We start from the raw sequence: 72,089 nt of genomic DNA on the forward strand, positions 1-72,089 counted from the left end.
CGGTTTCCTCTTACCTCACCGTTATTATTTGTTGGGGGCTTGTATCCAACTTTTGGGGTCTTTATCTCTGGAGGCAAGAAAGGTCTTTCTTTTCCCTTCTAGGGTTAGTTAGTTCTCCGGCTGGCGCGAGACGTCTAGAATCAACGTAGGCACGTTCCCCGTGTCTGTACCTGAGCATGCCGCAATGCGTTCGTATATCAAGGAGTCTCTGGAGAAGGGGCATATCCGTCCATCCTCTTCCCCTCTTGGTGCGGGATTCTTTTTTGTGGCCAAGAAGGACAGATCTTTGAGACCTTGTATTGACTATCGTCTTCTGAATAAAATCACTGTTAAATTTCAGTATCCTTTGCCTCTGTTGTCGGACTTGTTTGCCCGAATTAAAGGTGCCAAGTGGTTCACCAAGATAGATCTACGTGGTGCGTACAATCTTGTGCGCATTAAGCAAGGAGATGAATGGAAGACTGCATTTAATACGCCCGAAGGTCATTTTGAGTACTTGGTGATGCCTTTTGGGCTCTCTAATGCCCCCTCAGTGTTTCAGTCCTTTATGCATGATATTTTCCGGAAGTATCTGGATAAATTTATGATTGTTTATCTGGATGATATTCTGGTTTTCTCTGAAGATTGGGACTCACATGTGGAGCAGGTCAGGATGGTGTTTCAGGTTTTGCGTGAGAATGCGTTGTTTGTTAAGGGCTCAAAGTGTCTCTTTGGAGTACAGAAGGTTCCCTTTTTGGGGTTTATTTTTTCCCCTTCTGCTGTGGAGATGGACCCAGTCAAGGTCCGAGCTATTCATGATTGGACTGAACCCACGTCAGTTAAGAGTCTTCAGAAGTTCTTGGGTTTTGCTAACTTCTACCGTCGTTTTATCGCTAATTTTTCTAGCGTTGTTAAACCTTTGACGGATATGACCAAGAAAGGTTCTGATGTTGCTAACTGGGCTCCTGCAGCCGTGGAGGCGTTCCAAGAGTTGAAGCGCCGGTTTACTTCAGCGCCTCTTTTGTGCCAGCCTGATGTCTCACTTCCCTTTCAGGTCGAAGTGGATGCTTCGGAGATTGGGGCAGGGGCCGTGTTGTCACAGAGAGGCCCTGGTTGCTCGGTAATGAGACCATGTGCTTTCTTCTCTAGGAAGTTTTCGCCTGCTGAGCGGAATTATGATGTTGGCAATCGGGAGTTGCTGGCCATGAAGTGGGCATTTGAGGAGTGGCGTCATTGGCTCGAAGGTGCTAAGCATCGTGTGGTGGTCTTGACTGATCACAAAAATTTGATGTATCTCGAGTCTGCTAAACGCCTGAATCCTAGACAGGCCCGCTGGTCATTGTTTTTCTCCCGTTTTGACTTTGTGGTCTCGTATTTACCAGGTTCAAAGAATGTGAAGGCTGATGCTCTTTCAAGGAGCTTTGTGCCTGACTCTCCTGGAGTCGTAGAACCTGTTGGTATTCTTAAAGAAGGAGTTATTTTGTCAGCCATTTCTCCTGATTTGCGATGCGTGTTGCAGAGATTTCAGGCTGGTAGACCTGACTCTTGTCCACCTGACAGACTGTTTGTTCCTGATAAGTGGACCAGCAGAGTCATTTCCGAGGTTCATTCCTCGGTGTTGGCAGGTCATCCGGGAATTTTTGGCACCAGAGATCTGGTGGCTAGGTCCTTTTGGTGGCCTTCCTTGTCACGGGATGTGCGGTCATTTGTGCAGTCCTGTGGGACTTGTGCTCAAGCTAAGCCTTGCTGTTCTCGTGCCAGCGGGTTGCTCTTGCCCTTGCCTGTCCCGAAGAGGCCTTGGACACACATTTCCATGGATTTCATTTCTGATCTCCCGGTGTCTCAGGGCATGTCTGTCATCTGGGTGGTATGTGATCGCTTTTCTAAAATGGTCCATTTGGTGCCTTTGCCTAAGCTGCCTTCCTCTTCCGATCTGGTTCCTGTGTTCTTTCAGAATGTGGTTCGTTTACACGGCATTCCTGAGAATATTGTGTCTGACAGAGGATCCCAGTTTGTTTCCAGGTTCTGGCGATCCTTTTGTGCTAGGATGGGCATTGATTTGTCGTTCTCGTCTGCCTTTCATCCTCAGACTAATGGACAAACGGAGCGAACTAATCAGACTCTGGAGGCTTATTTGAGGTGTTTTGTTTCGGCAGATCAGGATGATTGGGTGACCTTCTTGCCGTTGGCTGAGTTTGCCCTTAATAATCGGGCTAGTTCCGCTTCTTTGGTTTCGCCATTTTTCTGCAACTCTGGTTTCCATCCTCGTTTTTCCTCGGGACATGTGGAACCTTCTGACTGTCCTGGGGTGGATTCTGTGGTGGATAGGTTGCAGCAGATCTGGAATCATGTGGTGGACAACTTGAAGTTGTCACAGGAGAAGGCTCAGCGTTTTGCCAACCGCCGCCGCGGTGTGGGTCCCCGACTTCGTGTTGGGGATTTGGTATGGCTGTCTTCTCGATTTGTTCCTATGAAGGTCTCCTCTCCTAAATTTAAGCCTCGCTTCATCGGTCCTTACAAGATATTGGAAATCCTTAATCCAGTTTCCTTTCGCTTGGATCTTCCGGTGTCGCTTGCCATTCACAACGTGTTCCATAGGTCTTTGTTGCGGTGCTACGTTGTGCCTGTGGTTCCTTCTGTTGAGCCTCCTGCTCTGGTGTTGGTTGAGGGCGAGTTGGAGTACGTGGTGGAGAAGATCTTGGATTCTCGTCTCTCCAGACGGAGGCTTCAGTATCTGGTCAAGTGGAAGGGCTATGGTCAGGAGGATAATTCCTGGGTGGTTGCCTCTGATGTGCATGCGGCCGATTTAGTTAGTGCCTTTCACGTTGCTCATCCTGATCGCCCTGGTGGTCGTAGTGAGGGTTCGGTGACCCCTCTTTAAGGGGGGGGGGTACTGTTGTGAATTAGACTTTTTGGCTCCCTCTGGTGGTTACTAGTGATATGACTCTGGGATTTTCTTCCCTCAGTTTGCACCCACCTGGGTCGTTAGTCCAGGGGTGTTGCTATATAAACCTCATGGATCCTTAGTCCAGTGCCTGGCATCGTTGTAATCAGATCCTTTCTGTTTGCTCCTGTCTGCTGGTCCTGGTTCGTGCAAAATTAAGCTAAGTCTTGCTTCTTTGTTTTTTGGTTATTTGCTTGCTCTCATTTTTGTCCAGCTTGTATTAAATGTGATTCCTGACCTTGCTGGAAGCTCTAGGGGGCTGGTGTTCTCCCCCCGGGCCGTTAGACGGTTCGGGGGTTCTTGAATTTCCAGCGTTGATATTTTTGATAGGGTTTTTGCTGACCATATAAGTTATCTTACTATATTCTGCTATTAGCTAGTGGGCCTCTCTTTGCTAAATACCTAGCTCATTCTTACGTTTGTCTTTTCCTCTTACCTCACCGTTATTATTTGTTGGGGGCTTGTATCCAACTTTTGGGGTCTTTATCTCTGGCGGCAAGAAAGGTCTTTCTTTTCCCTTCTAGGGTTAGTTAGTTCTCCGGCTGGCGCGAGACGTCTAGAATCAACGTAGGCACGTTCCCCGGCTGCTGTTAGTTGTGGTGCTAGGATTAGATATATGGTCAGCCCAGTTACCACTGCCCTATGAGCTGGTTTTTGTGTTTGCAGACTTGGTAACTATTTCTGAGACCCTCTGCCATTGGGGTCATAACAATCAACTTCCTGTTTGTGGCACATTAGTATATGGGAGGGGGAAAACTTTTCAAGATGGGTGGTGACCATGGTGGCCATTTTGAAGTCGGCCATTTTGGATCCAACTTTATTTTTTTCAATAGGAAGAGGGTCATGTGACACATCAAAGTTATTGAGAATTTCACAAGGAAAACAATGGTGTGCTTGGTTTTAACATAACTTTATTCTTTCATGACTTATTTACAAGTTTATGACCACTCATAAAATGTGTTCAAACTGCTGCCCAGTGTGTTGGATTGACAATGCAACCCTCTTCTCCCACTCTTGACACACTGATAGCAACACCATAGAAGAAATGCTATCACAGGTTTCCAGTATGTGTTGCTTCAGATGCTGCACATCTCGTATCTTCACAGCATAGACAATTGTCTTCACATGACCCCAAAGATAAAAGTCTAAGGGGGCAGATCGGGAGACCTTGGTGGCCATTGAACTAGCCCACGATGACCAATCCACTTTCCAGGAAACTGTTCATGTAGGAATGCTCGGACCTGACACCCAAGATGGTGTCCCACCACATTATACAAGGATGCACCAAATTCATTAAGGGTACCGTCACACAGTGCCATTTTCATCGCTACGACGGCACGATTCGTGACGTTGCAGCGTCGTATAAGTATCGCTCCAGCGTCGTATACTGCGGTCACACGTTGCAATACACGGCGCTGGAGCGATAATTTCATGACGTATTTGCGATGTAGAAGCCGTTGGTTACTGTGCGCACATCGTATACAACCTGTGTCACACAATGCAATCATGCCGCCACAGCGGGACACTAGACGACGAAAGAAAGTTTCAAACGATCTGCTACGACGTACGATTCTCAGCGGGGATCCGGATCGCAGTAGCGTGTCAGACACTACGATATCGTAAATGCATCGCTGGAACATCACGAATCGTGCCGTCGTAGCGATCAAAATTGCACTGTGTGACGGTACCCTAAGAGTAATCTGCCTCTTAAAGATTTAGCACATCTTTCAACTGACGTGTGACACCTTTAGAAGTTAGGTGGTTTCCTAGCAAAACTTATGCCATTTTAGTGGCGTAAATTATCTTTAATTGTTTTGGCACTTTTGATCACACCCCATCCCACCCCTGCTCTGCTTACTTTTTTAAAAGTTGGGTGAGCTTGTCAGGACTGGAGTAAAAACATCAAAAGTTTAGCTCAACGTTGAGTTTTAAAAACTTTTTGTGACATTTTGAGGCTTCGCACATTTTTTTAGTGCACTCATTAAGCCATGTAGCCATTTGTCTTCCAATTTACTGTACAATTTGGTTTCGGCGCATGCATAGTAATCAATTAACTTCTTGTATATATTTTGCGCTCCCTCTAATCTGGAGCCTTACGCTTGCGCAGTCAATCTGTTTGTAGCCATATTGGCACTTTGAAGCTACAACTTCGTGCCCCTATTTATATGGAGCCTGGTGCATGCGCAGTATGCTCGCTCGCGGCTATGTTGTTGTACTTAAGCCACAATTTTCTTGCACATATTATCGTCGTTTGTCCATCTTAAGGCATAATTTGGTATTCGTGTCCGCGGAGTTTTATTATTTTTTTCGCAGCCCTCCATTCATTCCTGTCTGTATCTTGTGTCCCTCCATGTCGGAGCCTCGCGCATGCGCTGTGTATTTGTTCGCGGCCATATTGGCACTCCTAGGCTGCAAGTATGTGCTCCTAACAACATGGTGCTTGGCGCATGCGCAATGTGTTCGCCCGCGGCCATATTGGTACTCCCATGCCACAATTCTCTTGTATTCTGTCATTTCCGGCTTCCGGCACGCCAAGAGCTCACTGCCTGCTTCCATGCTGCCTCTCCCTCAGCTGTTAGGGATCAGTTTGATAAGGTTGGTAACCTTTTTTGTATATATACCTGCTAATCGTGGTCACAGACACCTGCTCCTGACGAAGCCACTTTGGTGGCGACACGCGTTGAGCTACATGCCCCCTGGAAACTTTGGGTGATGGTGACTATGGTCATGTTCATTTAGCACGGCTATCTCTTTATAATCCGTAGTGTGGTTCTTTTTTGTACCACATTTCTCCACATGGCATTTGCTTGGACTGCATGTTAATCATGGGCCGTTCCAAATAAGCATGTATAGGTTCACCCATTTGATGTATTTTACATCTAACAATCTAACCTGACCATGATGTACCACTGTTTTAGGTGCATTCTTTTATGCTAAAGGAGCCTGATATAGTGTGATTCAATGCTAGCTTTGGCCTCTTGCAGTGGGTGGTTTATGTCTGTAATCACCTTTGGAGTATAATCTATTTCCCCCTTGTGGGTGGTTTATCCGTTTATTGTTACACCTTTAAAGCAGATTATTTTCTCCCTTTTAGGTGTTTTTGTATATAGAGTGCATCAGATATAGACATTGTCTTCTGCTGTACATTGTTTAATATGCTTATTTTTAGCTATTTTCTAGATATGCATCATTTGTAAACACTCAGTGTTTGCCACCCATGTGGTGATTTGTGCCATGTTTGTACATTTACGTGTGACTATTTAATGGTGATGTTTCTTTAGCGGTGTTATTTATCTATCCATTTAGGACAAACATATTATTGTTATTACTACATGTACCATTATAGACTGTCTGCATTCGCCCACTTATTTTGTTCCATCACACATGTCCAGGGGGCGAGGTTCCTCATGTGGAACCCATGGTTTATTTGGGTTTTTGTTTATTTGGGTTTTGGGTTTAATTGCTTTTAATAGAGTGGTGTTTGTGTTTCTCTAGTTGATCAATAAAATTTATATCATTGTATCTAGTGGTCCCCTTCATATAGCTTGACGCTTTTTTCTTTGCACATACTGACAGTCATTAAGCCACATTCTTTCCACATTAAGGCTACTTTCACACTAGCGTCGTACTTGGCCCGTCGCAGTGCGTTGGGCCGACATACCGACGCTAGCATTGTCTGCGCCGCACAACGGGTGCAGCGGATGCTGTTTTCCAACGCATTCGCTGCCCCATTGTGAGGTGCGGGGAGGAGGGGGCGGAGTTCATTCAGACATGCTCGGTCGGAAATGGCGGACACGTCGCACAAAAAAAGTTACATGTAGCTTTTTTTGTGCCGACGGTCCACCAAAGCATGACGCATCCGTCGCACGACGGATGCGACGTGTGGCAATCCGTCGCAATGCGTCACTAATGCAAGTTAATGGAGAAAAAACGCATCCTGCAAGCACTTTTTCAGGATGCGTTTTTTCTCCAAAACGACGCATTGCGATGGAGGCCAAAAAACGCTAGTGTGAAAGTAGCCTAAGCCACACCATTTTTCAGTGAGACCACACACCCTTGCTGAACAAATCGTACAAAATGTACATTTTTATGGCACAAATTTTGCATGAATTCTGATGCATTTAGCTCGATAAATCTTTCCCATAGTGTGGCTGCACAGAGGAACCTTTTCACAGTTTTGTATCCCAGCCAAATAGAAGATGAAGAGTGGGAATTTCCCTCCTTTTTCCCGGAGATAATCCCTTTAGTAAAGAAGACCAATCCAGAAAGCCATTCACATTAGAGTGGACATTTGCCAAACGTTTTTGTCTACAGAGATTAGTAGGATGAAAACTAGGAGGAGGTTTCAAATGTTGAGAAACACATCAGGTAAACATTGCAGAGACCAAATCTGTCCAGTCAGCTCCTCTGTGCTTGTATAAAAGGGCAAAGATAATCCAGACATCTCTCCACAAACTGAGCTCTGGCAGTTTGTGAAGGACACACTGTGGTGACAATGGCGTCCACTTTCCTACTCACTCTCTGCCTTGGCATCCTGGGTAAGTGACAGATAATTGTAGCATTTTAGCATATCTATCTATTTATCTGTCTATCTATCTATCTATCTATCAATCTATCTATCTAACCAATATATTTCTATCTATCTATCTATCTATCTATCTATCTATCTATCTATCTATCTATCTATTTATCTGTCTATCTATCTATCTATCTATCTATCTATCTATCTATCTATCTAACCAATATATTTCTATCTATCTATCTATCCAATATCTACCTATCTACCTACCTATCTATCTGTCTATCTATCCCATATCTATCTATCTATCTATCTATCTATCTATCTATCTATCTATCTATCTATCCAATATCTACCTATCTACCTACCTATCTATCTATCTATCTATCTATCTATCTGTCTATCTATCCCATATCTATCTATCTATCTATCTATCTATCTATCTATCTATCTATCTATCTATCCCATATCTATCTATCTATCTATCTATCTATCTATCTATCCAATATCTATCTATCTATCTATCTATCTATCTATCTATCTATCCCATATCTATCTATCTATCTATCTATCTATCTATCTATCTATCTATCTATCATCTATCCAAGAAATAGAAAAATAGAGCAGCCCATTCAGCATGGAAAGAATCTGGGTGCAAAAGAGCTTCCACAGGCATATACCAAACCTTGCATGTAGTAGTCCGAAAAAGGAAGCAGCACACCACTGTCTGTGAATAAGCAGCTATTTTATTTAGCCCATGATGGCGACACTTCGGTTCAAGTCCTTTTTCAAGCAGTGCTGCTTCCTTTTTTGGACATCTATCTATCTATCTATCTATCTATCTATCTATCTATCTATCTATCTCTCTATCCACCTATACCTTTTTACATGTTATGGACTTGGGCAAGTATTGGATGAATTGCTGAGAAGGCTTGTTGCACCTATTTTGTATTTTGTTGTGCTGTTTCACTTTTGGCTTTTTTTTTTATCTATCTATCTATCTGTCTATCTATCTATCTATCTATCTATCTATCTATCTATCTATCCAATATCTACCTATCTATCCCACATCTACATTTTTTATCTATCTATCTATCTATCTATCTATCTATCTATCTATCTTGATCTGTCTTTGTTCGACTACAATCTCCTACCTTGACAACTCACTTCTTCCTCTCTCTGACCACAATATCCTCTCATTCACACTCACAAATCCTCGTCCACCCCAGCACACCCCTTCCTACCACACCTGCAGAAATTTACAAGCCATTAACACTCATTCACTCACAGACTCCCTACGCTCATCACTGTCCCCAATCTCCTCTTTTTCCTGTCCTGATCTGGCTGTACATCACTACAATGACACTCTTAGGAGCACCCTTGACCAAGTAGCTCCCCTCATCCTCAGAACCACCAAACACAGAGTAAAACAGCCCTGGCTCACATCGCAAACCCGATTTCTCCAGCGATGCTCCAGGTGTGCTGAACGCTTATGGAGGAAAACTCGCACACCAGAAGACTTCATACTCTTCAAATTTATGTTAAGGACCTATAACTCTGCCCTTCACCTCGCCAAACAGACCTACTACAGCACCCTGATCTCCTCACTATCCAACAACCTCAAGAAACTTTTTGACAACTTTCACTCCCTCCTCAGTCCGAAAGCACAGGCCCCTATCACAGACATTTGTGCTGATGACCTGGCCTCCCACGTTATAGGGAAAATAGAGAATATCTGTCAGGAAATCTGCTCCCAGCCACCAAGTGCAGTGACTCCCATCCCTCCCTGCATTTTCCCTGGCTCACTCTCCACATTTGATCCCATCACAGAAGAAGAAGTCTCCAGGCTCCTCTCTTCCTTTCGTCCTACTACATGCACTACCGACCCCATTCCCTCACATTTCCTCCAGTCTCTCTCACTACTCACCTAGCTACAATCTTCAATCTCTCCTTCTCCTCTGGCATTTTCCCCTCCTCCTTCAAATGCTCTATCATTACTCCATTATTAGAAAAAAAACTTCCTTCAATCCATCCTGCACAAATAACCGCAGGCCAGTCTCCAATCTTCCCTTCATCTTTAAACTCTTGGAGCGCCTGGTCTATTCACGCCTTACCTGTTTCCTCTCCACTCACTCTCTCCTAGATCCATCACAATCTGGCTTCCGCCCCCTACATTCGACTCAAACTGCGCTCATCAAAGTGACCAACGACCTTCTGACAGAAAAAAGTAATGGTGACCACTCTCTTCTCATCATTCTTCTTGACCTTTCTGCAGCTTTCAAAACTGTTGACCAGACCACCATCTCCTACTCTGTATGCCCCAGTCAATGGGCATAAATGATACTGTGCTCTCCTGATTCTCTTCCTATCTTTCTGACTGCTCCTTCAGTGTTTTGTTCGCTGGCTTCACTTCATCTCCCCTTCCTCTCACTGTTGGGGTGTTGGGGTACCTCAGGGCTCAGTCCTTGGCCCCCTTCTCTTCTCTTTCTACACAGCCCCAATTGGACAGACCATCAGCAGATTTGGCTTTCAGTATCATCTTTATGCTGATGACACACAACTATACACATCATCCCTGACCTTACCCCCGCAGTACTACAGAACGCCACTGACTGACTGCAGTCTCCAACATCATGTCCGCTCTCTATCTGAAACAACCTCCCCGAAACTGAACTTCTTCTGCTGCTGCCATCTACTAACCTCCCTAAATCTGACAATCTCCCTCTCCGTGGGTGGCACCATAATAACACCCTGGCAGCAGGAGCACTGCCTTGGTGTTATCTTTGACACCAATCTCTCCTTCACCTTCCATATACAATCTCTTGCCCCCTTTTGCCATTTACACCTAAAGAACATCTCTAGAATCCACCCCCTTTCTCACCATGGAAACAACAAAAACCCTTACTGTCGCCTTGATCCACTCTTGCCTGGACAACTGTAATACTGTAATACTCTATTAATTGGCCTTCTCCTCACTCGACTTTCCCCTCTCCAGCCTATCCTTAATGCTGCAGCCCGGGTCATCTATCTGGCTAATCGGTACTCGGATGCGCCCACACTGTGCGACTCATTGCACTGGCTGCCCATTCATTACAGAATCCAATTCAAACCGCTTGTCCTCACCCACAAAGCTCTCCACAGTGCAGCACCCCCTACATCTCCTCCCTCATTTCAGTTTATTGGCCTAACCGCTTGTTATGCTCTGCAAACGGCTTCCGACTAACCTCTGCACTAATCCGTACCTCCCACTCCCGACTCCAAGACTTCTCCCGTGTTGCGTCAATCCTCTGGCATGCTCTACCTCAAGAAATTAGGACCAACCACAATTTACACAGCTTTAGGCGCTCTCTCAAAACACATCTGTTCAGAGCGGCCTTTTATGTTCCCTAATCAAAGTCCTTTTATGTGTGTGTGTGTGTGTGTGTGTGTGTGGGGGGGTGTAGCCCATTCATCATCTATTTGACAATAATCCAGCATCAAACTCCACCGCACCCAACAGCACCCTAAAAACTGGCTGGTGACTACCTCATGCAGCCTTTATCTATCTCTATTCCCTCAAGATGGCTGGACCATCATTGTAAATAAGCCCCTGTATTTTTTGTCTCCTCCACCTCATTGTAGATTGCAAGCTCTTACGGGCAGGGTCATCATTATTTTGCTTTAATTATTGTATTACTTTGAATGTTGTTACTTTTGACTTGAATATAAACTGTTGTAAAGCGCTGGAGAATATGTTGGCGCTATATAAATAAAGATTATTATCTATCTATCTATTATCTATCAACCTATATATTATTTATCTATCTATTATCTATCTATCTATCTATCTATCTATCTATCTATCTATCTATCTATCTATCTATCTATCTATCTATTATTTATCAATTAGAATGTTTTGGCTATCTATCCAATCTATCTATCATCTATCTATCTATCTATCTATCTATCTATCTATCTATCTATCTATCTATCTATCCAATATCTATCTATCCAAGATCTATCTATCTATCTATCTATCTATCTATCTATCTATCTATCTATCTATCTATCCAATATCTATCTATCTATCTATCTATCTATTATTTATCTATCTATCTATTATTTAGCTATTAGAATGATGTTTTGGCTTTTCCAATCTGAGCCTTTCTTAAAGGGAACCCATCACCATAAAATGCCGTCCAATCTACAGACCTCATGTTATAGAGCAAAAGGAGCTGAGCAGATTGATATATAGTTTATGAGAAAAGATGCAGTATAACCTGTGTTTCAATCATTTTATCGACTGTTCTTTCTGTGATTATTGGTCCCGAGGGCGGTCCAATCAGTGACTGACAACATTCTTTGTATAAGTATACATACAGACATAGCTGTCAGTCACTGATAGGACCGCCCACTAGATCGAATAAGTGCAATGAAAAAAAAATGGGTTCTTTATATCAGAGTGATGCTTTGGATTTTGCAATCTGAGCCTTTATCGAAGAGAATCCATCATCCCCCCCCAAAAAAAATGCCATCCAATCTGCAGGCACCATGTTATGGAGGTAGCAAAGGAAGGAAAAAAGTTCCAGCACCAGGCGTCTCTTCATTAAAATCTTCAATATTTTATTTTCATGTCAGGAATAAAACATCATCCGGGGACATAGCCCCTAAATGCCTGACGCGTTTCGAACAAAGTTTGTAATCATAGGCATATGCTTATATTGAAGATTTTAATGAAGAGACGCCTGGTGCTGGAACTTTTTTCCTTCCCTTGCTATAGCTAAGGAGTGGTATCCGGCCACTTGTTCCTGGCACCTGTGTTCATCTGGATTCCGGTGAGGCACAACTAATCCCCTTCCCTGCTCCCAGTATGATGTAGCATGTTATAGAGCAGGGGGAGCTGAGAAGTATAGCTTAATGAGAAAAGATTCCACATAACCTGCAAATTAATCATTTAAACATCTGCTTCTGCTCTTTTTGGTGTTTTGGGTCCAGTGGGTGGTCCTGTCAGTGACTGACAACTTTCTTTGTATAAGTGTGCACACAGAGATAGCTGTCAGTCACTGATCGGACTGCCCACTGGACCAAGAGTCCCACAAAGAGCAGAGGATTAAATGATGAAAACACAGATTATACTGAATGTTTTCTCATAAAACTATATATTATTCTACTCAGCACCTCCTGCTCTATAACATGGTGCATGCAGATTGGATGGTATTTTCATAGTGTCATAGTGACAAGTTTCCTTTAAACTAAAAAATATCAAGATGAAACATCTCTCAACAAATCATCTTTTCTTCACCACAACTTTTGGGGTGCTACCAATTTTTGCATTATATATTTTGTAAGGCATGGAGTTGGACCCTTAATGCCGACACTCACCTAATTTCACTGTTTTACTTCCCTGAATTTTTCTTGAATCATTCTATTACAGATGAGCAAATCAATTAAATGTGATTCAAATTTGTGTTAAATCGTTAAAAAAATTGCTGAACTCTGCAAGTTTGAATAATTTGTGATTTGTTTCATGCAAATTGACTAAAATGGCCTACCAGCGTTTTACACATTGTAAAAGATTGCATCATGCGAGGAAGGTTCACATAACTTCAAGCGCTGCAGGGGAGGCTTCTCCGATAATGCCGCCTTACATCACATGGTAAGGCTCAGTCAATCAGGAGGGACTATTGAGATAGGAAGAAAAAGCCATAAACAGCAAATTATACAGATTGTGTCCAGAGCTGCCAACAGTCCAGGAATCCCTGGGCAGTCTGTAAAAATATGGCACTTTTTTGCCCTGTCCATAAAAAACATTTCAGGCGTTCGTGATTTTTTTGAAACTGAAGAAACAGATTATTTTGATTATAAATATCATCATTTTACAATTTACAGTGAATGCAGCTGATGTATCTTTAGCAGATTTATAGACTGTAGACATGGATTACTTATAATCACAATGATTTTTTATAGTTTTTCCAATGTGTCTGTAAAAAATATTATATTTTTTTAAGTCATCCAGAAAAAATAAAAAGTTAAGTTGACAGCAATGATAGTGTGTGACAGTAGAGAAGGTAAGATTAGTGTGTGAGGAACAGGCTGTTGGTTGCCACCATCCTTTAACCCATAGCCCATGTTGAGGTCACCTTGACATTACTAAGGCTGTACTTGTGCTAACCCCTTCACACTGTGGCCATTTTCCATTTTTTTGTTTTCACTTTTTCTTCTCCCTCTTCCAAGAGCCATAACTTCTTTTATTTTTCCATCAGTATGGCTATATTTGGTTTTGCTTTCTGCCGGATGAGTCGTACTTTTGAATGACGCCATTATTTTTATCATGTGATGCACTGGAAAGTGGAAATAAAATTCAAGTACATTCAAATTGCAAAAAAAAGTGCAATTTCACAATTGTTTTTAAGTTTTTATTTTTACCATGTTCACTATACGGTAAAACTGAACTGGTGATACGATTCTCCAGGTCAGTACAAGTACGGAGATACCAAACAGTTTTGCTTTTTATTTAAGTGGTGAAATTTTGGGGTGAAATTTGTAAAAAAAATTGACATTTTCCGAGATAATATAAACAGTAATATTTTCATTTTTCAGGATATGAAGCTGCGTGAGGGTTTATTTTTTGCACCCTGAGCTGACATTTTTATTGCTACCATCTTGGGGTAGATACGATGTTTTGATCACCTCTGACTGCATTTTATTACAGTGTTGTGGCGGCTAAGAATAATGTAATTCCTGCTTTTAGATTTCTTTTCTCATTATGCCGTTTACCAATCGGATTAATTAATTTTATATTTTGTTAGATCGGACTTTTACCAAATATACCAAATATGTATATATATATATATTTTTTTTTTATTGTTTTTTTTTAATGGGGCAAAAGTTGTGCAACTAAAACCTTATTTATATTTTTTTTAATTTTTTTTTATTTTCACTGTGTTGAATAGTCTCCTTAGGGGACTTGAAACTGCGACCATCTGATCTCTTCTGCTATACAGAACAGTGATTCAGCACTGCACAATCTCCTAGAAACGATGTTTTTCACAGGAGGATTGTAATGGCTGGAACTGGGATCTTCAGCAGACCTCCGGGAGAGGAGACTTGCCATGGTTAAGAGTTTGGGGCACCGTTATGCCTCCTCATTTGTGTATTGTGGTCCTTCCCCCACTTCTGATTGGCAGCACTTGCTTCCCAGACTGTCTGAATGCTGCCAGTGTTAGTGTGGTCGCTCTTGTACACAGTGGCCGCTCACGTTCTTCTTCTTGGGTCCTCCCTTGTGACGCCACTTCCAGCTATATTAGTGTAACAAGCGGTATCAGGCTTTGCACCAATAACAGGTACAGTGCCTGTATGGTTGTTGTAGTTGCTAAGTCCCCTAATACACTTCTCTTCTGGTTTGAGGGGGTCCCTAGCACTGACTCTCAGGAGTCACAACCCCTCCCTTTACTCAATAGTGCCCTCCTTTTTGTTGAAGGTAGGAGTTGTAGAGCGCTTCCTGCAGAAAGCTGAGAGCAGTTCAGGGTTGAGGACCTCCCTCTATGGATAGGTGGGGAATGTTTTAGTTACAAAAATATAATAAATTTATCATATATCTGAACTTTGACATTTTTATGACATTTCTAGTTACAACTGTCTGTGCCTTCTGACCCCCGGTACCAGGTACAATAATTAATTTCTCTTCCTCTGTAATGTAATTGTGCTATGTTGACAGGACTACTACGAGACACATATTCTTCCTCCTAACGGTATACACACTGTGATATTGGCTTCCATAGTGCAAATGATTTGGTTACCTACTAAACAACGAAATGAATTGTCCTGGATTAGCAAAACATGGCTCCTTTTTTAATAGAGACAGCACCTTGCCGGGCGATGGGTGGTATGTAATATTGCAGTTATGCTCCATTGACTTTTAGAGAGCTCAGATGCAATATTAGACACAACCCGTGGTCAGGGGTGGTGCTGTTCCTGGTAAAAAAGAAAAAAAAAAACAGCCATGTTTTTTCAGTTCTGGACAAATCCAATAAGCTGCGCTTTGCTAAACACTTCTCTATCAATTATATTCTTGTTGCTGAAAAACATAACATTTTAACCAACTTTTTCCACTATTTTTCTCCGTAGCCGTGTGCCTTGCTGCCCCTACGAACAACGTCCGCTGGTGTGTGAAGTCTGAACAAGAATTAAAAAAATGCAAAGAGTTAGGCCGAACCTGTGCTACCGACGAGATCTCTCTGTCTTGTGTCCAGAAAGCCCACACTGATGAATGCTTCAAGGCCATTGCTGTAAGATTACAGAAAGCAATAATAATTGCTAAGATTGGGAATTTTGCTATTATCTTTATATGTACAATTTTACTTTTTTTAGGAAACATTAAACGGGTGGTCCAAACTAACACTGCTTTAATTCTAAATCTCTGCTAATTTAATGTCATAAGCTAATCTCTTTTCTTACGCTTTAATTAAAAATTCCCTACCGGTCTCTCACTACTCTATCTAACTGCTCAATTTTTTACCTACTTCCTGATTGATGATGCTTCGCTTGCTAATTTTGTAGAATTTCAGGGCTGGCTGGGTTACTCAAACAAGACACCATCAGGGGCAGAGGCTGCGGTCACTGCTGTAGCCTCTGCCCTCACCCTGAAATAAGTCATTAGTGACATTCATTCATTTCAGGGGCTGAGCTAGTCCCTGCTCTACTAAGCATACATTGGTTGTCAATTCCGATGTATGCTCAGTAGAATCTAGTCGCAGTGCAATATTCTTTTTAATGCACAGTGACAGTGCGTTTGCAGGCTCTTGGCAGCACTGCTCTCTGCATTCCAGGCATTCTTACACCGCACACTGACAGTGCACTTTGTTGCTGGCTTGTTGCTGCTGAAGTAAGTCGGTGAGAAAGTGTACTGGCATTGTGCATAGTGCAAAGGGACTAGCCCAACTGCTGAAACAAATGTCATTGATGAAGCTTCTTTCAGGGAGGGGCCAGAGGTTATGGCAGTGACCGGAGCCTCTGCCCTCTGATGTCGAGTCATTTAAGAAACCCAGCTGTTGTGAACTGTGTTTCTGGGCTCCCTCTGGTGGTCACTAACGGTATTGTGTTAGGCATGTCTTGTTGCAGGCCTGAGCTCCAGCTGTGTCGTTAAGCAGCGGGTGTTCCCTATTTAAGTCTCCTCTGGACTCAGTCTCTTGCCTGGCATCGTTGTATCCAGACCTATATGGTCTCCTCCGGATTCCTTTCAGTCTGTCTCATGCAAGAAAAGCTAAGTCTGTTTTGTACAATTTGGATCATTTGCATTTTTCAGTGTTTTTGTCCAGCTTGCTTTATATTTGATTTTCTGGCTCGCTGGAAGCTCTAGGGGGCTGATATTCTCCCTCCGCACCATCAGTCGGTGTGGGGGTTCTTGAATGTTCAGCGTGGATGTTTTTGTAGGGTTTTCTGCTGACCGCATAGTCCACTATCTATTTTCTGCCTATCTAGACTAGTGGGCCTCACTTTGCTCAATCTAGCTCATCTCTACGTTTGTGTTTTCTTCTTGCCTCACCGTTATTATTTGTTGGGGGCTTTCTATATCTTTGGGGTTCAATTTCTCTAGAGGCAAGTGAGGTCATATTTTCCCTCTAGGGGTAGTCAGTTCTCCGGCTGGCTCGAGACGTCTAGACCAACGTAGGCACGTTCACCGGCTACTTCTAGTTGTGTTTGTTAGGATCAGGTATGCGGTTAGCCCAGTTTCCACCTCCCTAGAGCAGTATTTTTGTTTTTGCTATCTTGCCGGAATATCAGAGATCCTCTGCCATTGGGATCATAACACCCAGCATGCACTAGAATCAAATGAAGTGTCATCAAAAATGGAATAGGAGAATACAAAATTAAGCAGTTACATAATGTAATTAGGGAAGTATAAGGAATTTTTAATTTAAGTATATTAGAAAATACTTTAGATTATGGCATTAAATACATAGGGATTCATGACATATAACGTACATTTACGTCAAATGTTATGTCCCTGCCTTTGATGTGGGCTGGCATCCTTCCCAGCACATGACAGCTGATTTAATCAGACAAAAAATGTGCCTAAACACTAATAGTCAGGTAGATGCTAATCACAGGCTGCTCCTGCCAGCGATTCAGCTGCCTCTGCTGACAAGCACATCGTGAGAGTAGCAGCTTTTTTCCAGCCTGCTCTGTCGATAGTGGGTGACTGACATCATTCTGATTGTCAACCGCATCACCTCTGCCTGAGGGAGCCAGCTATCAATCAAAAGTCACGTTACATCAACAGAGCAGATGATGACCCCCTGTGCATGTGATTACGTTCCTCCTGTGAACGCTGATCTTTCTTTTTGCTATACATGGCAGTGCTGAAGTGATTGGATGTTCACAGATTCAAGTCCCCAAAGGGGACTTCAGTGAAAAGTAAATGTATTTTTTTTTTAAATATGAAAAAAAAAACACAAGTTCAAATCAACCCAGTTTTGCCCCATTGAAAATAAAACGATTTAAAAAAAATACACATATTTGATATCGCTGCATTCAGAAAACTCAGATCTGTCAAAATCTAAAATTATTATTATTATTATTTATTTATATATCACCATTAATTCCATGGTGCTGTACATGAGAAAGGGTTACAAACAGGGTTATAATTATCGTTTACAGTAAACAAGTTTACAGTGACAGACTGGTACAGAGGGGAGAGGACCCTGTCCTTGCGGACTTACATTCTATGTAAATTAATCTGAATGGTAGACAGTGTACTGAAAAAAATAAATTAAAAATGCCAGAATTAGCCGTTGCAACATTAATCAATCAAAACATAAATGATACCCCAAAATAGTATCAAGAAAAACATCAGCTCATGGCACAAAAATTAAGATCTCACATAGCTCCATATCCCAAAAAATAAAAACATTAAGGGTCCCAGAAAGTAGCGACAAAAGCTGAAAAAAAAAATAGTTTTCAAATGTCATGATTTTTTTTCACCACTTAAATAAAAAAAACAACTATACATGTTTGGTATCTATGTACTCATATTGACCTAGGGAATCAAATTGCCAGGTCAGTTTCACCATATAGTAAACAATGGTAAATAAGAAAAATACCCCAAAAATTGCAAAAAATTGCGAAATTTTTTTGCAATTTCCTCGCACTTGGATTTTTTTTTTCTGTTTTCCAGTACCCTATTTGATAGAATATATGGTGTCAATCTACAGTACAACTTGTCCCACAAAAAACAAGCCGTTCTACGGCTATATTTATATAAAAAATAAAAGTTATTCCTTGTAAAGGGAAAAATGAAAGGGAAAGAAAAAGGAAAATCGCCTGGAAGTGAAGGGGTTAATGTTTAAATCTGGTGTTTATATGAAATGCATATTTTTCACATTATCTTTTTTGTTTTCCATATCACTGTTTATAAGGAAAATAGACAGAAATGAAAACTTGCCTACTACGTCTAATACTAGTCTTACACCAAAAGACTTTTCAGCATCCTCATTATCATTATAGTCAGGATCACATTGAAAATGAACACCTCTGTATACTATAGATAGCAGAGGATGCAGCAGTCACAGTAGGTGATATTAAAGCATGCCTCTGCCTCTCCCTTAACAGTGACCTTTGTCCATATCAGAGTATGCTGAGAAATACTTCTAGAAAAGTCAGAGAACGTCTATTACTATATCCATGTGGCTCCTGAAAAAGAAAAGTGGGCAAGAGTCCAGTATTAGACCTCGTGGCCAGTGTGAAAATTGCAAGATGTTCATATAAAAAATGAAAAAAAAATACATTTAAGATTAAAATATGATTTAAACAATAGGTCATTTTCTGATGACACATTCCTTTTAAAGGAGCTAACTCCCTGCCCGCATGCCCCTATTGCATACAGTGTTCATAGACACAGATATTTCGAAAACTGTTATAGACAGGCCACTACTGTAAAAACACGTTTGGACATTCAGGTATTTAGGGTATATTTTCATGTTGAATTTTCAATCGCAATTTTTTTTCATGTGTGTACAAATCCTAATGATTTTTTTTTTTTTACCTTTTTAGGACGGATTGGCGGATGCAATCACTTTGGACAGTGGAGATATTTACAGGGCTTCTCTACATCCATATAACCTGAAGCCGATCGCAGCAGAAAACTATGGCACCGAGAAAGGTACAGTAATTGAATTGGCCAGATGTTCAATGATGAGGCAGTACAATCGTACCTGTAGTCATAAAGTTCTGGCACACACTGAAAGTGGGAAAACCTCTTAGATATCTCTTGGCTGAATGCTCTCTTGGCCTCCAAGTATTCGACTCCATCGTACATATGTGCGCTAAGCTATGCCAACTTTGTATGTGTGCTAAATCATGAGAGGGCACTTTCATGCTGCCAGACACCTATTCCGTTGGATCTTCCCTTAGACCAGTGTTCCCCAACTCCTGTCCTCAAGAGCCACCAACAGGTCATGTTTTCAGGATTTTGTTAGTATTGCAAAGGTGATGGAATTATTGCCTGTCCAGGTACTGCCATAACCACCTGGCCAATACTAAGGAAATCCTTAAAACATGACCGGTTGGTGGCTCTTGAGGACCAGAGTTGGGGAACACTGCCTTAGACCAAAAGAATTAAGCATGTTGAAATCTTACAGCTTATTCTTTTTCTCCCAACTTTTGATGTCTTGGAAAAAGCGAGAGGTTGGGAGACCACCATACATAGGAGATAGATGCCAGTCGTGCCGAAAATGGATAATTTGGAAATGTAAAGATCTTCATATGTTATAAGTGTGCAATGCCTTTATGTACAGTATATGAACACATGGTGATTGCAATCCCGCAAAATTTACTTTTACAGATGTGGATACTTGCTATTACGCCGTGGCGCTTGTGAAAAAATCCAGTACATTTATGTTTAAGGATCTGAAGGGTAAGAAATCTTGTCACACTGGCGTTGGAAGGACAGCAGGCTGGGTTGTCCCCTTTGGAATACTACGTGCAGAAAAACAACTGGAATGGGAAGGACCAGAAGAACAATCTATGGAGAAAGGTAAAAATTCTTCCATTATCCATTTATTCATGTTCATGCAACTGACAATGACATAACAAGTGGCTCTGACGTCAAAAGGGAATCGGAATTCAACCCATGAGACATCGTAGTGGTGAAAAGTCCATAATAAATCCCTGACCAAAGAGCCAGGTGTAATCTGAAACTGCTGAACATGACTTCCAACAGCCTGGAAACCTCAGGGAAAGGAGAGAAGCCTACCGGATGCTAGTTTTCAAAGCCGTACTGTTAAAAAAAGACACAAGCCCATTGAGTGAAGCCTACAGCATAACCTAACATGCTGATCGAGAAGAAGGGAAAAAAAAACACAAAGCAGACCCTAATTGTCCCATATTAGGGGATATTGCCCTTCTGAACGCCACATACGGCAATCAGACTGTTTCCCTGGATCAACACCCCAATTCCAATATCTAGGACCCATAACTTGTAATATTGCACAAAATAGTCATCCAGGCCCTCTTTATACTTTAGTGCATTGATCATTACAACATCTCGTGGCAGAGAGCTTCATGTCTCTGTTCTTATGGTAAAGATTTGCCATTTGTGATGACGATTAAACGTTCCATCCTCTAGAGATATGGAATGCGCCCTCATCATTCTTGCAGGCCTAGGTGTAGATTATTATAAAGATTTCTGTACATTCGTACATTATAAAAAGATCTCTCCTAACCTTTTTTTTTAAAAACTGAATAACCCCACGTTAGATAACCTGTCTTGCTACTGCAGTCCACCCATTCCCTTAATAAATTTGGTCACTCTTCTTTTCGCTTGCTATAGTTTAGCTGTGTCCTTCTTATATATTGGAGCCATACATTGCATCCAGTACGGTATTCTAATTGTGGACTGACTAGTAACTTGTATGCATCTATGCCTTTTTTAATGTATCCCATTATTTTATTTGCTTTTACAGCTGCTGCCAATGATGACTTACGGTGAATTTGTTATCCGCCTATACACCCATAACTTTTTCAGTGACAGTTTTAATCTGTGTTTTATTATATAGTACCTTACTTTTTTTAACTTTAATCTTAAATTGCCATTTTTATGTTCAAGCCAGCAGCTTACCTATATTCGTCTGTGGCATTAAATTATCTTTATTCACTTAAAGAGATCAGTATCATCTGAAAAACATTGAAATTCAACTGTGCATGCCCTCAACAAGGTCATCTGTCATGTTCCCAATGGCAGGGAATTTGAACAACCGAACACGGGCAAAAACAGGACGAGCTCTAGGGTGATGGAACCTGAGCTGACCGCGATCCTGAACCTCAACACTCAACTAACAGTAGCCGGGGAGCGTTCCTGGGGGGACTCTAGACGCCTCGCGCCAGCCGGAGATCTAGCTTCCCCTATCAGAAGAATCACAGACCTCGCTTGCCTCCAGAGAAATATTCCCACAGAAATAGCAGCCCCCCACATATAATGACGGTGAAATGAGAGGAAGGCACAAACATAGTTATGAAAACAGATTCAGCAAAAATGAGGCCCGCTAAAAGCTAGATAGCAGAGGATACAAAAGGTGAACTGCGTGGTCAGCTTAAAACCCTTCAAAATACCATCCTGAAATTACCTTAACTCATGTGCCAACTCATGGTACATGAGTGGTAATTTCAGCCCACTAGAGCAACCAGCAGCAGAGGATTACATATCTGCAAGCTGGACTAAAAACATGAAAGCAAACATGAAACAGGGAAATCCAGACTTAGCTTGTCTTGAAGACTTTAGGAGCGGGTAGCAAAGGTAACAGAGACACACTGATACATTGATAGCCGGCGAGGGAATGACAGGAAAGCCAGGTTAAATAGGAAACACCCAGCCTCTGATGGACAGGTGGAAACCAGAAACCGCAACCCACCAAAGTCACCCAGTACCAGTTGTAACCACCAGAGGGAGCCCAAAAACAGAATCCACAACAGTACCCCCCCCTTGAGGAGGGGTCACCGAACCCTCACGAGAACCCCCAGGGCGATCAGGATGAGCTCTATGGAAGGCGCGGACCAAATCAGTCGCATGAACGTCAGAGGCGACCACCCAGGAATTATCCTCCTGACCATAACCCTTCCACCTAACCAAATACTGGAGTCTACGTCTGGAAACACGAGAATCCAAGATCTTCTCAACAACATACTCCAATTCTCCCTCCACCAGCACCGGAGCAGGAGGCTCAACCGAAGGAACAACGGGCACCTCATACCTCCGCAATAACGACCGATGGAACACATTATGAATAGCAAACGATGCTGGGAGATCCAAACGAAAAGACACAGGGTTAAGAATCTCCAAGATCTTATAAGGATCGATGAACCGAGGCTTGAACTTAGGAGAAGAGACCTTCATAGGGACAAAACGAGAAGACAACCACACCAAGTCCCCAACACAAAGTCGGGGACCCACGCGGCGACGGCGATTAGCAAACTGCTGAACCTTCTCCTGAGACAACTTCAAATTGTCCACCACCTGATTCCAAATCTGATGCAGCCTGTCCACCACCACGTCTACTCCAGGACAATCCGAAGGCTCCACCTGACCAGAGGAAAAACGAGGATGAAACCCTGAATTACAAAAGAAAGGAGAAACCAAAGTAGCAGAACTAGCCCGATTATTAAGAGCAAATTCGGCCAGTGGCAAAAAGGCAACCCAGTCATCTTGATCAGCAGAAACAAAACACCTTAAATAAGTCTCCAAGGTCTGATTAGTTCGCTCCGTCTGGCCATTCGTCTGAGGATGGAATGCAGACGAGAAAGACAAATTAATGCCCATCTTGGCACAAAACGTCCGCCAAAATCTAGACACAAACTGGGATCCCCTGTCAGAAACGATATTCTCCGGAATCCCATGCAAACGAACCACGTTCTGAAAAAACAAAGGGACCAACTCAGAGGAGGAAGGCAACTTAGGTAAGGGTACCAAATGAACCATCTTAGAAAAGCGATCACACACAACCCAGATAACGGACATTTTCTGTGAGACAGGAAGATCTGAAATAAAATCCATGGAAATGTGCGTCCAAGGCCTCTTCGGGATAGGCAAGGACAACAACAACCCACTGGCCTGAGAACAGCAAGGCTTAGCCCAAGCACACACTTCACAAGACTGCACAAAGGTACGCACATCCCTTGACAAAGAAGGCCACCAAAAAGACCTGGCCACCAATTCTCTAGTACCAAATATTCCAGGATGACCAGCCAACACAGAAGAATGGACCTCTGAGATGACTCTACTGGTCCAATCATCCGGAACAAACAGTCTTTCTGGTGGACAACGATCAGGTCTATCCGCCTGAAACTCCTGCAATGCACGTCGCAAGTCTGGGGAGACGGCGGACAATATTACCCCATCCCTAAGGATACCAGTAGGCCCAGAGTCTCCAGGAGAGTCAGGCACAAAACTCCTGGAAAGAGCATCTGCCTTCACATTCTTTGAACCTGGCAGGTATGAAACCACAAAATTGAAACGAGAAAAAAATAATGACCAACGAGCCTGTCTAGGATTCAGACGCCTGGCAGACTCAAGGTAAATCAGATTTTTGTGATCAGTCAAGACCACCACACGATGTCTAGCACCCTCAAGCCAATGACGCCACTCCTCAAATGCCCACTTCATGGCCAAAAGCTCCCGATTACCCACATCATAATTGCGCTCGGCGGGCGAGAATTTTCTAGAAAAGAATGCACATGGCTTCATCACCGAGCCATCGGAACTTCTCTGTGACAAAACCGCCCCCGCTCCAATCTCGGAAGCATCAACCTCAACCTGAAAAGGAAGTGAAACACCTGGTTGACATAACACAGAAGCAGAAGAAAACCGGCGCTTAAGTTCCCGAAAGGCCTCCACAGCCGTAGGAGACCAATTAGCAACATCAGCACCCTTTTTAGTCAAATCAGTCAAAGGTTTAACAACACTGGAAAAATTAGTAATGAACCGACGATAAAAATTAGCAAAACCCAAGAACTTCTGAAGACTCTTAACAGATGTAGGTTGTGTCCAGTCACAAATAGCCTGAACCTTGACGGGATCCATCTCAATAGTAGAAGGAGAAAAAATGTACCCCAAAAAAGAAATCTTCTGGACTCCGAAGAGACATTTTGAGCCCTTCACAAATAGAGAATTGGCCCTCAGAACTTGAAACACCTTCCTGACCTGTAGAACATGAGACTCCCAGTCATCAGAAAACACCAAAATATCATCCAAATACACAATCATAAACTTATCCAGATATTCACGGAAAATATTGTGCATAAAGGACTGAAAGACTGAAGGAGCATTAGAAAGTCCAAAAGGCATTACCAAATACTCAAAATGGCCCTCAGGCATATTAAATGCGGTTTTCCACTCATCACCCTGCTTTATCCGCACAAGATTATACGCACCACGAAGATCTATCTTAGTGAACCACCTAGCCCCCTTAATGCGAGCAAACAAATCAGTCAGTAATGGCAATGGATATTGATATTTGACTGTAATCTTATTCAGAAGGCGATAATCTATACAAGGCCTCAGGGAACCATCTTTTTTAGCCACGAAAAAAAAACCTGCTCCCAGAGGGGACGAAGATGGACGAATATGTCCCTTTTCCAAGGACTCCTTAATATAATTCCGCATAGCAGTATGCTCTGGCACTGACAGATTAAATAAACGACCCTTAGGGAACTTACTGCCAGGAATTAATTCTATAGCACAGTCACAATCCCTATGAGGAGGGAGTGAATTGAGCTTAGGCTCCTCAAAAACATCCCGATAGTCAGACAAAAACGCAGGGACCTCAGAAGGAGTAGATGAAGCGATTGAAATCAGAGATGCATCATCATGAACCCCCTGACATCCCCAGCTTAACACAGACATTGTTTTCCAATCCAGGACTGGATTATGAATTTGTAACCATGGCAGACCAAGCACTAGTACATGATGTAAATTGTACAGTACAAGGAAGCGAATCACCTCCTGATGAACGGGAGTCATGCGCATGGTCACTTGTGTCCAGTACTGCGGTTTATTCATAGCCAATGGCGTAGAATCAATCCCCTTTAAAGGAATAGGAACTTCCAGAGGCTCCAGACTAAAACCGCAGCGTTTGGCAAATGACCAATCCATAAGACTCAGGGCAGCGCCCGAATCCACATAGGCATCGACGGAAATGGATGACAGTGAACAAATCAGAGTTACAGACAAAATGAACTTAGACTGCAGAGTACTAATGGCAAAAGATTTATCAACCTTTTTTGTGCGTTTAGAGCATGCTGATATAACATGAGCTGAATCACCACAATAAAAACACAATCCATTTTTCCGCCTATAATTTTGCTGTTCACTTCTGGACTGAATTCTATCACATTGCATAGTCTCAGGTGCCTGTTCAGAAGACACCGCCAACTGGTGCACAGGTTTGCGCTCCCGTAAACGCCGATCAATCTGAATGGCCATAGTCATAGCCTCATTCAGACCTGTAGGCGCAGGGAACCCCACCATAATATCCTTAATGGCCTCAGAAAGACCATCTCTGAATTTTGCAGCCAGGGCGCACTCATTCCACTGAGTAAGCACCGACCATTTCCGAAATTTTTGACAATATACCTCCGCTTCATCATGCCCCTGAGAAAGGGCTAATAAAGCCTTTTCAGCCTGAATCTCCAGGTTAGGTTCCTCATAGAGCAATCCCAGTGCCAGAAAAAATGCATCCACACTGAGCAATGCAGGATCCCCTGGTGCCAATGCAAATGCCCAATTCTGAGGGTCGCCCCGCAGGAAAGATATCACAATCTTGACCTGCTGAGCAGGGTCTCCAGAGGAGCGAGATTTCAAAGAAAGAAACAATTTGCAATTGTTCCTGAAATTCAGGAAGGTAGATCTATCTCCAGAAAAAAACTCTGGAATAGGAATTCTAGGTTCAGACATAGGAGTGTGAACAACAAAATCCTGTATGTTTTGAACTTTAGAAGTGACATTATTCAGGCTGGAAGCCAAACTCTGGACATCCATGTTAAACAGCTAAGGTCAGAGCCATTCAAGGGTTAAGAGGAGGTAAGAAGCAGCTAGACAGCAATTAAGGGCTAGGCAGCAAAACTCTGAGGGAAAAAAAAAAAATTTCTCCTCAACACTTCTTTTTCTCCTGCTTCAGCCCAAACAATTAACACTTTGTGGGCCGGCTATACTGTCATGTTCCCAATGGCAGGGAATTTGAACAACCGAACACAGGCAAAAACAGGACGAGCTCTAGGGTGATGGAACCTGAGCTGACCGCGATCCTGAACCTCAACACTCAACTAACAGTAGCCGGGGAGCGTTCCTGGGGGGACTCTAGACGCCTCGCGCCAGCCGGAGATCTAGCTTCCCCTATCAGAAGAATCACAGACCTCGCTTGCCTCCAGAGAAATATTCCCACAGAAATAGCAGCCCCCCACATATAATGACGGTGAAATGAGAGGAAGGCACAAACATAGTTATGAAAACAGATTCAGCAAAAATGAGGCCCGCTAAAAGCTAGATAGCAGAGGATACAAAAGGTGAACTGCGCGGTCAGCTTAAAACCCTTCAAAATACCATCCTGAAATTACCTTAACTCATGGGCCAACTCATGGTACATGAGTGGTAATTTCAGCCCACTAGAGCAACCAGCAGCAGAGGATTACATATCTGCAAGCTGGACTAAAAACATGAAAGCAAACATGAAACAGGGAAATCCAGACTTAGCTTGTCTTGAAGACTTTAGGAGCGGGTAGCAAAGGTAACAGAGACACACTGATACATTGATAGCCGGCGAGGGAATGACAGGAAAGCCAGGTTAAATAGGAAACACCCAGCCTCTGATGGACAGGTGGAAACCAGAAACCGCAACCCACCAAAGTCACCCAGTACCAGTTGTAACCACCAGAGGGAGCCCAAAAACAGAATCCACAACAGTCATCACTAATAAATATATTAAGTAGAAGAGGGCCCAATACTGACTCCTGTGGTTCCATTAGTATCCACCCACTGATCAAGTTGTTAACCCAATTATTACACATATTTTCCCATAGTCCCTTTGTTCTCAATTTATGTACCAACCTTTTATATGGCATGGTATTGACTTTTCAATCCTGATATACAACATCTCCTACCTTTCCCTGGTCCAGTCACAATAACCTACATTGATGCTATTATTATTATGAGGTTATTATTATTAAGAAACTTTAGGATAGTGTCATAGAACACTCTCAAATATTTGGCCCTTTGAAGTTGAACTTACAGGCTCATAGATTTTAGGTTTATTTTTTTCGATAATGGCTAAGAAGCACTGACATACAATGAGGCCTCATCAGATAATTTAACTCTTAACTGGCATAGACTAAGAGCAGATAGCAATACTGCAGTTTTCAGCCCACAGGAGGCAAAGGTGATGGATGATGCGGGGAGTAAGTGCAGCCCCAGCCTCCTCTGACATCACGTTTGAGAATCTCTCAAATGAAACGTCGCCGGAATTACAGTAAAAAGCAGATTTAAGGATTAGCTAAATAGGAAAAAGTGTATAGTATTGTGTAAAAAGCAAATTGTAAAAGTTGTTAGGGTAAAAGAATAGATATATGCAAAATAAATTTTAGGTGTTGGACTACCCCTTTAAATAGGAAAGAAAGTGGGGTGATTATTAAGTCCAAATGTCCTGATAGGGCTAATGCACAACAGTTGTTCTAATGGGACAACTACTTCAACTAAGTTTCATAGGTTTACATATACTTTTATGTAAAACAACAGATAAAGCATCATGAAGTCACAGTGTGTTCTGTCAGTTGTTGTACATTTCTGAAGCAATAATATTGTGCATACTCTTTTTCACCATTTATATAGGTTTTTCAAGCTTCTTCTCAGCCAGTTGTGCCCCAGGTGCCAAAGAAGAAAAACTGTGTAGACAGTGTATTGGTCAAGGAAAGGACAAGAGGTGCAAGTTGTCGGAAAATGAGCCCTATTATGGATATGCTGGTGCCTGCAGGTGAGTCCAAACACAACCCCCTTACCTATAATAAATGCTTCATGGTCTTTTCTGTCTCCTCTAATGCGATATGTTCATTAAAAGACATACATTGCATTCCAATATCTGTGCCCTAAAATGTGTGAATATTATACATGACTTCATGGATTTATCTAATTAAATACAAAATTGCTGTAATTGTTTACTAGGGTGGCCGAAAAAGGGGCAGACAAGCATTTGTAAGGTTGAAATGCTTCATATTGTACATGTTATGGCAGTCTGGTGGAAGCCAATAGGCTGAGTCTAAGGGGTATACAGAAAGATTTCATTGATTCTACAAGCAATGATCTGTGTGCCAGTGCTCCGTGCTCCGATCCTCTCGCATGACAGGTATGGAGGAGACGGAGAAAGTATTGAGAGGAATCGCACTGCAATCAGGTGGCATCCGAGTGCAGCGCGATGTTTCACATGCACTATATCATATCCTTTTTTGCAGGATGTGGCCAGGCCTCTATGTTGGTTAGATTTTTCTGGGGCGTCTGTCACTGTGTGCTGCATATTATAGTGCTGGGCAGCCCGCCTGTTAATACAAGGGGCGTCATTAATAGGTTGCATACCAGACACTGTGCACCACACTTATCAGTGTGACTGGCGTCCTATGTGAGTTATATCAATGTGCATTTTTTCTACTAGGCAGCCAACCCCTGCAATGTTTGGAGGGTGGGGGTGGTTGTTTTTATCAAGTAGTTTGCACATGTGCCGCTCCTAGCCTTTATCAGTGGAGGCCTGCCGCATCCTGCTAAGTGTGCATTTGTCATCAAACAGGGTTTTGGGAAGGCCGTATCTCATTGTATGTATGTTTCACATGCACCCATAGATTTGTATGGGTGCGTGCGTGCGTTCCGATTCTCGCAGACATTCACATCATGCTGCGATTGTTTTCGCATGCTGAAATCTACTTTATATTAAAAAGTGACAAAATTTGATGCAATTCCACTTCAGTCCCATACTCACCCCGGTGAATTTTGGAGTATGTTCAACTTTGCCACAATATTTGCAACTTTTGTAGTCAAAAGCCAAATGAAGACAGGAAAAAAAATTTTTTTTTGCCTTGGCATGTGCCATTATGATGAATTTGGTACCAAAAATGACAACTAATACCACAAGACAAAATAGGAAAGTGACACAAATGAAGAATCATGGGCCATGATGTTCAAATTGGTTTCTCATGAAAATAATATATGATGTGTAGCAACGAATATATACTTCATATATGTATTATTCCTCCTGCAGATGTTTGAAAGATGACAAGGGAGACGTGGCTTTTGTGAAGCACATTATACCAGGTAACTGAATCCTTTTATGATGTCATATCATTATGTTTGCATATATTTAGCACCAAAAAGTACCTTTAAAAGGTCCCAGGCTCAGTAGACGTCAATCTGATGGAGCAGATCCTATGGCGAGGCGAAACATCTAGAAGCTTTGGTATAGGACAACGTTATTTTTGTTTTGTGATTGAAGATGTTTCAGGGCGCTTCTTCAGAGGATCCTTAACCCGATTCTGAAAAAGAGGGTTATATAGCCAAAAGACCCTGTATCTCTGATGTTGGATCATGTAATATTTTATTGGCTATGTGCAGCAAACAAAAAAACGTAATAAAAGACTAATAGACAATAAAACGTTTTAAAAAAACACAACGCGTTTCGCCCTTGTAGGCCTTCATCAGGTGTATACATCAATTCTGTTTTGTGTGATGTTTCATGTGTATAAAAATAAAAAAATATTCAAAAAATATTTGTATTTAAGTAATCTAACAACCTCCTCGTTGTCTTTCAGAGGAATACCATAAGGATTATGAGCTGCTGTGCATAGACAACACAAGGAAACCAATCAGCGAGTATGCCTCATGTTATTGGGGAAGAGTTCCCGCTCATGCTGTGGTGGCCATTCAAGATGAAGACAAGATTAAACTCATTACTAACTTTCTCGAACAGGCTCAGGTAACAGAATACTTGTACCGAGCATATCTTGTGCTTCATGTCTTCTTACTGCTGGAGTCTCAACTGTGGAGAAAGCAGATTCTAGGCTGAATCTATGCTATGGATAAGATCAATACCGCATCGTTCAGTGATTGTTGGTGGGGTCAAAACATGAAGAACCCTCTTGAAAGTTTACATGTCATTAAAATCTTGTAACATAAAAATCTTTCTTAGGACCATACCCCCATGAAAATGTTCCCCTCCCCTTTTTCTGGAATTTTGCTAAATTTTATCAATTGACATTATAACAATTCAGTGCACTGTTGCACCGTTCATTCAGGATTTTATATGGTCACTTATCCATTTTTTTTAACGTGTGAGCCTATATATTACACATCCATCATTGTCACAACAATCCAGCAGAAAACATATACGTTAAACATATAAGTTTAACATATATGGTTTTTTTTTATCTTAAAGGGAATCTGTCAGCAGGTTGATGCTATGTAATCTGACAGCAGGGACAGAGACCTTTATTCCATTGATTTATCACTTAGTTTTTTGGGTGCAACAGTTATGATAGAATCACAGATTTCTCTGTTGCAGAGCTTGGAGTGCTGTGCTGTGCTTTCTCTGTATACTGTATATTGACAGAAAGCAGTGATTGGGGCATAGTTGGACTAGGAGGCACGGGAAAACTAGTCTTCTAGTGATAATTTCCTGCTGATAAAACAAAGATTTTTATTGCAAAATGCAGCTTACTAAGGGACACATCGCTTGAATCAGGATATCTGCCCCTACATCATGGCTGCTCTCAGATTACATGGAGCGATTATCTTTTCACACTCCGATTGTGTCATTACTCATCTACACTGTCCCATTGAATAACATTGGTTCGAGTGCTGTTTATTCCGCGCACAGCACTCAGGCCAAAAACAAGGTCATGTGAATGATCCCTTAGAGTGAGCTCATCATTGAGAAACAGTAATATTTTGAAAACTACAGCAAGAAGCCAAGTAAGTGACATATAGCTGGAATCAAGGTCTGTGCCCCATGAAAGGCAGCAAAAATCTGGTCACAATTTTTTTAGTGTTTGTTAGCTACTATGCACATGGGCTATATGATGGACTAGGTTTGATTATTCATGTTTATATATTGTATATGTTGCACTGATGACGCAGAATGATAATTTTTGCATTGATGGTGTTTAATTATGTCTCAAATTGTTATACCTTTTATTATATGACTTGTACACTTGTTTTAGTGCTTGAGAAAAGTTCACACTATGAACGGAAACGTCGTCACATGGGCCATTAAACACCTATGATTTGCACTATTTTTGGACTGCTACTTCCTTTTTTGTCTATATTTTATAATTATATGTTTTTATTCTGAGTGTAACATATACTTTATCTTTCTCTACTTTTAGAGCAAACAAAACTGCAAACTGTTTAGTTCCTCTTACGGGAAAGATCTATTGTTCAAAGACTCCGCCAAGAGCCTCCGGGTCCTGCCAAGCCAAGTCGATGCCCCCTTATATTTGGGAGCGCGGCTCACCAATGCCTTTAAAGCACTGGAAAAAGGTATGAATTCTAGGTGATCAATGTTCACAGCTAGTCCAGAAACCGGAATATATACTGTAAATGACGATAGGTAAGCTCCCAGAACTGACAGATCTCCTTTACAAAGATAGGCAACATTAAAGGGGTATTCCCATCTCCAAGATGATATCCCAATATGTAGTAGGTGTAATAATAATAATAATATTAGCAAATACCTCTAATTAGAAATGTGGTATAGTTTTCCTGATTTGCTATGTCTTTTTCCTCAAGTGCAGACATTGCAGGACCTTAGGTATCCCAGTGTACGACCACTAGCAACTAGCTGTTGCTATATCAGTGGTTGTAACCCTGGATACCTAAGGTCCTGCAATGCCTGCTCATAAGGAAAAAGACATAGCAAATCAGAAAAACTATACTACATTTCTAATTAGAGGCATTTGCTAATATTATTATTATTACATCTACTACATATTGGGATAGGATCTTGGAGATGGGAATATCTCTCTAATCATTGTATGTACTCAGAGCCTAGAGGTCTTAACTTCTTAAACTGTATCTGAAGAGGTTTAATTAGGAGATTTATTTCCTATTTCTTGTTGGGCTTTGCTTTTTGGCTATTTCAAGTAGTTCACCTTTAAACTTCAATGTACACATTGTCTTTTGAGTTTCATAACTAGTTTTATAGCTAGTTGTGTCTCTTTCTATACATTACAGAGTTAGAAGAACCACCACAAGACAAGATCCGCTGGTGCACACAAAGCAAAGAGGAGAAGTCAAAATGTGACACATGGACCATTGCAAGTGAAGGAGCCATTGAATGTGTGGAGGCTTCCTCAGCAGAGGAATGTATTACAAAGATTGTGGTAAGTAAGCCACAATGGCTGATTATAATTTATCACTTCACTGTCATAATCAACAAGGATAATATTGTAAATAATATCTAACATATAAAGCTGAGTGTATGTGTGTGTGTGTATGTGTCACACGTCTGGACCCCGAGAGCGTCATAGGCTATGTTGTGAGGCAAAATTTGAACCCCTCGCGTTCCAATTCACCAAACAATTTTGCCCCTATCTACATAATGGGGGAAAAGTCAAAGGAAAAGTGTTGGGGGCAAATTGACAGCTGCCAGACGTGAACAAGGGGGACTTAAAGAGTGAGAGCGATGGCGCCAAAGAGTATATACTGTACAGTTGCTAAGGTGGGGCCCCGACATGGAATACTCACCACACACGGGGATATGAACACACACACAAAATGCGCCACACACTACCATGTGCTCGAACACATATACCACCCTCAGCGCACATTTCACCACACATACACCAACCTCGCCACATAAAAGTCAAAACACAAAAGTCGCCGCGCAAAATTCGCCACATGCAAAACTAGGCTCACGCAAAACTCGCCACACGTGCAAAATTCACCTCATGGAAAACTCGCCACATGCAAAACAACTTGCACACGTGGAAAAATTGCCACATGCACAAAAGTTGCAAAAGTTGCCTCACACAAAACTTGCACATACTCAAAACGCCCAACACATAAAACTCGCCACGCGCAAAACTCGCCACACACAAAACTTGCTGCACACAACTTGCTACACTAACCTGTCACATGCAACTCGGCACACAAAAAGTTGCTACAAGCATGTCGCCACAAAAAACTCATCTAACAAAAGTCGCTACATGCATGTCGCCACACGCAACTCAACACACACAACTTGACACATAAAACTCTGTTCATTTTGTGAATGTCATCATCCCCTGATGAATCGATATGAGGAAACGCGTCGGGAGACATCATGATATTAAAGAACCGGGCAACAAACAAGATAACGGAAATTGCTGGTGATGACCATGCTCTAACTAGAGGATTTCCCAGAAAGCCATCCTGTGGACCCAGATGAGTATACATGGTTTATACAAAGCATACTTAGCCCACTATTTGAACCTATGCTATAGTTATATTGGCATCGATGTATTCGGAATATATAGTGGTGCAAGGTTGCGGTATTGAGATGTTATCTATGGGACATCTCATAAAGAGTTGTATAAGATGAGCAGGTCTATCGTATACCACTAAATTATTTTTGAAATTGCTATATGTGGGACCGCACAACAGTGATCCAGGTTTGATATGCGATCAGTCCCACATGATACCGAGTTGATTGACCATATAGATGTGTTTTTTGGTAAGAAATGTATACCTAAACGGTTTAACACATCTGGACTACTATGGCATATCAAGTGCATACTTAATACGGCACAAGTATCGTGATATAGTTAATTAGCTGTGAGGAGGAAAATGAAAGATGTGAGGGGGAAAATGAGAGGCATGATGGGAAAATGAGAGAAGTGAGGTGCTAAATGAGAGACATGATGGGAAAATAAGAGAAGTGAGGTGCTATAACTAACCACAGATATTTACTATGCCCTGGCAGTGCCGGGCTCTTCAGCTAGTATAAAATAAACTACAGAAAACTGTACTTTTATAACTAGTTTACAATTGACACTGTCTGTCATTTTTCGGTCAAAATTTATATGCTGCATAGGAGCTCAAAGCATTATCTCAACTTTTTTTGCTTTCTTCCTTCCCTTTGCTAGGGATCACTTATATGAACGTAATGCATGTAGTTACACACTCACCAGTAGCCGTCTTCATCCATTTTTAGCCCCGCTCCGCTATCATGTGACTGTAGTTGTGACCTGCCAAATCACACAGCAGTTTCTATAGGAACTGAAGGTCTGTTTTTTAAATCTTTTTAATGCAAATCTATGGAAATTCAGAATGAAGCTCTGTAGTCTGTAATATGTTCTGAGTTCCATAGACTTGTATTGAGAGAAGTGACCTCTGGAACACACAGTGATCGGGGGGATTTGGAAAGCCATTACATGGTGCTGGAGCATCTGGAGAGGGGTGGAAAACAGATGGCGACATCGACTTGTGCGAAATCAACTACATGCATTACATTTTCCTCGGACGCACATTCAGCTGAAGTGTATTGCTGCACATAGATTAATCGAGTCCGTGAGCAGCAATACACGCTGCCAGCCATTCAGAGGCCTGCAACTGATGTCGACGTACACGTGACCGGGGCACATGGCAGTGACGTCATGCCCTCCTGTCGTTTGCATGCTTAAGTCAGCTGACGACTTCATTAGAGGACGTCGCGTGGCAGGGAAGCGGACAGGAGGTATTTTTGTTTAAAATCAGTGAGTACATAGTGGCCATATTACTACACGGGTGACAATATGCTGTGCATTATACTAGATGGATTACTATGGGCTGTGCATTATACTACATGATGACTATGGGCTGTGCATTATACTAGATGGATGACTATGGGCTGTGCATTATACTAGATGGATGACTATGGGCTGTGCATTATACTACATGATGACTATGGGCTGTGCATTATACTAGATGGATTACTATGGGCTGTGCATTATACTACATGATGACTATGGGCTGTGCATTATACTAGATGGATGACTATGGGCTGTGCATTATACTAGATGGATGACTATGGGCTGTGCATTATACTACATGTATGACTATAGGCTGTGCATTATACTAGATGGATGACTATGGGCTGTGCATTACACTACATGGATGTCTATGGGCTGTGCATTATACTACATGTATGACTATAGGCTGTGCATTATACTAGATGGATGACTATGGGCTGTGCATTATACTAGATGAATGACTGTGGGCTGTGCATTATAATACTGTACATTTATGACTATAGGCTGTGCATTATATTACATGGATGACTATGGGCTGTGCATTATACTACATTTATGACTATAAGCTGTGCATTATATTACATGGATGACTATGGGCTGTGCATTATACTACATTTATGATTATAAGCTGTGCATTATATTACATGGATGACTATGGGCTGTGCATTATACTACATTTATGACTATAAGCTGTGCATTATATTACATGGATGACTATAGGCTGTGCATTATACTACATGTATGACTATGGGCTGTACATTATACTTGCTGCATGACTATGGGCTGTGCATTATACTTCAAATATGACTATAGGCTGTGCATTATATTACATGTATGACCATGGGCTGTGCATTATACTACATGGATGACTATGGGCTGTGCATTTTACTACATGGATGACTATGGGCTGTGCATTATACTACATGGATGACTATGGGCTGTGCATTATACTACATGGATGACTAAGGGCTGTGCATTATACTAGATGAATGACTGTGGGCTGTGCATTATACTACTGTACATTTATGACTATAGGCTGTGCATTATATTACGTGGATGACTATGGGCTGTGCATTATACTACATGTATGACTATGGGCTGTACATTATACTTACTGCATGACTATGGGCTGTGCATTATACCACATATATGACAATTGGCTGTGCATTATACTACATGTATGACTATGGGCTGTGCATTATACTACATGTATGACTATGGGCTGTGCATTGTACTTCCTGCATGACTATGGGCTGTGCATTATACTACATGTATGACTATGGGCTGTGCATTATACTACATGGATGACTATGGGCTGTGCATTATACTACATGTATGACTATGGGCTGTGCATTATACTACATGGATGACTATGGGCTGTTTTTATACTACATGGTTGACTTTGGGCTGTTTTTATACTACATGGATGACTATGGACTGTGCATTATACTACATGGATGACTATGGACTGTGCATTATACTACATGTATGACTATGAGCTATGCATTATATATGGAGGTGCATTATACTATATGGAGGAATATGGGCTGTGCAATATACTATATGAAGGACTGTGGGCTGTGCATTATATATGGAGGTGCATTATACTACTGTATATGGAGGATTATAGGCTGTGGAATATACTACATGGACTTTAGCCTATGCTTTTTATATGGAAGTGAATTATAGTTTATGAAGATCTATGGGCTGTGCATTTTATTATTTGAAGGATATGGGCAGTGTATTATACTAATATGGATGTCTACGGGCTTTGCATTATGTATGGAGGTGCATTATACTATATGGAGAAATATGGGAGGTGCATTATAGTATATGGAGGACTGTGGGCTGTGCATTATAAATGGAGGACTATGGGCTGTGCATTATTCTATATGGAGGACTATGGGCTGTGTATTATACTATATGGAGGAATATGTGCTGTGCATTATACTATATGGAGGACTATGGGCTGTGTATTATACTATATGGAGGAATATGTGCTGTGCATTATACTATATGGAGGACTATGGGCTGTGTATTATACTATATGGAGGAATATGTGCTGTGCATTATAAATGGAGGACTATGGGATGCATTATACTACAGTATATGTATGATATTGTAGAATTTACAATAGATATCACACATGTAATGTAAGAAGTAAGTGAAATCTTTGGCATTGTATTATACTTATATTTCTCTGCCGTATCTGTGCATCATGAATCATGGTATGTCTTAAAGGGGCCCACTGAGACTCTTTCGCTCGGAACCCACGAAAACCTGGAACCGGCGCTAAACCAAGGCATTGTGATTTGGACTTTGCTGCAGGGTCCTTTGGGTTGTGTCTCCAAAGTTGCTATTGACCAATTTAACCTAATAAGCCAGGCTGGTAGCAGAGAGATGGGAGCAAGGTCAAAGGCTTATTAAAAGCTGACGTTTCGCTTAGTCGCAGACTATAGTTAAACAGTTTGTCATCTGTTTCTACAGTATATAGGAATGACCATAATCTAACCTCCTAACTCCCAGTAACAGATATATTCATTATGTAGCGGGTCAGAATGTGTGGAGCAGGCTCAGTAGCTGAGTCTGCTTGACTTAGGGCAGATGTCAGCTGTGTTACACAGACAGTACTTGCCTCTAATAGTAACAGTATGCTGACATTATTTCCTTACTGTTATCAATTTTTGACAGCGCCATTTAAGCCTAGTGATTCTACCCAGGCATCAATTGCCACCTACCCAAACCTTTGTAAATTAACAAACAAATACGGTAATCATATTTGATGCTGCTGCATTTGAAAAAAAAAAACCTGAGCAGTAAACATTAGAATAAAAATTTTTTTTTTTGAAAATCTAAAGTTGATACTTTTTGGTCAATGCACCGTCCATAATATGCATTAAAAAATAATCAAATGTTATCTATACCCTAAAATGTTACCATTAATAAATGCAGCTCGAAGAGTAAAAAAGCAAGTCCTCTTATAACTTATCAGCAGAAAAAAAAACAAAAAACTTGTGTCTCAGAAAATGCAGACACAAAACATTTTCTTTCAAAGCTCACAATTTTTGGAACTTTCACTGTAATTCTGACCTGGAGAATCCGATTGAGAGGTTATTGTTATAGCACAATGAATTTTGCAAAAATAAGACCCCCAAAACAATGGCAGGATTGTACTTTCCCACCATTTCACCTCACTTGGAATTTATTTCCCATTTTCACATACATTGAATGATAAAGTGATTGGTGTCTATCAAATCTACAACTTGTACTGTCAAAAACAAGACAACAAAAGAAGAAAAAAGTTATGGTTCTTGGAAAAAGAGAGGAAAAATGTAAGCGTAAAAAAGAAAAATTGCCCCATCCTTAACCCCTTCATGACCTTGGGATTTTCCATTTTTCCGTGTTCGTTTTTCGCTCCCCTCCTTCCCAGAGCCATAACTTTTTTATTTTTCCGTCAATTTGGCCATGTGAGGGCTTATTTTTTGCGGGACAAGTTGTACTTTTGAACGACATCATTGGTTTTAGCATGTCGTGTACTAGAAAATGGGAAAAAAATTCCAAGTGCGGTGAAATTGCAAAAAAAAGTGCAGTCCCGCACTTGTTTTTTGCTTGGCTTTTTTGCTAGGTTCACTAAATGCTAAAACGGACCTGCTATAATGATTCTGCAGGTCATTACGAGTTCATAGACACCTAACATGACTAGGTTATTTTTTATCTAAGTGGTGAAAAAAAATTCCATACTTTGCTAAAAAAAAAATATTGCGCCATTTTCCGATACTCGTAGCGTCTCCATTTTTCATGATCTGCGGTCAGGTGAGGGCTTATTGTTTGCGTGCCAAGCTGCCGTTTTTAATTATATCATTTTGGTGCAGATACGTTCTTTTGATCGCCCGTTATTGCATTTTAATGCAATGTCATGGCGACCAAAAAAACGCAATTCTGGCATTTCGAATTCTTTTCTCGTTACGCCGTTTAGCAATCAGGTTATTGCTTTTTTTATTGATAGATCGGGCAATTCTGAACACGGCGATACCAAATATGTGTAGGTTTGATTCTTTTTTTATTGATTTATTTTGAACGGGGCGAAAGGGGGGTGATTTAAACTTTTATATTTTTTTTATTTTTTTCACATTTTTTTTACTTTTTTTTTTTACTTTTGCCATGCTTCAATAGCCTCCATGGGAGGCTAGAAGCTGGCACAACACGATCGGCTCTGCTACATATCAGCGATCATAAGATCGCTGCTATGCAGCAGAAATGCAGGTGTGCTGTGAGCGCCGACCACAGGGTGGCGCTCACAGCTGCCGGGGATCAGTAACCATAGAGGTCTCAAGGACCTCTATGGTTACTATTCTGAAGCATCGCCGACCTCCGATCATGTGATGGGGGTCGGCGATGCGCTCAAGCGCTGGTTAAATGCCGCTGTCTGCGTTTGACAGCGGCATTTAACTAGTTAATAGCGGCAGGTGAATCGCGATTTCACCCGCCGCTATTGCGGGCTTTGATGCGGGCTCACCACGGAGCCCTGCATCAAAGCAGGGGATCTGACCTCGGACGTACTATCCCGTCCGAGGTCAGTAAGGGGTTAAAGGGAATCTGTCAGCAGGATTTCACATCCCAAACTATTTATATAGATGACAAGTCCAGCAATACCTTTACATGGCCAGTCTGTTCCTCCATTAATGGGAAATCAGTATTTGACTAGATATGCAAATAGCTGTTGTAGATCTGAATCCTTTGTCACTCCAGCTCTATTCCTTGTCCACTTTCTCCTGCTTGATTGAAGACTCCTTTGCCTGGAGTCACATAGCATAAAGGTTCTTAGTCAAGCAGGAGGCAGGAAATAGAGCTGGAGTGACGGAAGTTTTTGATCTACAGCCTCATTTGCATATCAATTCATTATATAGAGATTGGGGGGGGTGATATCTGCTGACGGATACCCTTTATGTGGTTAAGTGCAGACAGAATATACACTTTATATGACTTAAATTGATGTTACTATGTGTTTTTAATTTTGAAGAGCACTTACATGTAAAAGTTGACATCGTTATTTTTAAAACTGGACACAGAAAGTTTTTTTTTTTTTTTTTTCAGAAAGGTGATGCTGATGCAGCTTCTTTTGATGGAGGATACCTGTATACAGCAGGGGAATGCGGACTTGTTCCAGCCATGGGAGAGATATATGACGGTAAACATTAGAGAAAAACAAAATTGTCTTTAATGAAAAATAGAATTCTACACATCGATCTGTTCTGAAAATCTCATCCACAAAACTGATACAAAAGTGCAAACAGACTTAGCTTATGCTGAGTGATAATAGCTGTGTAGACACAGGGGAGAAGCGGGAATAGATAGAAGCAAGAACTGGACACTTATGACCTGGGGTCAGGTCCTCTTTAAATATCCGCACAACATATAATGGAACAAGACCGAGCCTGCAGGTTACATACCTGTAACCTGTGCAACCATTCAAGGGCCCAATAGTTAAGGGGGTCCACCACCACCTTCAGATCTGGTGGAATTGTGCTTTATGAGGAGCTATTGGACTGTAAAGGGACCATATAGTGTTCTTGCACAGAGGCCTCTCCTGTCTGTGACTGCCAGTGTGGGCCAGTGCCACCTCCAAAGCAGGTGGGATTGTGCATTATGAGGACTGCAGATGGCCCATATAGTGTCCTGGCACAGGGGCCTCTTTTGTCTCCGTCTGCCCGTGACTAACCCCTTTGTTAATTAGTAAAGGACTCTCCTCTCCAGATCAATTTCATTATCAGCAAGCAAAGGGGAGGCTGGTTGACCCAAGGGTTATTTAAAAGGCACCATAGTAGGGGGCACCTTCCGATCCTTTTTTTTATTGGGACTTCTTGTAATTTTGCTAAGATAAAGGGAAATATACAAAAACTTGTGAAAAAGTAAAAACTGCAAGAATTCTGCCATGTTTGCTAGTATTTTTCTTACTCAAAAGCTTTGATACCACATCTAAATACCAGTCAATGCTTAATCCGCCAGTAGACCTCAGGAAGCACACTTATTTCTATAAAAGTAGGATTTCCATAAATGGTTCTGGCAGTGAATGTAGCTGTTTCCCCGCACTGAGAAGACACAGGTGCCAAGGACCTACTCTATGTGATGGGGTATGTTCATGTTGCAGTCAAAAAGATGTTTTCACTGTAATTTTGTGCAAGTTGTGAGGAAAATGCTATTTTTGACCATTATGGGTGGATTCACCCATCATCCATTCTGTATATCATAGAATGATAGAGTTGGGAGGGACCTCCAGGGTCATCGTGTCCAACCCCCTGCTCAATGCAGGATTCACTAAACCATCTCAGACAGATGTCTGTCCAGCCTCTGTTTGAAGACTTCCATTGAAGGAGAACTCACCACTTCTCGTGGCAGCCTGTTACAATCATTGATCACTGCCTACATTTTTTTCTAATATCTAACCTGTATCTTCTCCCTTTCATTTACATTCCATTGCTTCCAGTCTTTCCTTGTGCAAATGAGAATAATGATGATCCCTCTACGCTTTGACATCCCGTCAGATATTTGTAGACAGCTATTAAGTCTCTTCTTAGGCTTCCTTTTTGCAAGCTAAACATTCCCAGATCCTTTAACCGCTCCACGTAGGACATACTTTGCAGTCCACTCACCATCCTGGTAGCTCTTCTCTGAACTTCTCCAGTTTTTCAATGTCTTTTTTAAAATGGGTCATCACAGTATTCCAGATGAGGTCTGACCAAGGAGGAGTAGATGGGGATAATTACTTCACGTGATCTAGACTCTATGCTTCTATTAATACATCCTAGAACTGTGTATTATTATTATTTAGTACTTCATTGCTAAGTATTGTTTTTTTCTGTTGTATTTCCTTGCAGCTACTGAATGCAGAAAAACAGTATCAACAACACCAGGTATAGAAAATAATAAATATCTATCCATCTATATCTCTATCATCTATTTATCTATCTAACATTTTTACTTCCTTCCAACATGACATTGTGCTGGTTTTTCAGAAATTATTTATACCAAGTTTTATACTCGCTATACGGACGATTTCTTATTTCTGCCAGTATCTACCACTAGAGCGACCTCGCCATATGAAGTGTATGTAATAAGCTCCACAGCTCCCTCTTGTGGTGGCTGGAGATCATTAGAATTTTATATCTTACCCCTTTGGGGGGAATTTATCAAGCGATTTGCCTTACTTCATTAGTGTAGAGAAGTTGTAAAGGATGATGTTTGAGCTAATAATTAAGACAGTATTTGGAGTTAAATTTAATAAAATACCAAAATAGTGGTAAAAGAAGGACATTCCCTCACTTTAGCATCTGGGTGATTCTTTGCTAAGTTCTGCTCTTATGTTACGTGACAGAACGACATTCTTTAGTATTGCTGTTTTCTATATAATAAATTTCAAGTAATGAAAATAATTGACCTTTCCTCTCTCCAAAGGCTCTTATTACGCTGTTGCTGTCATAAAGAAAAGCGACACAGGCATCTCATGGAATAATCTGGAAGGCAAGACATCATGTCACACGGCTGTTGGACGCAGCGCTGGATGGAATATCCCTGTTGGCCTTATACACAAGAAAACTGGCATTTGTGACATGTGTAAGTGTATTGTAAACATTTTGAAAGGTTATACCCGCCATCGTAAATGGTTCACATTACTCAGTGCTTGGAAAATCAGGCAACTTTGCAAATAACTTTAAAAATCCTCTACATTCTTAAGAAATGTGGAATTTTTAATTTTATAGTTTACTAGCTGAAGAGCCCGGCGTTGCCTGGGCATACTAAATATCTGTGGTTAGTTTAGCACCTCACTTCTCTCATTTTCCCATCATGCCTCTCATTTTCCCCCTCACATCTCTCATTATCCCCCCTCACTCCTCTTATTTTCCCCCTCACTCCTCTCATTCCCCCCTGACTCCTCTCATTCCCCCCTAACACTTTTCATTTCGACCTCACATATGTCATTTTCCGATCACTCCACTATTTTCCCTCACTCCTCTCATTTTGCACTCACACCTTTTCATTTTCACCTCACACCCCTCATTTTCACCTCACACCTCTCATTTTCCCCTCAGTATATACGTTTGTCATCTCTCTTATAAATAGTATGCACCTGAATGTCATCTCCTGTATATAGTATATACCTGTATGTCATCTCCTCCTATATATAGTATATATCTGTGTGTCATCTGCTCCTGTATATAGTATATACCTGTGTGTCATCTGCTCCTGTAAATAGTATATACCTGTGTGTCATCTCCTCCCCTATATAGTATATATCTGTATTTCATCTCCTCCTGTATTAGCCCTCGTTCACACGTTATTTGGTCAGTATTTTTACCTCAGTATTTATAAGCTAAATTGGCAGCCTGATAAATCCCCAGCCAACAGGAAGCCCTCCCCCCTGGCAGTATATATTAGCTCACACATACACATAATAGACAGGTCATGTGACTGACAGCTGCCATATTTCCTATATGGTACATTTGTTGCTATTGTAGTTTGTCTGCTTATTAATCAGATTTTTATTTTTGAAGGATAATACCAGACTTGTGTGTGTTTTAGGGCGAGTTTCATGTGTCAAGTTGTGTGTGTTGAGTTGCGTGTGGCGACATGCGTGCAGCGATTTTTTGTGTGTCGAGTTGCATGTGACAGGTTAGTGTAGCAAGTTGTGTGCAGCAAGTTTTGCGCATGGCGAGTTTTGCGCGTGGCGAGTTTTATGTGTGGTGCGTTTTGAGTATGTGCAAGTTTTGTGTGAGGCAACGTTTGCATGTGTTGCAACTTTTGTGCATGTGGCAATTCTTCCGCGTGTGCAAGTTTTGCGTGTGGCGAGTTTTCCATGAGGTGAGTTTTGCACGAGTGACGAGTTTTGCGTGAGCCGTGTTTTGCATGTGGCGAGTTTTGCATGTGGCGAATTTTGTGCGTGGCGAGTTTTGAGTGGTGACTTTTGTGTTTTGACTTTTATGTGGCGAGGTTAGAGTATGTGTGGTGAAATGTGTGCTGAGGGTGGTATATGGGTTCAAGCACGTGGTAGTGTGTGGCGCATTTTGTGTGTGTGTGTTCATATCCCCGTGTGTGGTGAGTATCCCATGTTGGGGCCCCTCCTTAGCAACTGTACAGTATATACTCTTTGGCGCCATCGCTCTCATTCTTTTTAAGTCCCCCTTGTTCACATCTGGCAGCTGTGAATTTGCCTCCAACACTTTTCCTTTCCCTTTTTCCCTATTATGTAGATAGGGGCAAAATTGTTTGGTGAATTGGAACGCTCAGGGTTAAAATTTCGCCTCACAACATAGCCTATGACGCTCTCGGGGTCCAGACGTGTGACTGTGCAAAATTTTGTGGCTGTAGCTGCGACGGTGCAGATGCCAATCCCGGACATACACGCATACATACATACACACATACATACAGTCAGCTTTATATATTAGATTGCTCTCCTAAGCAAGGAGAGCAGCACTCACAAGCTCTTTCCGATAGAGCTTGTAAAGGCTGTTCTCAAGCTGGCCAGATGGCTGGAACACACTGTTAGTTACCGATCATGGTCAGCTTTACTGCCAATGTGCTCCTCTAGTGCTGCAGAGGCAAAGCTGCTTCATGTAGCAACATCGGGCCAGCGGGAACAAAGATGCCACCGGTGTCAGAAACTATGCCGCTGGTGTCAAAAAATTATGTTTCCGATGTCCTAAAAATTGATACCATTTTCAAACACAGGACCCCACAACCTATTCAAAACTACGGTCAGGTAGTTTATTAGCCCTTCAGGAATTAATGCAAAGTAGCATGACAGATAAGGAAAATGTTATTTTTACCATCTAAATATTGCTGACTTCTAAACAGGTCACTACTGCCAGCAGACTCTAAGGCTATGTGCACACGTAGGAAAAGAGGTGCAGAATTTTCTGCACAAAATCCGTATCTCCTGGCAGAATCCGCAGCCGCGGATTTGCCGCGGTTTTTATGCGGATTTTGTGCGGTATTTATGTGGAATTGATGCGGATTTTGTGCGAATTTTGCCACTCCGGATTTTTTACATGGAGGAGTGCAGAAACGCTGTAGATCCGCACAAAAGAAGTGACATGCACTTCTTTGTAATCTGCAGCAATTCCGCACTGATTTTTCCGCTCCATCTGCACAGCCTTTTTTTTTTCCCATTGACTAACATTGTACTGTACATCAAAGTGCGGATCTGCGTTTCTGCGCGAAAAAATCTGCTGCGGATCCGCAGTAAATCCGCATCGTGTGCACATAGCCTAATGCCATTATTTGGCTGTGAATTGCCATGGCAACCATCAGGACCACACGATGAAGATCTCAGGGTGCCAATGCGGTGAAAGAGGAAGCCCCCACACTCTTAACCACCTAGATGCAATACTCACTGCTGACAGCAGCATCTAAGGGGTTAAACGGCCATGGTCGGTGCCAACACTGATCGTGACCGATGCAGCAGGGTGTTCTCTATAGTATGTGGTGTGGGGATGCTATTCACTTATATCTCAGGTCAGTTTTAAGTCATATTGGTAGGTCATTAGGGGGATATACAGTGTATATACAGACATTCATACTCACTTCTGCATTGATCACACATCAAGACACTGTGACGCTCTCGCATACATATATACCAACATATACACATTGTGACGCTCATGTAATAGTATGCAGGTACTGAGTATATCACCACGGAACAGACAGACCAACAGTTGAGGGGTTTAATAACAGGAATATAACTAGCAATAAAACAGTGCAAAAATATGGGAGTCAAACAGTGTAACAGAATTAAGTAGGATTTCTTGAGAAAAAGAACACATCAGTCTGATGAGGACTTGCTTGAAGGGTCGTCTTCTCCAATGTAGGCACCGAGAAACAGTGGCACTTGTCCCTCTGTTGTCCATGGGCTGAGTAGTCTCTAGGAGCCCGCTGCCTGGGGTTTCGGGAGTTAATGTGATATGCACAGGCTCTGAGTCTTTAGCTTTTACAGCACAGCCTATCCCGGGAAAACGATGGTCAGTCTATTATTAAGTCTCTCACCAGGAATCAAGGGCTCTGCACTGATACCGTGGGTACCAGGGGTCACAGTCTCTGTACTGATACCATGGGTACCAGCTGGTCACAGTTTCTGCATGGGCCAATGTCTCTGCACAGGTCTCAAAGCGCCCCTCTCCAGTCACAGCAGAGTCCGCTTTCATGTACTCACAAGATGCAGTCTTTCTGGGCAATCTCCCTGTAATTGTCCTCTGACCGGGAGCTCTCTCTCTCTCCCGGTGCGCAGCTGCGCCCTGCTCTGACCGCTGCTCACGCTGCTCTGTTCCTTGCGCGCATGCCTTGCCCGCTCTCTGCCTGGCTTCCTTCCTGTCCCAGTCTCTAAGTCTGCCCCCTGGGGAACCAGTAGCCCAGCTCAATGGTTCCAGGCACAGAGCCGAGAAGGTAACCGCCCCGGACTCTTCTTGTGCTTAACCTCCTTACACTCACACATATCTGCCTAAGTTTGCCTGAAGGTCGCCAATAAAAAAGAGAGCACATCTAGTGTGTTTATATACAGTAGGAGTAAGAAGGTGTTTTTCTGCTCATATTTAGGGTTGAGCGAAACAGATCGGCCAATTTCAAAAGTCGCCGACTTTTGGGAAAGTCGGGTTTCGTGAAACCCGACCCGATCTCACTGTGGGATCGGGTCGACCGTCGGCGATCTTCGCTCCAAAGTCGGGTTTCGTTTTATATATATATATATATATATATATATATATATATATATATATATATATATGTATATATATATGTCATTGAGATATATATATTTATACACACTACTAACATTAGTAGTGTGGAATATGCAAAAAAAAGGGGGATATGACATGGTTTACTGTATGTAAACCATGTCTCATATCCTGTCGGGTTTAGCAGGAGAAATGAAAAGCTGGCAATTGAATTACCGGCTTTTCACATATATCGCGCTGAAGTAAATATAAAAATATATAGATTTTCCATTACCTTGCATTGGGTTTCGAGTTTCGGCCAATCCCCGACCCCGACTTTTCAAGAAGATCGGCTGATTTCACTCGACTCGACTTTTGAGAAAGTCGGGTTTCGTGAAACCCGACTCGACCTCAAAAAAGGAAAAGTCGCTCAACCCTACTCATATTCATACCTCGTTATTTTAAGGAGGACCATGTAAGTGGACCAAGTATGGAGCAGTAACATGTAGGCACCATCAGCACAAGTGAGGTAATATTAAAGCAAACAACATCAAGGCCTAAAAGTGACCTTCCAACCTCTTTGGAGAAATCTGGATCAGTCTACAAAGGTGGCTGCGACCTTGGCATGATCGTATGACTGCGCAACAAAATACTGTGCATGCTATCAGTTAAAATTAACAGCCCTCTATGGGATGAGGAACAAAGGTCGTGATTTCTTGTGGACTTTCAGACCTTTTCATCTGATGAGATGAGTAGAGGCGATCCATGTAACTAAAGAAGTGAATCCATATAAAAAAAAAACCATGCTATGTTGTGGACACTAGCAGTGGACATTACACTATCTGTAGTGATTGATAGAACATGTCTGACCTCTGTTTATCTTGTTCTTCATTTACAGCAACCTTCTTTAAGGAGAGCTGTGCCCCCGGGGCTGACGTTAATTCTAACCTCTGCAAACTGTGCATTGGTGACCCACAGAAATCTCTGGATGGCACAAAGTGTTCCCCAAATAACAAGGAATTGTACTATGGCTATCATGGAGCACTCAGGTATGAGTCAAGATGTGGGAGACAGGTGGTGGCTCTCAGACGCTGGTGTCAGAGGAAAAATACCAATAAGGATGACACAAGTTTGTTTTTTTAACGTTTTTGCAGACTTTTTTCTTACATTTTTATTATCTCCTTCCCAACATATAAAGGACTATAATGCCATATGTCAGGACTTTTGATGTAAGCTCAGATTCCTAACTTTAGTGGATACGGGCAGATAATGGCTTTTTCTGGCAGGGTCTGCTTTTGACAGCAGCTGGTGGAGCCAAGCTCTGCCCGCTCGTAGCCACTATAACGCTTCTGTCAATTTTTTTCAATGAGATACAAACTTGGAGGGAAAGTGGATATATATATCCGTGTTGCCAGGATTCCAATAAACGATGGGCGATCAAAATAGTATGGATGTGGTTTTTATTCGTTAACGTGTTTCGAGGTTTTCATGCCTCTTCATCAGGACAAACCACAATGGTCATTGTGGTGTGTCCTTTCCCTTCAAGTTTGTTTCTCATCACACTGGTGGATCTGCAGTAGCGTGTGTCACAAAGTTAATACAGGGGTGGGACTGTCAAAACTACATCAGGTGAGCAAATCCTGTTGTTATTATTTCTCCTGTAAACTATATGAGACCCTATGGTGCTTATTGTCGTTCAAGTTTTTACTTCATTTGAATTTTTGTCAATGGCATTTAAAAAATATATAATTGGGGGCCCACTGCTCCACATGATTGCAGGGCCCTGATTGGTTGCCATGACAGCCAGGAGGCTGCAGAAGGACCCCATGACTATCATGACACTGCTACTTTGACAATCAGCCTCTGTTATTCATAGGAGTGGTCTTCACTATATACTGTAATATTGTGGTATTGCAGTTTATAGTGCAAGGAAAAACAAGCCCTAATATATCTACAGTGGCATGTAAATGTTTTGGCACCCCTCGTCAAAATTACTGTTATCGTGAAGAGTTAAGCAAATTGAAGATGAAATGATCTCTAAAAGGCCTAAAGTTAAAAATGACACATTTCCTTTGTATTTTAAGCGAATATATATATATATATATATATATATATATATATATAGTCATTTTTTACATTTTGAAAATCGCAAAAAGGACAATGGGCCGATGTAAAAGTTTGGGCAAGTTATGTACTCAGATAAATGTAGCCAAGGTTTCAGACCTTGATTAGCCTGTTAGGGATATGGCTCGTTCACTGTCATCATTAGGAAAGGCCCAGTGATGCAAATTTCTCAGCTTTATAAAAACACAGCCTCCTCTAACCTTATGCCAAAAATCAGCAGCCATGGGTTCTTCTAAGTAAAAATGAAAATGGTGGAGGCCCATAAAGCAGGAGAAGGCTATAAGAAGATAGTAAAGCGTTTTCAAGTTGCCCAGTCCCCAGTTTGAAATGTAATTAAGAAATGGCAGTTAACAAGAACAATGGAGGTCAAGATTAAGTCCAGAAGACCAAGCAAAATTTCAGTGAGAGCTGCTCATAAGATTTGTGATGTCAGGACAACATTTAGTGTCCTTTTTAGGATCAAAGACCTAAATGCAGAGTGGATTCTCAGCCTGCAAACACACCACTTGGAAACTTGATGAACCAGTCAAAGGGGGTATCTCTCCATGGCTACCCTGGACTGTGGTACCCAGTGTTTTAAACAGCTGGGATAATATCCATTCCAAGCCATTATGGCAGTATTAGGCCCATAAAAGCATGCCAGCTCTATCTGGCCATACTATATGTGGTTAGGACAAGCCTACGTAATAAACAAATGGCTTGAAATGCCCCCATGTAATGCAAAGATGTACACTAGGTCAGGAGCCTTTCTTACACAGTGGCTTTCCATGATAACGCATAGAAGGTGGTTCGTTTCTGCCTCCCCCTATAAAATCCATATGCTTTGATTTGTAGGACAATGGTTGTTATGATTGTATAATTAAACATCCAGTAACAGAAGAGTTCCATTGTGTTTGCCTAGTTTTAAGGAGAAATCCATCTTAACAAGATCTTTTCATATGTCCATATGACATGTCTCAAGAAGTCAGGTTGGTCAGATTTATCTCATCTCCTACTAGCTCTCCTTGAAAAGAACGTACCTCAGGAGAAATAAGATAGAGGGAGAGTAATGGTAGTGCTCACCTGAGGGTTGTGTAGAGGCACAGAACCTATAAGAACCTTAAAGGGATTGTCAGGTCAAAACAGATAAGTCAGCCATCACTCTGTGTGACTGCAGAATTATGAATTCTGCCAGTTTCAGACCTGGGACTGGTGGGTATGTGTGAGTTATACATACCCCAGCCAGTGGGCACTGCCTCGCTCTCCATAGACTTGTATGGAGTGATGCCGCATACTCTAGTTGGCCATGCTTACTAGACGCCGAGTCACTAGATGGGGCGCAGCCTCGGCTCAATACAAGTGTACGGAGCAGGGATGGGTCCACTGGCCAGGAATATGTATAACTAATACAAACCCTCAGGTCCCGGGTCTGAAACCGGAGGAGCCCCACAGCGTACAGTGCGTTTCCACTGGGGATTTATAAGTCTGCAGTCACACAGAGTGACTGCAGACTTTACCGGTTTTGACTAGACAACCCTTTAAAATCCACGGATACAGCCACCGGACTGGAAGAGAAATTCTTCCAGACAGCAATTCACTTTAGTTAACGTAACATACCTGTGCTGCCTTTGCGGAAATAAACAATCCTCGAAGATTAAGGTTTTTATTACACCAACGTGTTTCAGTGCCAAAATGCGTTGATGTAATAAAAAACATAATTTTATACCACTGAAGATTCTTCATTCCAACAAGCCAAGTCCAGGTACTGTTACACCAAATCACAGCTGATGATGGTTTTCTTATATTTCATATATAAAACAAATGCTTAAATCCCAGTGTAAAATTTATACTGGAGAAAAAAACATGATATATTTCTTCTGTTCCTCCGTAGGTGCCTTGTTGAGAAAGGAAATGTTGCCTTTGTGAAGCACACAACTCTATCTGAGGTCCTTGATGGTAAGTGAGTTACCCTACAATTACAGTACATACACATTTTTGAGAATTCAGTCTCCGCAGTCCCTGTTTTCTGGATCTGTCATGTTTTTGGTGTGGTAGATCACATCTTCTGCCAGTAGTCGGACTGGCGGAGACTTTATATCACAGACATTACATTATGCATATGTCAGATGCAGGTGAAAGTTATTTATTTCATGAGGCTTGGAAAACGCAAATAAAAAATGCTCTTCATTAATGCATCAGATTACATGGCCACACAAGCCTCATTCATACATAAATAAGAGGACACGACAAAGCTTTTGGTGGAAAAATAAGGCCGTGATGTGTATTTTTGGGTAACTCATTAATAAATAACAGTCCATTACCAAATAACTTAATCAGAATATGACCAAACACTCCAATATCCAAAAATCCATCCACCCAGAGACTGGGCGATTTTCCCACAATATAAACATCACGACAAGGAATAAATTAGGGGAGGGAGGGTGGGATCTTCTTTTCTTCAGTGGTTACCACAGACTGACTGAAATCTGCCAGCACCTGACAATATATAACCCCGGCGACAGCCCAGCAACGCGCTGACAACCAATTGACAGCCGTTAAAAGGGCGCCAACACAACTGGCTAAAGCCAGATTTAAATTCTGCCCAGCAACTGTAAACACCAGTTAAAACTTAACCCTTCATGAACCATATAATATAAAACATTGCTCTGAATAGTCTGTGTGACCATGTGACCTCCCTATATTCCCTTACTTACGTAGGGGGGGGGGGGGGGCTACCATTATTATTACTGATGTGTAATCAACACTTAAAGGATGTGTCTCATTAATTGTGATTGATAGTTATTTCTGCATCACTCGTACAAAGAGAGCTGTCAATCAGTGATAGGACCGAAAATCTCAGAAAGAGCAGAGGTTTATGTGATGAAAGCACCGGTTATACTGAAGCTCTTCTCACAAAACTATGTCAATCTACTCATCTCTATCATTTTCATGGTGGCAAGTTCCCTTTAAAGAAGAAATAACTTTATTAGTGAAATCCAAACAAATATGATGACATTTTGGTCCACATTAGGCCTTCGTCAGATAATTCACACAGTAAATATCTGAAGAGAAGTATATTGAAGAGCTGTATGGCAGGAGCAATATGAAACATCACTTACAGGGTCGCTGGTCTCTGCCTTTCCTTCCTGCACACCAGTTATTCTTCTGACAGTGCGCTCCTATGCCGACTCGTTAAAGGGCACCAAATACTGTTAAATAGGGCCTGAGCTGTACATTACAATAGTGTATTTTGTGGACCCCGATTCCCCACCTATGCTGCCAAAATACGTTACCAAAGTAGCCGTTTTCGCCTGTCAATCAGGCTGGTCTGGTCAAAAGGGCGTGGTGTCTTCCCCCAGATCTTGCTTAGTTTTCCGTTGGTGGCGTAGTGGTGTGCGCATGTCCAAGGTCCCGAATCCACTGCACAGGGGAGTGAAAAGAGCGCGATGTGCGCTATTTCATTGGTGATCGGTGGGGGCGGCCATCTTCCTTTGGCCGCGCGTGCGCAGAAGCGGCGCTCTGCTGGCCGCGGCTTCAGGAAAATGGCCGCGGGATGCCGCGCGTGCACAGATGGAGATTGCGGCGGCCATTTTCCTGAAGCCGAGATAGATGCGAATTCTGCTTCAGGAAAATGGCCGCCGCGATCTCCATCTGCGCACGCGCGGCATCCCGCGGCCATTTTCCTGAAGCCGCGGGCAGCAGAGCGCTCCATCTGCGCACACGTGGCCAAAGGAAGATGGCCACCCCCACCGATCAACAGGGAAATAACGCACATCGCACTCTTTTCACTCCCCTGTGCAGTGGATTCGGGACCTTGGGCATGCGCAAACCACTACGCCACCAACAGAAAACTAAACATGATCTGGGGGAAGCCACCACGCCCTTTTGACCAGACCAGCCTGATTGACAGGTGAAAACGGCTACTTTGGTAACGTATTTTGGCAGCATTGGTGGGGAATCGGGGTCCACAAAAAACACTGTTGTAATGCACAGATCAGGCCCTATTTAACAGTATTTTTAACTCATATGGAAAAAACGGGGTGACAGGTGCCCTTTAATTCTAGCCAGAGCCAGAGAAAGAGCGCACTGTCACTGTGCATATCACGCAGTGTCAAGAATCCACTGAGTAAATGTTGGAATTGACAACTGACACATGCTTAGCAGATCACAGACTAGCCCATTCCCTGAAATGGAGGTCAGCGATGATGCTTTGCCTCTGCCCTCTGGTGACAACTCATTTTACTATCCCAGCATGCACTGGGATTTTCAAAACATCAAAAAGGAAGTAGTAAAATAAATAAATAAAGCAATTAGATAGAATAGTGTGGGAATGGTGGAGAATTTTTAATAAACGTAACATAGATTAGAAAATAAAATAGATTATGACATTAAATAGCCATTTAAATTAACAGAAATTTTAGTTTCAGACCACCCCTTTACAGTTACAAGGAGTGTCAGCCCTCTCCTGCTTGATTCACAATGGCTGGTACCCTTCCCAAGCATCCACAGAGTGACTAAACTCCAGGACCAACCTGCACTGTCCTCACTCCATAAAAATAAGTCACTTTTTTTTCCAGAAAGCCAGAAAAAAAAATTGTTCTATCCATGATTTTTTTGATGGTGGAGAAACCTGCACAAATTATTATTACTTGTTGTTCTCACCAGTTTATAGCTGACAGTGAATGTAGCTGATGTCTTCATGTCAGAGTTATGGGCTGTAGACATTTATCGTTAATCTTAATGATTTACCATGATTATGTGGCCATAAATGAAAAGTTGTCTGTCCGTGATTTTTTGAGAGGTTTTCCAGAAATTTTTTTTTAGAAATCAAGCTGTCAATCCTCATCATAGAGTCCGCTATTTAGACATTGCATAGTGGTATTACTTGAACAATGGCTCCATTTGGACATTAAATAGTTGTAGTATATCGAAAATACATGGGAGCACCTAAAAGTATTATAAAATCACTTTCATGGCAGAATCAGAGCCAGAACTCTAAAGAGTGAGCTTTCTTTCTAGGTAACACAGCATGGCTAAACAACATGAAGGAAGAAGATTTCCGCCTCCTGTGCCCAGATGGCACAGTCAAACCCGTGTCTGAATATAAAGTCTGTAACCTTGCCGAGGTCCCATCTCACGCCGTTGCGACCATGCCAAGCAGAAAAGAAGTGGTTGTAAGGATTCTTAAAGAGCAGATGGTAAGATAAAAGTCTAAAGGCATGTGCACACGGCGCCATTTACACGCGGCGTCATTTAGATGCCAACTTACCCACTGAGTTTTTCATACATAACACACTTCAGGAAAATGCTGGCAGAGTTATTTCTTAAAGCGTCTTTTTTTGTCTTTCCAACATCTTTTGTGATTACTTAGGCACCAGCATTTGTTTTTACAAGTCATATATATTAATAGAGAGCCTCTTCCATTTAGAAACCGCCAGAAAAATAGTTGGGTCTCTTATTATATTCACTTGGCAGCTTTGGAAACCCAAAAGGGTTGAAAGATGTTCAAAAAGACTGAACAGCAAGTTGGTTTTACATTGTCTGAAAAAGTCACATACCCTAAGGAGGTTTTCCAATAGAAAAAAGTCACCTTTATCTTTAGTTAGAATTGTGCTCCACTCCCCACCACACAAACAATGTGATCTCCTTGCGATGCCAAATATGTACATAGTGCATTTCTCAAAAGTCATTGTAATCATCTTTTTTATTTACCTTTTTTATTTTATTCCACATTTCCTATTTTATCAACCATGTATTGAAAGCTTACGCTTGCTGCCCCAAATGAATGCCAACTGACAGTCATTTTGTATTTCCTCCATTTTTTTTACTATTGCACCAACAGTTGTCTCCTTCTCACCCAGCTCTTACTTATGGTTTGTAGCCCACTCCAGCTTTGTGCAGATCTATGATCTTGTCCCTGACATCCTTAGAAAGCTCTTTGGTCTTGCCCATGTTGTAGATGTTAAGAGTCTGACTAATTCATTGAGTCTGTGGACAGGAATCTTTTATAAAGGTGACTATGTAAAACTGCTGTTGTTAATGCAGGTAACGAGTTGATTAGGAGCTTCTAACTGGTCTGTAGGAGCCAGAACTCTTAGGGTATGTTTCCACATGGCGTATTTGATGCAGATTGGACCTTACGTACAGCCACAGCGTCCAATCCCCAGTGTCCAGATGTCACAGCACAGTGGATGGGATTTTATGAAATCCCATATACACTATGCGTACAAAGACTCAGGTGGCAAACCTGCGTATACGCACTTGCGCTCGTCTTTATAGAACGCAGCATGTCTGTTTATCTTGCGAAAACACTCAGTCTCCTCAAGATAAATAGCACCATTCTATGTATAGAATGCAGTGATTCCGCATGTGAACACATGCGGAATCACCGCGTGTAAAATAGCCGGCAGCGCTTTGGACGGAGTAGGGATCTGCTGCGTTCAAAGCGCTGCCCGTACGGACCATGGAAACATAGCCTTAATGGTTGGTAGGGGATCAAACACTTATTCTCACTGCAAAATGCAAATAAATGTATATAGTTTATACAATATGATTTTCTGGATTTTATTATTGATATTTTATCTCTCAATGTTAAAATTAACCTACCCTTAAAATTATAGACTGTTTATGTCTTTGTCAGTGGGCAAACTTACAAAATCAGCAAGGGATCAAATAATTATTTTCCCCCTGTATATATATATATATATATATATATATATATATATATATATATATATATATATATATATATACACACTGTATATATACTTATACAGTAAACAATATTAAATCATGGCACCCCTTTTCCCATTACATGAAAGCACCAAAACATATTTTATAAAGCTTTGTTTACTATTATATATTTCCAGTATTTTATATTGGATGATGGACAATAATTACACAAGTCTAAGTTACTAGAATTAGCCTCCTTCTCCTCCTACTGTAAATATCCATTAAACTTTTATCCTGCTTTGATATCTTCCTTTCAGCGCCAATTTGGAAAGAATAAGGATAAATCTGCCCAATTGTTCTACATGTTTGATTCTGAGGGACGCAAAGACCAACTTTTCAAGGACTCTACAGAATGCTTACGTGAAATCACAGTGAACATGAACGCTTTCCTTGGACAGCAGTACACCGACTCGGTGTCTTCTCTGAACCAATGTTCACAATCAGGTACCTAACCTATCTTCCTTTTCACGTTTATGATTTTTTTTCCTTTAGAGTCTCGGATTCTTAGATTCTATAATTCTAGATGAACCAACGCTGATGTAGTCTTGGGAAACGCAATAAGATTTTTCTTCTCGGGTAGTAATGGTCAGCCCAAAATATACCCAGAGCAGCCATTGACTTCATTTACAGCTTTTCATTCAGCATTTCCTCCATATATTTAGACAAAAGAGAAATTTAGGCAACCACCAGATCACAGTCATAAAATAAATAGATACAGTATATACGGAAATATACACAACTTTTGGGATGGAAACGATGCTGCAGAACTTCATGACAAAGAAGGCTACAGTAGGTTAACAGGGCAAACAGACCCACAAGAGGATCCTCACATGGTCCCAGACATTGATAAAGGCTCATGAGAAGTGACTATGTGACTTTGCCTTCCTCTGTGAATGTTCAGGCAAGTGATGGTCACATATAGACCCAGACACAGTTGGGCATGATTGTCTTATGATACTTTAGACAATTTAGAGGCGGACTTATTTATGCTGCTACAATGACTTTCCTCCACTTCTAACTTGTCCTTTGTGTCTTTTTCATTCACAGAACTGCTGAAAGCCTGCACCTTCCATACCTGCAAGTTCTAATGTCTAGTCCTGGTGAAGGATTGTCATCTATGTATCTTCACTTATCTCTTTGTTCTTTTCCACATACAAAGGAATATTCCACATTCACGACCTTGACACGTCTTTCATCTTTCAATAAATAGATTGAGATTTTCTTGTATAAATTCTTTCTTCATCCTTTGATCACCATCATTACCACACTGTGAAATTATTTGAATCTACAATTTCTAGGATATATACGAATTTTAGAGCCCGATTCATAACAGCATTTACACCAAAATTCTGGCATAAAAATCCTTAAAGTCATAAAGTTTAGGTGCAACAACAGGCTGTGCAAAATTTTGCGACCAATGGCGTTCTTGTGCTATTTTTGCCCAGCTTCGATCAAGGTGTACAGGGGCGTGGCAACCCGATCGTAAAACTAACGGCGATCCTTATGTCCCAAATCTTACTCCAGTCATTGGCTGGAGTAAGATTTGTGGAGAGGCACACAAGGAAGTTCACATTACTTGTCAGGTGCTCCCAATTCATTAAAGGCGTACATTTCTTAATGAGTAAGGAAATGTACCAGTGAGAAAAACACCATTCTTGATGAATTAGGGCCTGATGGTAAAAAAATAAATCTATATTACTTAAATGGAGCAGCTATTAAAGACTTAAAGAACCTGCTGTATTCAAATTTGAAACTTCACTACTGTCGTTCAACATAGATTATGAGTTCTTTGAGGTGAAATTCTGGGTTAGAGCATCATTTGATTAAAATGTTTATCTATAGTACTTGAAATGAGAAAAAATAAAGCTATGTTCACCTTTACAACCATTGGTTTAATGCATTTAACAAGAGAAGCAGCTTTGCAAAATAATTGTCTTTATTAAAGGGAATATGTCAGCAGGATTTTGCTATGGAATCTGAGAGCAGTATGACATAGGGGCTGAAAGCCTGATTCCAGGTGTGCATCACTTACTGGGCTGTTTGGTGCAGTTTTGATAGAATCCTCGTTTTCTCTTCTGTAAATGTAGCAGAGCTATGACTGCTGAGCTCTGCATAACCCCGCCCACAGAACCAATTGCCAGCTTCCTGTGTACACTGTGGATACACAGATTAGCTGATCTTTTTGCACAAGAAATCCAGTCCGGCAGTGATCATTTCTTGCTGATAAAACACTGTTTTTATTGAAACTATATCAAGCTGCTGAGTGAAAAATCACTGGAATAAGGCTCTGTGCCCCAACATTATGCTGCTTTTAGATTAAATAGCAAAAACCTGGTGACAGATTACTTTAAAAATTGTCTTATTGCTTTGTGTTTACAGTTCCTATGAAGGTTTATGCATCTCCATGGTAACAAACAGCAAGCCAACTTTGCATAGACTGATCCAGCGGTCCATCTACTGTTTCATTTGCCCGCTACATCTTTCTAACCTAAAAAAAGCTACGTTAGCAAAAACAAGTACGGTAGGAAATGTGGAAAGGAATATGACTGCAGGGTGGGGTAAATGTTGGATTTGTATGTAGTCTGTTACCATAGAAACAATTAGATCCAAATAGGAATAAATACAATAATGGTCCTTTATCATCAAGGCCTAGTCTAAAGTAATTTTTTATTTTAGATCCTCTAGGACATTAAAGAAAAAGATAGGCCTAGAATCGGCGTAGCTAGAGGCCCAGATATGACATAAGTTTGAAAGTAGGCAGTAAGGAATGGCTTAACTAGTAGTTTTACTTGTAGGCATGAAGAAGGGGGTAAAATGAAGGCGTAGGTTGAAGGTTAGGTGATAAGTAGAGATGGGCGGATCCCTGGATGTTTGGGTCCGACGAGTTCAGCCTGACACCTAAAAAATGGCTTGGTGTAATGCAACTGCGGAGCAGTTGCGCTCAGCTGCCACTAGAGGGCGATGTTACGGGAAAAAGGGTTGTACTTACTGTGTAGCACTTCAGTGCAGAAGTGCAGGCCGCTACCAGGAGGCGTCAGAGTAGAGACAGGCTGAAGGTCACACCAGAGGTCACACCAAATCACGAGGTCAGAGACGAGCCAAAAGTCAGAGCCAGATGGGAGCACGGTATCCAAAAACGTGAGACGGAAAGAGGAATCAAGGTACAAGCCAGAGGGTCAAAAGCCCATCGGGGAGCGCAGTACCAGAGACAGAAAAATCGGAAGCGGAGTTTAGAGTTCAAGCCAAGTCATACACTGTAGGGAAATCACCAAAAGTACACTGAGTCAGGGATAGGGAACATGTCAGACACACACACACGGGAAGTCAGAGGCAGAAGGATCACTAGGGTATACGGATCAGCTGCTCTAGCCTGGAAGCATGAACTGTCTCTGACAAAGGCTGTCTAAAATAGAACCAATAAACAGCCACCCAGGAACCAAAGAGAGGCAGGAAAAGTTAACCCCTCCATGACCAGGCCGGGGAAAGAGAAGCAAGAAGCAAATCCCGACCTGGATCATGACATTTGAGTTTGGGTACCAGACAGTACCTGAACCCAAACATGGACCCAATTCACTTGAATGAGGGCCCGAACATCCGATGTTGGCCACGCTGCCTCTGATCGGTGTTAAAATCATTACCGCTGCGGTTCCAACACTGGCAAATAACAGCATGAGCCTTCAGCTATGATCGGATGTAATGAATGATCAGTGAGTGATTGGGAGAAGGTGCTGTGGTCAGATGAGACAAAAATTGAGGTCTTTGGCATTAACTCAACTCACCGTGGTTGGAGGAAGAGAAATGTTGTCTATGACCAAAAGAACACGTCCCCACTGTCAAGCATGGAGGTGGAAACATTATGTTTTGGGGTGTTTCTCTCCTACGGTCACAGGACTACTTCACCACATCAAAGGGAGAATGGATGGAACCACGTACCGTAAAATCCTGAGTGACAACCTCCACCACGACATTAAAAATGAACAAAGACCAAAACATACAGCCAAGGCAACAAAGGAGTGGCTCAAAAAGAAGCACATTAAGGTCATGGAGAGGCCTAGCCAGTCTCCAGACCTTAATCCCATAGAAAATGTATGGAGGGAGTTGAAGCTCTGAGTTTCCAAGCGACAGCCTCAAAATTTTAATGATTTAGAGATGAACTACAATCTACACCAAAGAAGGAAAACTCATTCCCATTCTTTGGTGTAGATTGTAGTTTTTCTTTTCTTCCTGGAGGGTTTTTTTGACAGCAGGATTGAAGGATTTTTTTTTTTTTTTTTTGGTGTCACTGATTTAGAGATGATCTGCAAAGAGGAGTGGACCAAAATTCCTCCTGACATGTGCGCAAACCTCATCATCAACTACAAAAAACGTCTGACTGCTGTGCCTGCCAACAAGGGTTTTGCCACCAAGTATTAAGTCTTGTTTGCCAGAAGGATCAAATACTTATTTCTCACTGCAAAATGCAAATAAATTTATATAATTTATACAATGTGATTTTCTGGATTTTGTTATTGATATTTTATCTCTCAATGTTAAAATTAACCTACACTTAAAATTACAGACTGTTCATGTCTTTGTCAGTGGGCAAACTTACAAAATCAGCAAGGGATGAAATAATTATTTCCCCCACTGTATATTGTACATGGCTATGATCATACAGCCAGTGGGTGATACATGTTGACCATGGTTTGGGTATAATGTGTAACCTGTCAAGATCCCTTTAAGTAGGCCCAAACAGGAAATAACATGACTTCCAATGGTTCAACATTGGTCATCTTAGTAAAGGGGAATTACACATACACAATAGAAGTTTCCAGTGGTAAGTGGAGTGAAAATGCAGCATAATAACAAAAGCCACTAGTGATCACTCCCCAGAAAGACAACAGAATCCTGACACATACTCAGGGCCAAATTTAGCAAAGTACAGCTCTAGGCAAAAAATTAAGACGGGTCCGTGGAGGGTGGCATGACCTGAATGCTTACCGGAAAGGATGTGTGCCTGCTTAGCTCCGCCTCCTAAGCTTAATTTTGTGGACATTCTTAGACTAGAAGTGAGCCAAAACTATCCCACAGGCCCTCGTCACCCTCCTACCATGTTTACTGTCCAGCTCTGCTGCCTGTAAGACCGGACCTGACATCCCGCGTGCCGCGCCCGCTGAGAAGCACTCTCAGAAAAGGAGACCCTGGGTGCTTCCTTCCTTCCTACACGGCTCCAGACCAGGACTGTACCCTGATGTCTCACAGAATGCCAGCTGCAGCAGAGGTGGGGAGAAGGGAATTTCTCGGCAGCACTATGCATTGCCCAATACACGATGAAGTTGGGGAAGTAGTGCCTGGGACTCCATAACATTACAATCCCTGCATTGTGGCCAGAGGCTTGCTCCCAGAGGTTGAGAATACTGAACAGAGCACACATACCTGATTGGCGCCAAAGCGGCAATCTTGAAGTTCTATGGACTCTGCAGCACACTATTCCTTGCTTTAAATAAAGCACTTACTTTTAATAAGTGTAAAAAGTTCAAAAAATGACACTTAGAATCTATTATTAAAATTATTATGCAGTTTATTGAGGAATGTTGGAAATATAGACTTTATAACTACGCCACTGCCATCAGCTGGCAAACTTATAGTACTGCAACTTTCCTTGCTCACATATAGTGGTTATATTTAAATATTCTACATCACTCTCAGAAATCCTACTGCAGCACCAACAAAATTCTTGAGTTTCCAACTCTTCTTCAACAGCTTCTGTAAGGGCTTTGCCCATCGAGCGAAGTTCTTCTCAAACCGCCTGTAATAACCAGTCAGTCCCAGGAACGCCCACACATCTTTCACGGTCTCCGGAGTGGGCCAGTCTTAAATCACGGTGACCTTCTCTCTGGAGGGCTCTACCCCTTCAGCAGAAATTACATGACCCAAGTATTCAATTTGTGTGCGGAACAGATGGCACTTCTGGGGCTTTACTTTTAGTCTGTGCTTCTGAAGGCAGGCCAACACTTGTTCCAGGCGTTGCAGGTGTTCCTCGCAAGGATGGCACTAAGCGGTGCCTTCGTGGTATTGAGCGGAGCAAAGGTACGTACTCTATCCTGGTCACTACCCGGTGCTTAAGTCTCCCTGGGCTGAGGGTAGGATGTGTCGGCAGTTTGGCTTGCTTGGGGTATAGGCGCAGCTAGCGGGCATGGGTCCATGGAGAGGGAGTTAACCGTCTCACTACTCACAAGCTTGTTCCCCACCAAGTGTCACGTCTTCCTGCTCAAACTGCTATTCATGTCAGACCCGCCCCCACCAGTCAGGGGCTCTGAACTGCTTTGGTCAGCAATCTCTTCCCCCCCATGGTGGTGAACAGAGCCAAGGTACATACTCTATCCTGGTCACTACCCAGTGCGGAAGTCTCTCTGGGCTGAGGGTAGGATGTGTCGGCAGTCTGGCTTGCTTGGTGTATAGGCGCAGCTAGCGCGCATGGGTCCGTGGAGAGGGAGTTAACCGTCTCACTACTCACAAGCTCGTTCCCTGCCAAGTGTCACGAAGTTCCTGCTCAAACTGCTATTTATGTCAGACCCGCCCCCACCAGTCAGGTGCCTTGAACTGCTCTGGTCAGCAATCTTTTCCCCTGAAACACTGGTGACAGCCCCGACGGTTCCAGCCCAGACAAGCAGGAGAGACCGTTAGCTTGACTCTCCTCCCTACATGAGCACCACCCAGAATAGGCCTTTAATACTATAAGTGTGAGGTATCACTTGAAGTGAAAGAAGCATAGTCATCAGCCGATATATTTGGTGCCTAATCTTCCAAGTGGACATTGCTATTTATTTATTTACTGCAGGGTATTTGTTAATTTTGGTTTTATCTTAGGTGTTGCTTATTTTTTAATTAAAACAAATTACAAAAGTGGTTATGGTTTAACCCAGTGTTTCCCAAAATCCAGTCCTCACGGACCCCATGGGTCATGTTTTCAGGATTTCCTTAGTATTGTGCAAGTAGTGGAAGTATCATCAAGGCTTCAGGAATTGTCTCACCTGTGCAACACTATGGAAATCCTGAAAACATGACCCGTGGGGTCCGTGAGGACTGGAGTTTGGAAAACACTGGTTTAACCCATTTCTGACAATGGACAAAATGATCCGTCCGAGTGCCCAGGGCCTATTTGACCAGGGATGGATCATTATGTCATTTATTTAATGTGACACTGCGACTTAAATCGTGGTGATCGCATTAAAATTCCGGCACCATCTTACCTCTGGGTGCGATCGCTGTCATCATCGATAGCACCAATGACAGGGCACAGCAATGTTAAGACCGCTCTATGACCTGTCTGTGACCGTGTTGCAGGTCCTCACAGTAGCTGAGGATTTCTGCAGTGCGGTCACGCTACAGGATCTGCGCTGTGCTGGTCCTTGTGGTGCCACAGAAGCCTGCAACACCAAAATCTTTGCTGAAGGAAGAAGAACAAAAAACCGAGAAGAAAAAAGACAAGACAGAAGAAAGAAGAGAGACAACAATTGTAAATGTGTTCATCCCTGATCCCTGTCCATTTTCTTTTCACTGACTTTTTTTTCTTCCTGGTTGCCTCCTTTTTTCCTTTTAGCGTTTTCTTTTCAAACAAAAAAGTTTACACTAAGCACTATCTCACACACACACAAACAACTAAATAAGTACTGACACAATCACCACATACATAAAAAAGTCGTCCTACTCGTCCCGTTTGTCCCAAAAGCGCTATTAAGTGGAGAAGACATACGCTTTTGCAGCGCCCCAGAGTCCTGGTCGTTGCAGTACTATGGCTCAGCCGCTAAGGGGAGTTATAGTACGTCTGATGGCACTGAAGGAGTTCATCTGACCAGGTATCACAGACACCAATACATTTCACAGTCGGGCCTCCAGGGGGAGCTAAGGGTTCTATTCACTAGGCCACTCCTCACATACTGGTAAAACTGGGGGTCAGGCAGGAAGTTAGAGAGAAAGCTGACTGGATATGAACCAGGCAACACCTTGTGGCAGAGGGTGTTGCAGGAGAGGATTCGGTAGGGCCTCTGTCAGGTTTGGGACCCTGATGGAGACCTGGCTACAGGAAAGAAAGTAATGGGACCGTGCCTGCACTGAGAAGCGGCGGTGCCCTAAGGAAGGACTAGAAGAGAGATATATTGTGCTGAGTGAGAAACGAAATCGAAGCAATAGGAGAATACCAGTAGGGGTGATGCTGTGAGAAGAGGGCAACATCCTACTGAGGCGCACTACCGGTGGCCAGAACGCCGAGGGAGTATTTCAATAGACAGCTTCAAGCAATACTCTAAACAGCGGCAGGACAGTCAGTTACAGGCGGGCTGTCTCACCTTAATCACCTATGAAGTCTTGGGGGGCAACTGGTGGAGAGGGGCGTCTCTAGGGTCCCGGAAGAGCTCCGAGCCTACCCGTCAAACGGGTGCCGTCCTAACCGTAACAACAGGGAGGGACGGAGGATTAGCAGAAGATCAGTTAATCGAGTTGTTGTGAGGGAACTTAAGAAACAGACACAACAGTTGTGGGGTACTTTCCGTAAGCGCAGCAGGGAAGGACTACAACACATAGCGCTAAGAAGGAAGGCACTGATTTCCACCTGTGAAGTGAACTCTGGAGGTGCCATTGGACCGGCCGGACTTACGCAGCCTGGTGAACCATATTCCGGACTGAGGACTCGGAGATCTCCAGTAAAGAGGTAAAGAGACTGCAACCTGGTGTCCTCGTTATTTACCGCGATCTGCACCCCACAACTGCACCGCTACACCACCACTTATTCTACCGGACGTCCCCCACTGACAGACAGGGCCACGGACCGGGTCTAGCCACCGTGACAACCCCAGGACTGAGACTCAGAGGCCCGGTGCCGGGTACCCCTAGGCCCTGCGGCGGTGTGGGGGCGCTCCAACTTGGCGTCACGAACAGGATCTACTTAAGCCAGAAGAATCAGGTCATGTGTGCCTTGGAACTGTGATTTATCGTGCTTGGACTGTGCTTTATTACAAGGACTGTATGTTACCACTTGCCGCCAGAAGTTCCCGCCAAAACCGCCGCCATTACAGCGCTAAGGAGAGCGCAGGAGAAGAAGAAGGGCGTGGAAGTGGGCGTGAACAAGCTGAAGAGCGCGAAAGACAATGGCCGCCCAGTCTAAATATTTCGGCCCCTTGAGGACGTGTCCGTCAGCAGCCGAGATCCGCCTCCTGATCCTCAATGGTGGGCAGAGACAGAGAAAACGGAACCGCCCACGGAGGAGAGAGCGGGAAAAGGACCAGGAAGAAGAAGCGAGCAACATGGAGGACGCCATGGCCAGCCGCCCGGAGCCGGAGCGTGGGGTCGGAGCCGAGGACTCCCCCAGCTACCCGGAGAGGCACCGCAGCCAGACCTCCACAGTTGACGCTGACCTCCTGCAGACCGGAGCGGACGAGCTGATCCACCAATCCCGGCGGATGCCGCTGAGCACTGAGGCCGGGTGGAAGAAGACCATCATCGGGAGCCTCACCAGACGTCTGTCGGCAGCCTCGTCTGGTCCGGAGCAAGAAAGAAGTTCCAGTGCTCCGAAGCCAGAAAGCAAGGCCCTGCCGGAAAGCGAGGTGCTGCAAGCAGAGATGACAGCGTCGCAGCACAAGGCCCCGCAACCAGCGTTCCAGACCCCAGCGGAGACGGAGCGGACCGGCACCGGAGGAACCGCATCTGAAGCAGGTAGGAAGAACGACCCTGCCCTGATGATTGACACCACTCCAGTGACTGCTAGTGCCACCGCTACTGACTTCGTTCCAGTGACTGATCTTGCAGCAGCGCTGCCTGCTGCCCTGACTAAGACTACCTCTGAACCGACGAGTCCCAGCACTACTACTACAGAGTGCAATATCTCTACCACTGAACTTACCACCAAAATTGACATTCGAACCCAGATTATACCTGAAAGACAGATTAGTGACATTGATACCGCATCGGATGAGAAGTCGAACAGAGATCTTCCCAGGCCAGGAAGTGTTCGCTACCAACTGATGCCTTGCAACCTACTACAAGGATAAACCTCGAAGACCTGACTATGTAAATAGTTCTTTGTTTAATTGTTTGTTTACTGTTGCTGCTAAACCCGTCCAGGGTTAATTCTTTATGGATCCCTTTGCTGACCCGGGATCCCTATTGTTTTGTTCATTTTTTCTAAAAAGTTTTGCACTTTGTTTCCTGTTGAAAAGAACTGCCGTAATCATGAACAGTGCATGATACAAACTTCCTGTATATAGTTTGCACCTTCTTAAAGGCGCTTCCTACTGGTTTTACTTAGAAAGAGACTCTTTGCGAAGATACCGCACCGGAGCCTTTGCTGGGTATGGACTGGTAGCCAGAGAAGAAATGCTACCTCAGAAAGACTTGGTCCCTTCTTAAAGGGGACATCCACGTTTAGCAAAAGTGATGATGATTCTTACATGTAAAAGTTATATGTATTTGACTAAGTTGATTGTAACCGAAATGCTGATGATGTTCCCTAGAAGAGAGTGTGAAAGCTGGAAGAAGTGCAGTAGGCCCGTAGGGGTAGACATCGTGTCCTGCATAGTTGCTAGTAAGAGAGTAATGACGAGAGTTAATGTTATAAGAAATGTTTGATAATGTTAATAGAAATGGGGATAGAAGGTAAACCCTGAGTCCTCCGTAGAAAGCCAGTTCGTTGTAAGGAGAGAGTTAATAATGTGTTGCAGGGGACAGAAAGTGAACCCGTAGGGGTTAGGTAGTGAGTCCTCTTAGGAGCCATATGTAGATGGCTCAGTGCTTCTAAAACTGAAAGAATGTTATGTCCTATACTGTGTATAGTTGAGGAAAAGACAGAAGGCTCGGGCTGAAAGGAGCGGTCCTGTAAGAAAGGAGAGGCAGTAGGTCTGGCGCCGTTAGGACAGGCGGTCCTGCAGATTTAAAGAAGGAGAATGTAGCACAGTTGCTTAAACCTTATAATGTGTATAAGAAGGTCTTTAATGGATTTAGAGTGCGCATCCTTAAAGGCAGAGTTAAATTATTGTTCCAGAATTTGTACTCAGTAGAATACCCGGTTGGGTAAGAAAAGTTATTTATAGCATGTTGCTATGTTATTTAACCATGTTTTGTAACGTTCAAGTGTCCTCACCTCCCATAAAGGGAAGCTCTGCTCAAGTATACTTATTGTTATTTGCACTCAACAAAAATTGTATGTCTTTTTGCTAACCTGTATTGTTGTTTTCTTCCCAGTCCCGGAGTACTGTGTTTAACCAGGGGGGAGTGCAGTGCCCCAGAGTCCTGGTCGTTGCAGTACTATGGCTCAGCCGCTAAGGGGAGTTATAGTACGTCTGATGGCACTGAAGGAGTTCATCTGACCAGGTATCACAGACACCAATACATTTCACAGTCGGGCCTCCAGGGGGAGCTAAGGGTTCTATTCACTAGGCCACTCCTCACATACTGGTAAAACTGGGGGTCAGGCAGGAAGTTAGAGAGAAAGCTGACTGGATATGAACCAGGCAACACCTTGTGGCAGAGGGTGTTGCAGGAGAGGATTCGGTAGGGCCTCTGTCAGGTTTGGGACCCTGATGGAGACCTGGCTACAGGAAAGAAAGTAATGGGACCGTGCCTGCACTGAGAAGCGGCGGTGCCCTAAGGAAGGACTAGAAGAGAGATATATTGTGCTGAGTGAGAAACGAAATCGAAGCAATAGGAGAATACCAGTAGGGGTGATGCTGTGAGAAGAGGGCAACATCCTACTGAGGCGCACTACCGGTGGCCGGAACGCCGAGGGAGTATTTCAATAGACAGCTTCAAGCAATACTCTAAACAGCAGCAGGACAGTCAGTTACAGGCGGGCTGTCTCACCTTAATTACCTATGAAGTCTTGGGGGGCAACTTGTGGAGAGGGGCGTCTCTAGGGTCCCGGAAGAGCTCCGAGCCTACCCGTCAAACGGGTGCCGTCCTAACCGTAACAACAGGGAGGGACGGAGGATTAGCAGAAGATCAGTTAATCGAGTTGTTGTGAGGGAACTTAAGAAACAGACACAACAGTTGTGGGGTACTTTCCGTAAGCGCAGCAGGGAAGGACTACAACACATAGCGCTAAGAAGGAAGGCACTGATTTCCACCTGTGAAGTGAACTCTGGAGGTGCCATTGGACCGGCCGGACTTACGCAGCCTGGTGAACCATATTCCGGACTGAGGACTCAGAGATCTCCAGTAAAGAGGTAAAGAGACTGCAACCTGGTGTCCTCATTATTTACCGCGATCTGCACCCCACAACTGCACCGCTACACCACCACTTATTCTACCGGACGTCCCCCACTGACAGACAGGGCCACGGACCGGGTCTAGCCACCGTGACAACCCCAGGACTGAGACTCAGAGGCCCGGTGCCGGGTACCCCTAGGCCCTGCGGCGGTGTGGGGGCGCTCCACTTTCATTGCCTCCGACACTGATAGTGAGGGAGAGAATCCCACATTTCTTTATTTTTCAGATTCGTCCTCCTTGTCTTCTTCCTCCTCCTCATCTTCCTCCTCAGGTTCTGCAGAGCTGCCACGCAGATGTCCCAGGACAGAAGCTGAAGCAGTGTCCCCCCCATTCTAGAATATGAACCAGTGCCCCCATTACTGACCCCATATGGACCTCGCCCCCGAAAATTATGAGCCACTGATTCCTGATTTTTTTGGCAGAATCAGGAATCAAATTTGACACCACCGGCCTCTCAGAACTAGACTTTTTCAAAGTCTTTTTCTCTGAAGATTTTGTTAACCTCATAATGGGCCAAACTAATTTGTGTGCTCATCAATCTTTTGCAATAAACCGCGATTCATTATTTTCTAACTGGTCTTCTGTAGACGCAGTTAAAATGATGCAGCTTTGGCGTCCGAGTCTTCACATGGGGATCCTTAAGAAGCCAGAATTTTGGCAATATTGGAGAGTTGATGTTTGGTACCACACTTCAGTGTTCCGAATGGTCATGGCCAGGGCAGGTTTTGAGGCCATCCACAAATTCCTGCATTATACCGACAATGCATGGTGTTCTACCTGAGATGACCCCAACTTTGACCATCTGTTCGACGTTCGGCCGGTCATCAAACACGTCAACAAAAAGTTTGCTGAAGTGTACGTGCCCCAAAGGGACATCTGCATGGATGAGTCAATATTCATTTCAAAGGGAGGCTCAAATTCCATTAGTACCTGCCCAGTAAGAGGCCAGGTATGGAATTAAACTCTATAAGGCTAGTTTCACATTTGCGGTTAAGTCCGCAGCGTCTTGTCCGCAACTGCAAACGCATGCAAACGTCTGATAACGCAACGTTTTTTATCCACATCAGCTTACACATGATGGTTAAAAAAACACAGCGTTTGCATGCCTTTTTACATATGTTTGTGCTTTTTATGTGCATGCGTTTGATATTTCCAGGAGGGTGTGTCTTTAATGGGCATGTCTAAATTAGTTCCTGGACATGCGCAGTCCGAAGTACGCAAGCGCATCAAACGCATGCGTATGCAAATACATGTGTACGCTGTTGTGAATTCTGCTCTTGGGCTCCCTCCGGTGGTTGTTAGTGGTAGTGCAGTGGTCTCTGGATTGCAGCCAGGGCAGGTGTTTCTGCTTATTGCAGTTCTATTAGGTATTTAGGTGTGTAGGATCCTTCAATCCCTGCCAGTTGTCCATTGTACCTTGGAGGGAATGCATCTCTGTCTGGCTCCTCTTGCCCTGCTGTCATTTCAGCTAAGATAAGTGTCTGTTTTTTTGTTCTCTGTAGCACGCATGCAGTGTGCTTTAATGTGCAGTGCAATCTATTGTGTTTTTGTCCAGCTTAGACTTTGTTTGGATTTTTCTGTCATGCTGGATTCTCTGGAGATGCAGATATACATTCTATGTCTTTAGTTAGATGTAGTATAAAGTATATTCTGCTGTGGATTTTTCTAGAGTTTTATACTGACCGCTTAGAACTCTGTCCTATCCTTTTCTACTTAGCTAGAAGTGCCTCTTTTGCTAAATTCTGTCTTTTCTGCCTGTGTACGTATTTCCTCTTAACTCACAGTCAATATTTGTGGGGGGCTGCCTATCCTTTGGGGATCTGCTCTGAGGCAAGATAGTATTTCCCATTTCCATCTTTAGGGGTATTTAGTCCTCCGGCTGTGTCGAGGTGTCTAGGCCAAGTTAGGAACATCCCACAGCTACTTCTAGTTGCGGTGTCAGTATTAAGATTGCGGTCAGTACAGGTACCACCTACTCCAGAGATAGTCTCATGCGGCTCCAGGGTCACCAGATCATAACAGTATGCATGCGTTCCCATAGACTGTAATGCGTTTTTTTGCCGCATTCCTAGCGCTGACAATCGCATACGTTTCTAGATAGCAAATTGACGCCTCTAAAATTACTACATGTAGCGTTTACCGCGCCAAGCCGCAGACGACAAAATGACGCATGCATCGTCAAACGCGGCAAAACACAACCAATCGCAGACACAGGCGTCCCTAATGTTAAAGATAGGAAAACACAACACATGCGGAAAATTGCGGCACAAGCGCTGCGGACTCAACCGCAAATGTGAAACCGGCCTTAGCTCTGTGAGAGCACCCCAGGGTACATCCACAGGTTTAGAGTTTATGAAGAAAAGGACACCCAGATTTTACCCCCTGAATGCCCCCCTGTCCTGGGAGTGAGTGGGAAAATTGTGTGGGATTTGGTGCACCCACTGCTGGATAAAGGTTATCACCAATAATGTGGATAACTTTTATACCAGCATCCCAATCTTTAAGTCCCTCTCTGCGCAAAGTACCGCAGCCTTTGACACTATCCGCAAAAGTCTGGGATGCTGCCCAAAAATGTTAATTGGGCAAATGCTCAGAAGGGGTGACAGCAGAGCCCAATGTAGTGACCACCTGCCGGTGGTCAAGTACAAGGACAAGAGGGATGTATTTTTCTTGACCACCATACATGATGACAGAACCCCCAGCACTGTACAGGTACCTCTGCACAGAAATGCAAACAGGACTGTGTACTGGGGTACAACAAAAACATGGGAGGCATTCATCTCTCTGATCAAGAACTCCAGCAGTACAGTGCTTTGAGAAAGGCCAAGGTGCGGTACAAGAAGCTTGCCATGCACATCGTACAGATGGCAATGCTCAATGCTTTCCTGCTTTCCCAATGTGCAGGCCAGAACACTATGTCGTACCTTCAGTTCCAGGAGGTAGCGATCAAGGCATTAATCTTTGGAAATCAGGAAGGAGCGGGACCCATACTAGATCAACATTTTTCGGGGGAGGTCCCTCAAACTGGAAAAAAGGAAGTTCGCAAAAGAGGTGCCAAGTGTGTTACAGAAGGGGAATATGCAAGGACTCTATTTATCAATGCGACACCGTCCTCAACAAACCTGACCTATGTATGAAAGGGTGACCAGAAAAATGCCCACAGGAAAAATGCCCACAGGAAAAATGCCCACAGGAAAATTGCCCACATGGAAAATTGCCCACACGGAAAATTGCCCACACAGTAAATTGCCGATTGCAGCATCACAAAGCTTCAGATCCATGATATTTGAGGCGCAAGGTGAAGAATGCCCACAGAAAATTGCCCACAGGCTGAATTATAGGTTAAATGCTCTGTAGGACAGGGGGATAGTATATCCAGGTATACATGAGATGCTCTGCAGGGCAGAAGAATAATATATAATTATAGGTGAGATGCTCTGCAGGACAGAGAATAGCAAAGACTTATAGGTTAAATGCTCTGCAGGACAGGGGGATAGTATGCAGGTATACGTGAGATGCTCTGCAAGGCAGAAGAATAATATAGAATTATAGGTGAGATGCTCTGCAGGACAGAGAATAGCAAAGACTTATAGGTTAAATGCTCTGTAGGACAGGGGGATAGTATATCCAGGTATACATGAGATGCTCTGCAGGGCAGAAGAATAATATATAATTATAGGTGAGATGCTCTGCAGGACAGAGAATAGCAAAGACTTATAGGTTAAATGCTCTGCAGGACAGGGGGATAGTACGCAGGTATACGTGAGATGCTCTGCAAGGCAGAAGAATAATATAGAATTATAGGTGAGATGCTCTGCAGGACAGAGAATATCAGATATAGGTTAAATGCTCTGCAGGACAGGGGGATAGTATGCAGGTAGATGTGAGATGCTCTGCAGGGCAGAAGAATAATATAGAATTATAGGAGAGATACTCTGCAGGACAGAGAATAGTAAAGCGATATAGGTTAAATGCTCTGCAGGACAGGAGGATATTATGCAGGTATACGTGAGATGCTCTGCAGGGCAGAAGAATAATATAGAATTATAGGTGAGTTGCTCTGCAGGATAGAGAATAGCAAAGATCTAAAGGTTAAACGCTCTGCAGG

At 42.7% G+C, this 72,089-nt stretch overlaps 1 protein-coding gene across 1 annotated transcript; it reads left to right on the forward strand.

Moving 5' to 3' along the window:
- Positions 1 to 7,250: 7,250 nt before the first annotated feature.
- LOC143808507 (serotransferrin-A-like) lies at positions 7,251 to 56,975 on the forward strand. The gene is made up of 17 exons (XM_077291250.1): positions 7,251 to 7,461; positions 15,549 to 15,709; positions 19,473 to 19,581; positions 20,263 to 20,454; positions 28,291 to 28,432; positions 29,705 to 29,757; positions 30,252 to 30,415; positions 31,824 to 31,977; positions 32,671 to 32,819; positions 40,302 to 40,395; positions 42,083 to 42,118; positions 42,660 to 42,818; positions 47,808 to 47,958; positions 50,904 to 50,968; positions 54,032 to 54,210; positions 56,002 to 56,188; positions 56,792 to 56,975. Exons 1-17 carry the CDS (start codon positions 7,419 to 7,421, stop codon positions 56,830 to 56,832), a joined length of 2,079 nt encoding a protein of 692 aa, XP_077147365.1. The 5' UTR covers positions 7,251 to 7,418; the 3' UTR covers positions 56,833 to 56,975.
- Positions 56,976 to 72,089: the final 15,114 nt, after the last annotated feature.

This window comes from Ranitomeya variabilis, chromosome 2 (genome assembly GCF_051348905.1).
Source record: "Ranitomeya variabilis isolate aRanVar5 chromosome 2, aRanVar5.hap1, whole genome shotgun sequence".
Taxonomy (NCBI): Eukaryota; Metazoa; Chordata; class Amphibia; order Anura; family Dendrobatidae; genus Ranitomeya; species Ranitomeya variabilis.

Coding starts and splice junctions, on each gene's coding strand:
- LOC143808507 (XM_077291250.1), top strand. CDS start 7,419: ATGGCGTCCACTTTCCTACTCACTCTCTGCCTTGGCATCCTGG. Junction 7,462..15,548: donor TCTCTGCCTTGGCATCCTGG/GTAAGTGACAGA, acceptor TTTTCTCCGTAG/CCGTGTGCCTTGCTGCCCCT. Junction 15,710..19,472: donor AATGCTTCAAGGCCATTGCT/GTAAGATTACAG, acceptor TTACCTTTTTAG/GACGGATTGGCGGATGCAAT.